The 72089-nt window shown below is 37.1% G+C and overlaps 1 protein-coding gene, 1 long non-coding RNA gene and 2 other non-coding genes across 6 annotated transcripts in view; 3 read left to right on the forward strand and 1 right to left on the reverse strand.

Annotated features, from left to right (window-relative positions):
* The first annotated feature begins 9488 nt into the window (after positions 1-9488).
* Positions 9489-9596, forward strand: LOC112763456 (small nucleolar RNA R71). The gene has a single exon (XR_003182880.1). It is a non-coding gene; the product is annotated as a small nucleolar RNA R71 (small nucleolar RNA).
* Positions 9597-23395: 13799 nt separating this feature from the next.
* On the forward strand, positions 23396-23503 carry LOC112768183 (small nucleolar RNA R71). The gene has a single exon (XR_003185626.1). It is a non-coding gene; the product is annotated as a small nucleolar RNA R71 (small nucleolar RNA).
* Positions 23504-28966: 5463 nt separating this feature from the next.
* On the forward strand, positions 28967-29975 carry LOC112747750 (uncharacterized). Its single transcript, XR_003174962.2, has 2 exons — positions 28967-29414; positions 29723-29975. It is a non-coding gene; the product is annotated as an uncharacterized lncRNA (long non-coding RNA).
* A 39401-nt stretch (positions 29976-69376) lies between these two features.
* Positions 69377-72089, reverse strand: part of LOC112747756 (molybdopterin synthase sulfur carrier subunit) — a 3382-nt gene continuing 669 nt past the window's right edge. For 2 of the 3 annotated variants that reach the window (XM_072218751.1, XM_072218770.1), the window contains one exon: positions 69377-69905. In XM_072218751.1, the coding sequence (XP_072074852.1) occupies positions 69598-69876 (279 nt within the window). In that variant the 5' untranslated portion in view covers positions 69877-69905 and the 3' untranslated portion in view covers positions 69377-69597. The remainder of the gene's footprint in view (positions 69906-72089) is intronic. The other variant, XM_072218759.1, reaches the window with a different exon arrangement.

The raw sequence follows: 72089 nt of genomic DNA on the forward strand, positions 1-72089 counted from the left end.
AAAAAATAAGTATCACTAAGCATTGTGTTATTGATGAATCTACCTTCCCTTTCCAAACTGTGTCTTCAAATCTATCCTCACCCTCATCTACTGACCATCACCAACCACCTCTTCTTCCTATACACCATCAATTTCACCCTCGTCATAACCCACCACCAATTAATTCTCCATCCCTTCACTCAAACACAACATTACATATTACTTCATCTTATTCTACCATGACGATGTCAACCCAACCTCCTTTAGACACTTACCGAATTTCTAAAACCACCACAACCAATGAAATCTCATCCCATGACCACACGATCTAAAGCCAGCATCTTCAAACCTAAGGCCTTCAACATATCTCTGGTCCTAAAGATAGTCAAACAAGCATTAGCCACACCTCATTGGAAACATGCCATGGACGAGGAATATGCTGCTCTCATGCACAATAATACTTGGACTTTAGTCAAATGTGCACCTGATAAGAATTTGATAGGCTATAAATAGGTGTTTCGAGCTAAGTTCAATGTTGATGGCTCACTCCAGACGTACAAGGAACGTTTGGTCACTCAAGGTCTCCATCAACAACCTGGTTGTAACTCTAAAGAGACATTTACCCCGATGGTCAAACTTGCTTCCATCCATATGGTGCTAAGCATTGTGGTGTCGAATGGCTGGCAGCTAAGACAGGTCAATGTTAACAATGCCTTCCTCAATAGTGAATTTGAGGAAGATGTGTACGTGGTGCAGCTAAAGGGCTACAAATCTGGGGACAGGTCCATGGTTTGCAAGCTTGCCAAGGCCCTGTATGGGCTAAAACCAGTCCCAAGAGCATGGTACACTAAGTTGCATAGTGTGTTTCGCTATCGTGGATTCCAACCAACAAAATCAGATGTTTCTTTATTTTCCAAATTTGATGGATCAAAAAAATTGTTTGCTTTGATCTATGTAGACGATATCACATACTTACAGGGAGCTCTCCTACTCTAATTTCTCGCATGGTTCATCAATTAAATCAGAATTTTGCTCTTAAGGATATGGGTGCTTTCTATTATTTTCTTGGTATTCAGGTTAATTCAAATGGTTCAGGTGGTATTGTATTGAGTCAAACCAAATACATCCAAGAGATACTCAAGAATGCAAACATGGGTGAGTACAAAGGGTGATTTACTCCCTTGGCATTCGATACCAAGCTATCCAGCCAACAAGGTTCTCCATTTTTTTATCTTAGTCTATATAGAACAATTGTGGTTAATCTTCAATATGTCACAGTAACACATCTAGAAATTGCCTATGCGGTGAATCGGGTGTGTTAATTCCTTCATCACCCATTGGACTCGCATTGGAAAGTAGTGAAGTGAATACTTTGCTATCTTTGTGCTAAATCATCTCATGGTCTTCACATCTTACCTACATCTGATTGTAAGCTTACTTGTTACACAGACAGTGATTGGAGCAATGATTCGATTGATCAGAAGTCCACTATTACTACTGTATTTTTTATGGTTCAAGTTTGGTGTCTTGGTTCTCATGAAAGCAACATGTAGTGTCACGCTCCAGCACAAAGGCAGAGTATCGTAGGATTGCAGCCAAGGTTCTGAAAATCGAACTGGTCATCAAACCCCCTAGTCACTGGTTCATTGTTGTAGTGGTCTAAACGGTTCAACTGTGGTCCAACCGAAAAAATTATTTTATATTAAAATAATAAATATATGATAAATAAACACTCTAAAACATAATTATAATCTAATATAAAATTTAAAATATCTTCTAAATTTAAAGCACTACATAAAATGTCATCATCCAAAGTTTTAAAATCTTTAGATAAAGTACAAACTTAAATATTTTAATGAACGGAAGCTTTTGCTTTTCAAAGTTTGCTATAAGAGAAACCAAAATCCTTTCTTTATTCTATAAATTTTTGCTGTGATAACATTGATCAATAAAACAATTACATCCAAAAAAGCATACCAAAAAATCAAACCATTTCCAACTCTTGGTTAAATTTGTCTAAGCAACAAAGAAAAAGAATGAAGGTTTCCTTACCAAAATAAAAGAATGAAGGTTCCTCGAAGTAGCAGTGGTATAATCTATATCATTTAACACAAACTGGAAGTTCAGAAACCTCATTCTTCCATAGCTACAGGCTCAAAGCTAACACTATCTAATTCTAACATGCCATCAAACATACCAAAAATTTCTAATCAAGAGAGGTGACTCCCCTCTCATAGTAAAATTGTATTCACTTGAGGATACTCAAAACAAATCAGGAAAAGCAAAAGGATTTCACAATAACCCAAAGCTAAACTTGACACTTTAATGCTCCTTTATCGTGTTACTCAATAAATCATCAAAGCAGTCACAATCCAAGCACATGTAAATCACAAAACAGTCAAACAAATACAACAAGTCAGCAACACATCACTAATCAATAATCACAAGACATTAAAAAACAATAATTAGTAAATTAAAATCACAACACAAAAATAGCAACACAGAGCTTCAAAATAATAAATTATCAATTAAAAAATAGCAGAACTAGAGCAAACCAACAATCAAATAATCGTTCAACAAAATTTAACAACACAACCAGTCAACCAGACCTTCGAAAGACAGAAACAGAGCATAAAAAACAAAAAAACAATGAACACGTGAAGAACAATTAAGCACTGAGCTACTGACCTTCGAAGACAATGCCGACAGACTGTTAATTCAAATCCACTTCAAGAAACTAATCAACTAATTATCCAACAGAATCAACAATAACTCAATTGTAATTTCGGTATCAATCTTGGGGCTAGACAGAAATGTGTTTATGAACCAAGGAGATTTCCAAGGATATTTCCACCCTGAAGGTGATTCAAGGCTTCTCCTAAAATGTGTTCCATTAAAAATAGAACCAAACAAGCAATCAGTCAGAAATAGTGCAATAATTGCCATCAAATAATCAACAAAATCATAATCTAGGTACAATTAAATCACAAAATAAAATAGTAAAACACAACCCACAAAATCAATAAAGAACCAGAGATAATCACTAGTGAGTAAAGGCAAAGACCAGTATGCCGACAACAAAAGTAAATGAGCAAATATAAGCTTTCATCTCAATTCGCTTCGTGTTCGGGAGACATGGGAAAAGCCTCATTTCTGGCAATGATCCTTATCACAATCAATTATTCAACAATTATTATTACAAAGAAAAAATAAATACATAGGGCTAAAAGTTGAAAGCCTGAAAAAAAGCAAAGCTAGCGGGGACAGTGGCTGGCAAGAGGTAAGACAGTGGCTGACGGGGTAAAAGTGTGCAACACAGCTGGCGCTATGGGATGTGGCTGCATGACGAAAAGTGGAGTTGGTGGTGGTTTCGATTTTTGAAGATCAAACAAAACTGGTGGTGGACGAAATTATGATCACTACAACTTCGCACAACTAACCAGCAAGTGTACTGGGTCGTCCAAGTAATAAACCTTACGCGAGTAAGGGTCGATCCCACAGAGATTGTTGGTATGAAGCAAGCTATGGTCACCTTGTAAATCTTAGTCAGGAAAACTCAATTGATTATAGGTGATATACGAATGAAACATAAAGATAAAGATAGAGATACTTATGCAATTCATTGGTGGGAATTTCAAATAAGCGTATGAAGGTGCTGTGTTCCTTCCGTCTCTCTGCTTTCCTACTGTCTTCATCCAATCCTTCTTACTCCTTTCCATGGCAAGCTGTATGCAAGGGTTTCACCGTTGTCAGTGGCTACCTCCCATCCTCTCAGTGGAAATGTTCAACGCACCCTGTCATGGCACGGCTATCCATCTGTCGGTTCTCAATCAGGTCGGAATAGAATCCAGTGATTCTTTTGCGTCTGTCACTAACGCCCAGCCCTCAGGAGTTTGAAGCTTGTCACAGTCATTCAATCATTGAATCCTACTCAGAATACCACAGACAAGGTTTAGACCTTCCGGATTCTCTTGAATGCCGCCATCAATTCTAGCTTATACCACGAAGATTCCGGTTAAAGAATCCAAGAGATATCCACCCAATCTAAGGTAGAACGGAGGTGGTTGTCAGGCACACGTTCATAGGTGAGAATGATGATGAGTGTCACGGATCATCACATTCATCAAGTTGAAGAACAAGTGATATCTTAGAACAAGAATAAGCAAAATTGAATAGAAGAACAATAGTAATTGCATTAATACTCGAGGTACAGCAGAGCTCCACACCTTAATCTATGGTGTGTAGAAACTCCACCGTTGAAAATACATAAGAACAAGGTCTAGGCATGGCCGAATGGCCAGCCTCCCAATGATCTAAGATAGCATAAGAACAAAGATAGCTACCAAGATGAGAATACAATAGCAAAAGGTCCTATATATAGAGAACTAGTAGCCTAGGGTTTACAAATGATGAGTAAATGACATAAAAATCCACTTCCGGGCCCACTTGGTGTGTGCTTGGGCTGAGCATTGAAGCATTTTCGTGTAGAGACTCTTCTTGGAGTTAAACGCCAGCTTTGGTGCCAGTTTGGGCGTTTAACTCCCATCCTTGTGCCAGTTCCGGCGTTTAACGCTGGAAATCCTAAGGGTGACTTTGAACGCCGATTTGGGCCATCAAATCTTAAGCAAAGTATGGACTATCATATATTGCTGGAAAGCCCAGGATGTCTAATTTCCAACGCCGTTGAGAGCGCGCCAATTGGGCTTCTGTAGCTGCAGAAAATCCACTTCGAGTGCAGGGAGGTCAGAATCCAACAGCATCTGCAGTCCTTTTTAGTCTCTGAATCAGATTTTTGCTCAGGTCCCTCAATTTCAGCTAAAAAATACCTGAAATCACAGAAAAACACACAAACTCATAGTAAAGTCCAGAAAAGTGAATTTTAACTAAAAACTAATAAAAATATACTAAAAACTAACTAGATCATACTAAAAACATACTAAAAACAATGCCAAAAAGCGTACAAATTATCCGCTCATCACAACACCAAACTTAAATTGTTGCTTGTCCTCAAGCAACTGAAAATCAAATAAGATAAAAAGAAGAGAATATGCAATGAATTCCAAAAACATCTATGAAGATCAGTATTAATTAGATGAGCGGGGCTTTTAGCTTTTTGCCTCTGAACAGTTTTGGCATCTCACTCTATCCTTTGAAATTCAGAATGATTGGCTTCTTTAGGAACTCAGAATCCAGATAGTGTTATTGATTCTCCTAGTTAAGTATGATGATTCTTGAACACAGCTACTTATTGAGTCTTGGCCGTGGCCCAAAGCACTCTGTCTTCCAGTATTACCACCGGATACATACATGCCACAGACACATAATTGGGTGAACCTTTTCAGATTGTGACTCAGCTTTGCTAGAGTCCCCAACTAGAGGTGTCCAGGGTTCTTAAGCACACTCTTTTTTTGCCTTGGATCACAACTTTATTTTGTTTCTTTTTCTTTCTTTTTCTTTCTTTTTCTCTTTCTTTCTTTTTTTTTTTTTGTATTCACTGCTTTTTCTTGCTTCAAGAATCATTTTTATGATTTTTCAGATCCTCAGTAACATTTCTCCTTTTTCATCATTCTTTCAAGAGCCAACATTCATGAATCACAAATTCAAAAGACATATGCACTGTTTAAGCATACATTCAGAAAACAAAAGTATTGCCACCACATCAAAATAATTAATCTGTTATAAAATTCAAAATTCATGCATTTCTTTTTCAATTAAGAACATTTTTCATTCAAGAGAGGTGATGGATTCATAGGACATTCATAACTTTAAGGCATAGACACTAAGACACTAATGATCACAAGACACAGACATAGGTAAACATAAGCATAATTTTCGAAAAACAGGAAAATAAGGAACAAGGAGATTAAAGAACGGGTCCACCTTAGTGATGGCGGCTTGTTCTTCCTCTTGAAGATTCTATGGAGTGTTTGAGCTCCTCAATGTCTCTTCCTTGCCTTTGTTGCTCCCCTCTCATAATTCTTTGATCTTCTCTTATTTCATGGAGGATGATGGAATGTTCTTGGTGCTCCACCCTTAGTTGTCCCATGTTGGAACTCAATTCTCCTATGGAGGTGTTTAGTTGCTCCAAATAGTTTTGTGGAGGAAAGTGCATCCCTTGAGGCATCTCAGGGATTTGATGATGAGAGGGGTCTCTTGTTTGCTCCATCCTCTTCTTAGTGATGGGCTTGTCCTCATCAATGGGGATGTCTCCCTCTATGTCAACTCCAACTGAATAGCAGAGGTGACAAATGAGATGAGGAAAGGCTAACCTTGCCAAGGTAGAGGACTTGTCGGCCACCTTATAAAGTTCTTGGGCTATAACCTCATGAACTTCTATTTCTTCTCCAATCATGATGCTATGAATCATGATAGCCCGGTCTATGGTAACTTCGGACCGGTTGCTAGTGGGAATGATTGAGCGTTGGATAAACTCCAACCATCCTCTAGCCACGGGCTTGAGGTCATGCCTTCTCAATTGAACCGGCTTTCCTCTTGAATCTCTCTTCCATTGGGCGCCCTCTTCACAGATGTCTATGAGGACTTGGTCCAACATTTGATCAAAGTTGACCCTTCTAGTGTAAGGATGTTCATCTCCTTGCATCATGGGCAAGTTGAATGCCAACCTTACATTTTCCGGACTAAAATCCAAGTATTTCCCCCGAACCATAGTAAGCCAATTCTTTGGGTCCGGGTTCACACTTTGATCATGGTTCTTGGTGATCCATGCATTGGCATAGAACTCTTGAACCATTAAGATTCCGACTTGTTGAATGGGGTTGGTAAGAACTTCCCAACCTCTTCTTCAGATCTCATGTCGGATCTCCGGATATTCACTCTTTTTGAGTTTAAAAGGGACCTCGGGGATCACCTTCTTCAAGGCCACAACTTCATAGAAGTGGTCTTGATGCACCCTTGAAATGAATCTCTCCATCTCCCATGACTCGGAGGTGGAAGCTTTTGCCTTCCTTTCCTCTTTCTAGAGGTTTCTCCGGCCTTGGATGCCATAAATGGTTATGGAAAAATAAAAAGCAATGCTTTAACCACACGAAACTTAAAAGGTTTGCTCGTCCTCGAGCAAAAGAAGAAAGAAGAGAGTAGAAGAAGAAGAAATAGAGGAGATGGAGATGGTCTTGTGGTTCGGCCAAAGGGGGAGAGTTATGGTTCGGTTATGTGAGGGTGAATTTGGGAGGGAAAGTGGTTTGAATTTGAATGGTGAGGTAGGTGGGGTTTTATGAAGGATGGATGTGAGTGGTGAAGAGAAAGATGGGATTTGATAGGTGAAGGGTTTTTGGGAAAGAGTTGTTGAGGTGATTGGTGAATGGGTGAAGAAGAGAGAGAGTGGTGGGGTAGGTGGGGATCCTGTGGGGTCTACAGATCCTGAGGTGTCAAGGAAAATTCATCCCTGCACCAAGTGGCGAGCAAAAATGCCCTTTGTGCCAATTCTGGCGTTAAACGCCGGGCTGGTGCCCATTTCTGGCGTTTAACGCCAAGTTCTTGCCCTTCTCTGGCGTTTAACGCCAGTCTGGTGCCCCTTTTCTGGCGTTAAACGCCCAGAATCGTGCCAGACTGGGCGTTAAACGCCCATCTGCTAGCCTTACTGGCGTTTAAACGCCAGCAGGTTCTTCCTCCAGGGTTTGCTGTTTTTCTTTCTATTTTTCATTCTGTTTTTGCTTTTTCAATTGATTTTGTGACTTCTCATGGTCATCAACCTACAGAAAACATAAAATAACAAAGGAAAAATAGATAAAATATAACATTGGGTTGCCTCCCAACAAGCGCTTCTTTAATGTCAGTAGCTTGACAGAGGGCTCTCATGGAGCCTCACAGATGCTCAGAGCAATGTTGGAACCTCCCAACACCAAACTTAGAGTTTGAATGTGGGGGTTCAACGCCAAACTTAGAAGTTGGTTGTGGCCTCCCAGCACCAAACTTAGAGTTTGACTGTGGGGGCTCTGTTTGACTCTGTTTTGAGAGGAGCTCTTCATGCTTCCTCTCCATGGTGACAGAGGGATATCCTTGAGCCTTGAACCAAAGGATTCTTCATTCACTTGAATGATCAATTCTCCTCTATCAACATCAATCACAGCCTTTGTTGTGGCTAGGAAGGGTCTGCCAAGGATGATGGATTCATCCATGCACTTCCCAGTCTCTAGGACTATGAAATCAGCAGGGATGTAATGGTCTTCAACCTTTACCAGAACATCCTTTACAAGTCCATAGGCTTGTTTTCTTGAATTGTCTGCCATCTCTAGTGAGATTTTTGCAGCTTGCACCTCAAAGATCCCTAGCTTCTCCATTACAGAGAGAGGCATGAGGTTTACACTTGACCCTAGGTCACACAAGGCCTTCTTGAAGGTCATGGTGCCTATGGCACAAGGTATTGAGAACTTCCCAGGATCTTGTCTCTTTTGAGGTAATTTCTGCCTAGACAAGTCATCCAGTTCTTTGGTGAGCAAAGGGGGTTCATCCTCCCAAGTCTCATTTCCAAATAACTTGTCATTTAACTTCATGATTGCTCCAAGGTATTTAGCAACTTGCTCTTCAGTGACATATTCATCCTCTTCAGAGGAAGAATACTCATCAGAGCTCATGAATGGCAGAAGTAAGTCCAATGGGATCTCTATGGTCTCATTTTGAGCCTCAGATTCCCATGGTTCCTCATTGGGGAACTCATTGGATGCCAGTGGACGTCCATGGAGGTCTTCCTCAGTGGCGTTCACTGCTTCTTCCTCCTCTCCAAATTCGGCCATGTTGATGGCCTTGCACTCTCCTTTTGGATTTTCTTCTGTATTGCTTGGAAGAGTACTAGGAGGGAGTTTAGTAATTTTCTTGCTCAGCTGACCCACTTGTGCCTCCAAATTTCTAATGGAGGACCTTGTTTCAGTCATGAAACTTTGAGTGGTTTTGATTAGATCAGAGACCATGGTTGCTAAGTCAGAGGTATTCTGCTTAGAACTCTCTGTCTGTTGCTGAGAAGATGATGGAAAAGGCTTGCCATTGCCAAACTTGTTTCTTCCACCATTATTGTGGTTGAAACCTTGTTGAGGTCTCTGTTGATCCTTCCATGAGAGATTTGGGTGATTTCTCCATGAGGGATTATAGGTGTTTCCATAGGGTTCTCCCATGTAATTCACCTCTTCCATTGAAGGGTTCTCAGGATCATAAGCTTCTTCTTCAGATGAAGCTTCCTTAGTACTGCTTGGTGCACTTTGCATTCCAGACAGACTTTGAGAAATCATATTGACTTGTTGAGTCAATATCTTGTTCTGAGCCAATATGGCATTCAGAGTGTCAATCTCAAGAACTCCTTTCTTCTGATTAGTCCCATTATTCACAGGATTCCTTTCAGAAGTGTACATGAATTGGTTATTTGCAACCATTTCAATTAGCTCTTGAGCTTCTGCAGGCGTCTTCTTCAGATGAAGAGATCCTCCAGCAGAGCTATCCAAAGACATCTTGGACAGTTCAGAGAGACCATCATAGAAAATACCTATGATGCTCCATTCAGAAAGCATATCAGAGGGACACTTTCTGATTAATTGTTTGTATCTTTCCCAAGCTTCATAGAGGGATTCTCCTTCCTTCTGTCTGAAGGTTTGGACTTCCACTCTAAGCTTACTCAATTTTTGAGGTGGAAAGAACTTTGCCAAGAAGGAATTGACTAGCTTTTCCCAAGAGTTCAGGCTTTCTTTAGGTTGTGAGTCCAACCATGTTCTAGCTCTGTCTCTTACAGCAAAAGGGAATAGCATAAGTCTGTAGACCTCAGGGTCAACCCCATTAGTCTTGACAGTGTCACAGATTTGCAAGAATTCAGCTAAGAACTGATGAGGATCTTCCAATGGAAGTCCATGGAACTTGCAATTCTGTTGCATTAGAGAAACTAATTGAGGCTTAAGCTCAAAGTTGTTTGCTCCAATGGCAGGGATAGAGATGCTTCTCCCATAGAAGTCGGGAGTAGGTGCAGTAAAGTCACCCAGCACCTTCCTTGCATTGTTGGCATTGTTGTTGTTTTCGGCTGCCATGGGTTCTTCTTCTTTGAAGATTTCTATTAGGTCCTCTACAGAGAGTTGTGCCTTAGCTTCTCTTAGCTTTCGCTTCAAGGTCCTTTCAGGTTCAGGGTCAGCCTCAACAAGAATGCTTTTGTCTTTGCTCCTGCTCATAAGAAAGAGAAGAGAACAAGAAAATGTGGAATCCTCTATGTCAAAGTATAGAGATTCCTTGAGATGTCAGAGGAAAAGAAAAATGGAAGGCAGAAGTAGAAGAATTCGAATTTATCAAGAGAGATAGGGTTCGAATTATTCATTGAGGAATAGTGTTAGTCCATAAATAGAAGGATGTGAGAAGAGGGGAAGTAATTTTCGAAAATTAAGTAAAAGATTTTGAAAACATTTTGAAAAACACTAATTGATTTTCGAAAATAAAAGTGGGAAAGAAATCAAGTGATTTTTGAAAAAGATTTTGAAATTAGAAATCAAAAAGATTTGATTTTGAAAATTAATGACTTGGCTATCAAGAAAAGATATGATTCCAACATTAAACCTTTCTCAACAGAAAAGGCAACATACTTGAAATGTTGAGTCAAATCATTAATTGATAGCAAGTATTTTTGAAAATGGAAAGAAATTGATTTTGAAAAAGATTTGATTGAAAAGATTTGATTTGAAAAAGATTTGATTTTGAAAAGATTTTGAAAACTAAAAAAAATTTGATTTGAAAACAAAATCTTCCCTCTTGTGCCATCCTGGCGTTAAACGCCCAGAATGGTGCACATTCTGGCGTTTAACGCCCAAACCACTACCCTTTTGGGCGTTAAACGCCCAGCCAGGCACCCTGGCTGGCGTTTAAACGCCAGTCTGTCTTCTTCACTGGGCATTTTGAACGCCCAGCTTTTTCTGTGTAGTTCCTCTGCTGTATGTTCTGAATCTTCAATTCTCTATATTATTGACTTGAAAAGACACAAATTAAAAATATTTTTGGATTTTTAATAATAAGGAATAATCAAAATGCAACTAAAATCAAATAACAATGCTTGCAAGACACCAAACTTAGCAGTTTGTATACTACTGACACTAATGAGAATGCATATGAGAGACACAAACACTCAAGTCAAGAGAATTTAAAGATCAGAGTAATGAAATCATCAAGAACAACTTGAAGATTAATGAAGACACATGCGTGAATGCAAAAAGAACAGAAACATGCAATTGACACCAAACTTAAAATGAGACTCTAGACTCAAACAAGAAATTTTTTGGATTTTATGATTTTGTAAATTTTTTTGGGATTTTTCGAAAATTAAGTGAAAAAGAAAATAACGGTATCAAAATTCTTAATGAGAATTCCAGGAATCATGCAATGTTAGTCTAAGACTCCGGTCCAAGAATTAGACATGGCTTCATAGCCAGCCAAGCTTTCAAAGAAAGCTCCGGTCCAAAACACTAGACATGGCCAATGGCCAGCCAAGCCTTAGCAGATCACTGCTCCAACAGCAAGATTGATAGAAATCAACAAGCTCTTGTGATGATAAGTTGAAACCTCGGTCCAATAAAATTAGACATGGCTTCTCAGCCAGCCAGACTTCAACAGATCATCATGAAACTCTAGAATACATTCTTAAGAACTCTGAAGAAAAAATACCTAATCTAAGCAACAAGATGAACCGTCAGTTGTCCAAACTCAACAATCCCCGGCAACGGCGCCAAAAACTTGGTGGACGAAATTGTGATCACTACAACTTCACACAACTAACCAGCAAGTGTACTGGGTCGTCCAAGTAATAAACCTTACGCGAGTAAGGGTCGATCCCACAGAGATTGTTGGTATGAAGCAAGCTATGGTCACATTGTAAATCTTAGTCAGGCAAACTCAATTGGTTATGGGTGATATACGAATGAAACATAAAGATAAAGATAGAGATACTTATGCAATTCATTGGTGGGAATTTCAGATAAGCGTATGAAGGTGCTGTGTTCCTTCCGTCTCTCTGCTTTCCTACTGTCTTCATCCAATCCTTCTTACTCCTTTCCATGGCAAGCTGTATGCAAGGGTTTCACCGTTGTTAGTGGCTACCTCCCATCCTCTCAGTGGAAATGTTCAACGCACCCTGTCATGGCACGGCTATCCATCTGTCGGTTCTCAATCAGGTCGGAATAGAATCCAGTGATTCTTTTGCGTCTGTCACTAACGCCCAGCCCTCAGGAGTTTGAATCTTGTCACAGTCATTCAATCATTGAATCCTACTCAAAATACCACAGACAAGGTTTAGACCTTCCGGATTCTCTTGAATGCCGCCATCAATTCTAGCTTATACCACGAAGATTCCGGTTAAAGAATCCAAGAGATATCCACCCAATCTAAGGTAGAACGGAGGTGGTTGTCAGGCACACGTTCATAGGTGAGAATGATGATGAGTGTCACGGATCATCACATTCATCAAGTTGAAGAACAAGTGATATCTTAGAACAAGAACAAGCGGAATTGAATAGAAGAACAATAGTAATTGCATTAATACTCGAGGTACAACAGAGCTCCACACCTTAATCTATGGTGTGTAGAAACTCCACCGTTGAAAATACATAAGAACAAGGTCTAGGCATGGCCGAATGGCCAGCCTCCCAATGATCTAAGATAGCATAAGAACAAAGATAGCTACCAAGATGAGAATACAATAGCAAAAGGTCCTATATATAGAGAACTAGTAGCCTAGGGTTTACAAATGATGAATAAATGACATAAAAATCCACTTCCGGGCCCACTTGGTGTGTGCTTGGGCTGAGCATTGAAGCATTTTCGTGTAGAGACTCTTCTTGGAGTTAAACGCCAGCTTTGGTGCCAGTTTGGGCGTTTAACTCCCATCCTTGTGCCAGTTCCGGCGTTTAACGCTGGAAATCCTGAGGGTGACTTTGAACGCCGGTTTGGGCCATCAAATCTTGGGCAAAGTATGGACTATCATAAATTGCTGGAAAGCCCAGGATGTCTAATTTCCAACGCCGTTGAGAGCGCGCCAATTGGGCTTCTGTAGCTGCAGAAAATCCACTTCGAGTGCAGGGAGGTCAGAATCCAACAGCATCTGCAGTCCTTTTTAGTCTCTGAATCAGATTTTTGCTCAGGTCCCTCAATTTCAGCTAGAAAATACCTGAAATCACATAAAAACACACAAACTCATAGTAAAGTCCAGAAAAGTGAATTTTAACTAAAAACTAATAAAAATATACTAAAAACTAACTAAATCATACTAAAAACAATGCCAAAAAGCGTACAAATTATCCGCTCATCAACTGGCTGCACGACGAAAAGTGGCTACGCAAACAGAGCTGGCTGACGTTGGTTGGACAAAAGTTCCAACGACGGCGGTGGTTAGATGGAGGTTGTGGCAGAAGCTCGAGGTCTAGCCATCTAGGTAAGTGCTGCTTCACGTTCTGCTTCCTGTTGTGGAGACTGTAGAGGAGAGGGGTAATGGTTAGGAACTTAGGGCGTTAGGGTTAAGCAACCAAAATGCAGCTGTTTTTGACACAATTCAAAAATTGGCCGGATCACATTTTGGTTCGACCGACTAATTTTCTACCAGTTTGGCAGTCCAACGACGGTTTTCTAATTTGGCAGTTTTGACTTCTGTCCAAACTGTATTTGGCAGCGGTTCACAGTTTGACCGGCCAGTCCGAACCAATTTTCAAAACCTTGATCGCAGCAGTTATTCCAAGAACTACATGGCTTAAGAACTTGTTGAATGATTTATGCATGCCTCTTCGCACTCCTCCTCTCATTTACTATGACAAACTTAGGGCACTTATGCTAGCAGTGAATCCTATCCTTCACTCAAAATTGAAGCATTTTGAGATGGACTTGAGTTTTGTTCGAGATAGTGTAGCAAAAGGCAAGGTTACGGTTCGTCATATTCGAGGCACGGTTCAAATAGTAGATATCTTACCAAATCAGTTTTGTCCAAATTGTTCCATGATTTCAGTCACAAATTCAAGATTGGAGAGTGTCAGGTCCTAAGTTTGAGGAGGTGATAACAGTAACAAGTAATTAGAGTTATAATGTTATACTAACTAGTCTGCTAAGTGTAATTAGAAGTGGTTAGAGTTTGTTATAACTGTGCCACCTAGGACAAGTTAGTTAGACTAATCCTTAGCTTGTCTATAAATACAGTCTAATAAGTCTCTCTCTACGATTGGTTCAATAATCACAAATTAAAATCTTTTACACTCTTCTCAAACTTTCTTTTGTCTCTTAAACTCTCTTCTCCCTCCTTAAACTCAGGCTTGACACCTTTCAGTGGCAAAAACATCATTGCTACTATTATTTTGGAGTTTAGTCACAATTTTTTTATGGCTAAACTTCTTATTTTCTTAGTAGGTATTGCTGTTTGTTGTAATATTTCATATATATATATATATATATATATATTGTATTCTGCATGTTTCAACTTTTAACAGATTAAATAACTTTGCTTTTGCCTTTTTAATTTTTGGACTATTTATTATTTAATTATTTGGGATAGTTAACCCTTAATACTTTGCTACTTCTTTTGGTTTTCTAAATTTCTTATTTAGAGTAATAAATTTTGCAAACTAGAAGCCATTGGTCAATATTGCCTCCCTGTTATGTTCTTATTAAAATAGATATTAATTGTACTACCTAAAATTTCTTTTTGAAATAAAACGGATTTTTATGTCGAATATTAATACATAATGTCCGTTGACAAATAAACTGTAAAATTATTTTTAATAATAATATAAAACAAAAACACCCCTAATCTCATGTATATTTGAAAAAATCAAGGTTGCAAGAACCGGACCGGTCATCGAATCGGTCAAGTGATTGGTTCAATAATTCAATGATTCAACCGGGGTTGAATCGTAGTTGAACCGGTTTAATTAAATATAGAGTAAAATTATAAAAAATTCAATACATAATTTTAAAAAGTTAAATTTAATAATTTTTAAACTAATAAGATTCAAAATTTAACAATTTCACAAAATGAACAATACATAATTTATCATTAAAAGGTCATAAACACCTTCAAATATCAAAGTTTATAACTAAAGAAATCAATACGCACATAAATGATAAACACAATGTTTTGCAACCAAAAGAAAGAATATTCAACAAACAATTCTTCAACTAAACAAAGACACTACTCATTAGAAGTCATAATCATCATTAAGTGTTCCGATGTCTCCATCATAAATAGGTAATCCAAAGCCAGCATCTTCAGAAATACCACCAAAAGAAGTATTTGAAGATTCAATTACAACATCAGGCATATCCACTTCAACTTCCATGTCTCCTCCATCTAATAAAATAGAAAAAAAACTCAATAAGAAATCAACATTAATGACATGTATCTTTATGGAAGGAAACAAAGTTTGCTATGTCACTCACCATTAGGATACAAAGGCATATCATTATTAGTGTATATTAAACTTTCAATGCCTTCAACATCTCTATTAGTAAATTCAGGATTATCCTCATCTGCCATTACCCAAAAATCTACCGTGTCAATGCATTGAATGTCAATTGGATCATAATTCTTCTTCTTTCAATGCAACCTAGATTGAAGGCGTAGGTTATAGGTGACATAAACAATGTCACTTAGCCTTTGATGCTCTAACCGGTTCCTCCTATTTGAATGGATTTGTTCAAAAAGGCTTCAGTTCCTCTCACATCTAGATGAAGAAGAGGTTTGATAAAGAAGACAGACTGCTATTTTTTGCAAATTAGGAGCACTCCCACTGTGTAGCCTCCATTATTCACCTACGTAGATATAAAAATCAAATACTTTTTAATGTTTATCACCCAACATATTAAACTTTGAAACTAAACTGAACTTGGATATGAAATAAGTCAAATAACTTACCAGGTTCGAGTGTTGATGCCGCTCTCTTAGCACTTTCCCTAAACTTTCTTTACAATCTCGATACAGCTGTATCTCTTGCATTGCGGCAACTGAGTCATCACAAAGTATTTCAACATCAAGCAAATCAAGTAAAGATCTCAAAACATTTGCCTTCTCAACAAAACCCTCACTATAGAAAATGCCTGGATTTAAAAAGTACGCTGCCCCATGGAGATCATGCTTCAAATGCTTATCCCACCTCATTTTCAAGATACTTGTGTATGGCGTATAAGCAGCTTTTCAATTTCTAAACATTGTCTTGATAGCATTTTTGGGTCTTTGCATGCCTTCATACACGATTCCCAAAGAGAATTTTTCATCAGCATCAACAAGCCTCAACAACTTAATAAGAGGACCAACAATTTTTACAATGGTAACACAATCTTGCCAAAACATACTATCCAAGACAATTGAACTAACAATCTTTCCATTAGCACTTTTGACTAACTTATGAGAAGTGAAATATTTGTCTACCATCAATTCCTGCAAATCTTCCTTGTGATCATATATACTTTTCAAAGTAATGAAAACAGTGGCAAAATGTGTGACTCTTGGTCAAACAATTTCTATCCAACTTTTTCTTTTTCTAAGCCAAGATAATAAGATCATATGATTGTAAACAAACATAGTCACTTTTGAAGCATGGGAAGAAAGGTCAGCTATGTGAGAAATACTTGCAATATCTTTCAAAATAAGATTGATACAATGGGCAGCACAAGGAGACCAAAATATATTTGGGTATTTTTCATGAATAAGTTTTCCAGCAGATACATAATTAGCAGCATTATCAGTGACCACATGCACAATGTTACTAGGCCCAAGCCACTCAATGACATCAGCAAACAAATTAAACAATGCGTTGGCAGTTTTTATCACATCAAAAGCATCAACAATCTTAACAAATGACCTACCAGCAGGACAATAAACTAGAAAGTTAATTAAAGTTCGTTGCCTTTGATTAGTCCACCCATCTGCCATCAGCGTACAAGTGGTGCTTTTTCATGAGATCCTATACTTTTCAACTAGCAACTGACACTCTCTTTTAAGATCAGCCAACAAATGAACTTTCATTTCATCATATGACGGTCCCTTGAAACCAGGTCCAATTGCAGCATCACCATCCAATGCAAGTTGAAAGTAAAGGCGATTGAATTGCATTAAAAGGAATACGTGTGGTGCACGAAATTGTGATCCATACTTTTCTCAACTCAAATAATCCCTAGTAATGGCCCCAAAAACTTGGTGCTCAATACCATGGCATAAACACAACTTCGCACAACTAACCAGCAAGTGTACTGGGTCGTCCAAGTAATAAACCTTACGCGAGTAAGGGTCGATCCCACAGAGATTGTTGGTATGAAGCAAGCTATGGTCACCTTGTAAATCTTAGTCAGGCAAACTCAAATGGGTATGGTGATAAACGCATAAAACATAAAGATAAAGATAGAGATACTTATGTAATTCATTGGTAGGAACTTCAGATAAACGTATGAAGATGCCTTCCCTTCCGTCTCTCTGCTTTCCTACTGTCTTCATCCAATCCTTCTTCCTCCTTTCCATGGCAAGCTTAAGCAAGGGTTTCACCGTTGTCAGTGGCTACCTCCCATCCTCTCAGTGAAAATGTTCAACGCACCCTGTCACGGCACGGCTATCCATCTGTCGGTTCTCAATCAGGCCGGAATAGAATCTAGTGATTCTTTTGCGTCTGTCACTAACGCCCCGCCCTCAGGAGTTTGAAGCACGTCATAGTCATTCAATCATTGAATCCTACTCAGAATACCACAGACAAGGTTAGACCTTCCGGATTCTCTTGAATGCCGCCATCAGTTCTAGCCTATACCACGAAGACTCTGATCTCACGGAATGGCTGGCTCGTTTGTCAGGCGAGCACTCGGTTGTCAGGCGATCAACCATGCATCGTGTATCAGGAATCCAAGAGATATTCACCCAATCGAAGGTAGAACGGAGGTGGTTGTTAGTCACACGTTCATAGGTGAGAATGATGATGAGTGTCACGGATCATCACATTCATCAAGTTGAAGAACAAGTGATATCTTAGAACAAGAACAAGCGGAATTGAATAGAAGAACAATAGTAATTGCATTAATACTCGAGGTACAGCAGAGCTCCACACCTTAATCTATGGTGTGTAGAAACTCCACCGTTGAAAATACATAAGAACAAGAGTGATCATTGGCTTCGGTCCCAGAGAGGGAACCAGAAGAACCAAGACCTGATCTAAGATCTAAAGTGATCAAAAGATTCTCCTACAATAGTAAAAGGTCCTACTTATAAAGAACTCGTAGCCTAGGGTGTACAGAGATGAATAAATGACATAAAAATCCACTTTCGGGCCCACTTGGTGTGTGCTTGGGCTGAGCAATGAAGCATTTTCGTGTAGAGACTTCTCTTGGAGTTAAACGCCAGCTTTGGTGCCAGTTTGGGCGTTTAACTCCCATTTTGGTGCCAGTTCCAGCGTTTAACGCTGGAATTCCTGAGGGTGAATTTGAACGCCGGTTTGGGCCATCAAATCTTGGGCAAAGTATGGACTATCATATATTGCTGGAAAGCCCAGGATGTCTAATTTCCAACGCCGTTGAGAGCGCGCCAATTGGGCTTCTGTAGCTCCAGAAAATTCACTTCGAGTGCAGGGAGGTCAGAATCCAACAGCATCTGCAGTCCTTTTTGGTCTCTGAATCAGATTTTTGCTCAGGTCCCTCAATTTCAGCCAGAAAATACCTGAAATCACAGAAAAACACACAAACTCATAGTAAAGTCCAGAAAAGTGAATTTTAACTAAAAACTAATAAAAATATACTAAAAACTAACTAGATCACACTAAAAACATACTAAAAACAATGCCAAAAAGCGTACAAATTATCCGCTCATCACAACACCAAACTTAAATTTTTGCTTGTCCTCAAGCAACTGAAAATCAAATAAGATAAAAAGAAGAGAATATGCAATGAATTCCAAAAACATCTATGAAGATCAGTATTAATTAGATGAGCGGGGCTTTTAGCTTTTTGCCTCTGAACAGTTTTGGCATCTCACTCTATCCTTTGAAATTCAGAATGGTTGGCTTCTTTAGGAACCCAGAATCCAGATAGTGTTATTGATTCTCCTAGTTAAGTATGATGATTCTTGAACATAGCTACTTATTGAGTCTTGGCCGTGGCCCAAAGCACTCTGTCTTCAGTATTACCACCGGATACATACATGCCACAGACACATAATTGGGTGAACCTTTTCAGATTGTGACTCAGCTTTGCTAGAGTCCCCAATTAGAGGTGTCCAGGGTTCTTAAGCACACTCTTTTTGCCTTGGATCACAACTTTATTTCTTTCTTTTTCTCTTTTTTTTTCGTTTTCTTTTCTTCCCTCTTTTTTTCGTTTTTTCTCTTTTTCTCTCTCTCTCTTTTTTTTTGTATTCACTGCTTTTTCTTGCTTCAAGAATCATTTTTATGATTTTTCAGATCCTCAGTAACATGTCTCCTTTTTCATCATTCTTTCAAGAGCCAACATTCATGAACCACAAATTCAAAAGACATATGCACTGTTTAAGCATACATTCAGAAGACAAAAGTAATGCCACCACATCAAAATAATTAAACTGTTATAAAATTCAAAATTCATGCAATTCTTATCTTTTTCAATTAAGCACGTTTTCTTATTTAAGAAAGGTGATAGATTCATAGGACATTCATAACTTTAAGGCATAGACACTAAGACACTAATGATCACAAGACACAAACATGGACAAACATAAGCATTAATTTTCGAAAAACAGGAAAATAAAGAACAAGGAAATTAAAGAACGGGTCCACCTTAGTGATGGCGGCTCTTTCTTCCTCTTGAAGATCCTATGGAGTGCTTGAGCTCCTCAATATCTCTTCCTTGTCTTTGTTGCTCCTCTCTCATGATTCTTTGATCTTCTCTAATTTCATGGAGGATGATGGAGTGTTCTTGATGCTCCACCCTTAGTTGTCCCATGTTGGAACTCAATTCTCCTAGGGAAGTGTTTAGTTGCTCCCAATAGTTTTGTGGAGGAAAGTGCATCCCTTGAGGTATCTCAGGGATCTCATGATGAGTGGGGTCTCCTGTGTGCTCCATCCTCTTCTTAGTGATGGGCTTGTCCTCATCAATAGGGGTGTCTCCCTCTATGTCAACTCCAACTGAATAACAGAGGTGACAAATGAGATGAGGGAAGGCTAACCTTGCCAAGGTAGAGGACTTGTCCGCCACCTTATAAAGCTCTTGGGCTATAACCTCATGAACTTCTATTCCTTCTCCAATCATGATGCTATGAATCATGATAGCCCGGTCTATGGTGACTTCGGACCGGTTGCTAGTGGGAATGATTGAGCGTTGGATAAACTCCAACCATCCTCTAGCCACGGGTTTGAGGTCATGCCTTCTCAATTGAACCGGCTTCCCTCTTGAATCTCTCTTCCATTGGGTGCCCTCTTCACATATGACTGTGAGGACTTAGTCCAACCTTTGATCAAAGTTGACCCTTCTAGTGTAAGGGTGTTCATCTCCTTGCATCATGGGCAAGTTGAATGCCAACCTTACACTTTCCGGACTAAAATCCAAGTATTTACCCCGAACCATAGTAAGATAATTCTTTGGATCCGGGTTCACACTTTGATCATGGTTCTTGGTGATCCATGCATTGGCATAGAACTCTTGAACCATCAAGATTCCGACTTGTTGAATGGGGTTGCTAAGAACTTCCCAACCTCTTCTTCAGATCTCATGTCGGATCTCCGGATATTCACTCTTTTTGAGTGAAAAAGGGACCTCGGGGATCACCTTCTTCAAGGCCACAACTTCATAGAAGTGGTCTTGATGCACCCTTGAGATGAATCTTTCCATCTCCCATGACTCGGAGGTGGAAGCTTTTGCCTTCCCTTTCCTCTTTCTAGAGGTTTCTCCGGCCTTGGATGCCATAAATGGTTATGGACAAACAAAAAGCAATGCTTTTAGCACACCAAACTTAAAAGGTTTGCTCGTCCTCGAGCAAAAGAAGAAAGAAGGGAGTAGAAGAAGAAGAAATGAGGAAGAAGGGAATGGTTTTTGTGTTCGACCAAGAAGGGGAAGAAGTGGTGTTAAGGTTGTGTGAAAATGAAGGAGTGAAGAAGGTCTTATATAGGAGAGGGGGAAGGGTAAGGTTCGGTCAAGTGAGGGTGGGTTTGGGTGGGAAAGTGGTCTGAATTTGAATGGTGAGGTAGGTGGGGTTTAATGAAGGATGGATGTGAGTGGTGAAGAGAAAGAAGGGATTTGATAGGTGAAGGGTTTTTGGGGAAGAGGTGTTGAGGTGATTGGTGAAGAAGAGAGAGAGTGTGGTGGGGTAGGTGGGGATCCTGTGGGGTCCACAGATCCTGAGGTGTCAAGGAAAAGTCATCCCTGCACCAAATGGCAAGCAAAATCTCGTTTTGTGCCAATTCTGGCGTTAAACGCTGGGCTGGTGCCCATTTCTGGCGTTTAACGCCAGCTTCTTGCCCTTTTCTGGCGTTTAACGCCAGTCTGGTGCCCCTTTCTGGCGTTAAACGCCCAGAATGGTGCCAGACTGGGCGTTAAACGCCCAACAGCTAGCCTCACTGGCGTTTAAACGCCAGTGGGTTCTTCCTCCAGGGTGTGCTGTTTTTCCTTCTGTTTTTCATTTTGTTTTTGCTTCTTTCATTGATTTTGTGACTTCTTATGATCATCAACCTACAAAAAATGTAAAATAACAAAAGAAAATAGTTAATTATAAAACATTGGGTTGCCTCCCAACAAGCGCTTCTTTAATGTCATTAGCTTGACAGAGGACTCTCATGGAGCCTCAGAAATGCTCAGAGCTATGTTGGAACCTCCCAACACCAAACTTAGAGTTTGAATGTGGGGGTTCAACACCAAACTTAGAAGTTGGTTGTGGCCTCCCAACACCAAACTTAGAGTTTGACTGTGGGGGCTCTGTTTGGCTTGGTTTTGAGAGAAGCTCTTCATGCTTCCTCTCCATGATGATAGAGGGATATCCTTGAGCCTTAAACACCAAGGATTCTTCATTTAATTGAATGATCATCTCTCCTCTATCAACATCAATCACAGCCCTTGCTGTGGCTAGGAAGGGTCTGCCAAGGATGATGGATTCATCCATGCAATTCCCAGTCTCTAGGACTATGAAATCAGTAGGGATGTAATGGTCTTCAACTTTAACCAGAACATCCTCTACAAGTCCATAGGCTTGTTTCTTGAATTGTCTGCCATCTCTAGTGAGATTTTTGCAGCTTGCACCTCAGAGATCCCTAACTTCTCCATTACAGAGAGGGGCATGAGGTTTACACTCGACCCTAAGTCACACAAGGCCCTCTTGAAGGTCATGGTGCCTATGGTACAAGGTATTGAAAACTTCCCAGGATCCTGTCTCTTTTGAGGCAGTTTCTGCCTAGACAAGTCATCCAGTTCTTTGGTGAGCAAAGGGGGTTCATCCTCCCAAGTCTCATTTCCAAATAACTTGTCATTCAATTTCATGATTGCTCCAAGGTATTTAGCAACTTGCTCTTCAGTGACATACTCATCCTCTTCAGAGGAAGAATACTCATCAGAGCTCATGAATGGCAGAAGTAAGTCCAATGGAATCTCTATGGTCTCATTTTGAGTCTCAGATTCCCATGGTTCCTCATTTGGGAACTCATTGGAGGCCAGTGGACGTCCATTGAGGTCTTCCTCAGTGGCGTTCACTACCTCTCCTTCCTCCCAAAATTCGGCCATGTTGATGGCTTTGCACTCTCCTTTTGGATTTTCTTCTGTGTTACTTGGAATTAGAACTAGAGGGGAGTTCAGTAATTTTCTTGCTCAGTTGACCCACTTGTGCTTCCAAATTTCTAATGGAGGACCTTGTTTCAGTCATGAAACTTTGAGTGGTTTTGATTAGATCAGAGACCATGGTTGCTAAGTCAGAGGTATTCTGCTTAGAAGTCTCTGTCTGTTGCTGAGAAGATGATGGAAAAGGCTTGCTATTGCTAAACCTGTTTCTTCCACCATTATTATTGTTGAAACCTTGTTGAGGTCTCTGTTGTTCCTTCCATGAGAAATTTGGATGATTTCTCCATGAAGGATTATAGGTGTTTCCATAGGGTTCTCCCATGTAATTCACCTCTTCCATTGAGGGGTTCTCAGGATCATGAGCTTCTTCCTCAGATGAAGCTTCCTTAGTACTGCTTGGTGCATTTTGCATTCCAGACAGACTTTGAGAAATCATATTGACTTGTTGAGTCAATATTTTGTTCTGAGCCAATATGGCATTCAGAGTTTCGATCTCAAGAACTCCTTTCTTCTGACTGGTCCCATTGTTCACAGGATTTCTTTCAGAAGTGTACATGAATTGGTTATTTGCAACCATTTCAATTAGCTCTTGAGCTTCTGTAGGCGTCTTCTTCAGATGAAGAGATCCTCCAGCAGAGCTATCCAAAGACATCTTGGATAGTTCAGAGAGACCATCATAGAAAATACCTATGATGCTCCATTCAGAAAGCATATCAGAAGGACACTTTCTGATTAATTGTTTGTATCTTTCCCAAGCTTCATAGAGGGATACTCCTTCCTTCTGTCTAAAGGTTTGGACTTCCACTCTAAGCTTACTTAATTTTTGAGGTGGAAAGAACTTTGCCAAGAAGGCATTGACTAGCTTTTCCCAAGAGTCCAGGCTTTCTTTGGGTTGAGAGTCCAACCATGTCCTAGCTCTGTCTCTTACAGCAAAAGGGAACAGCATAAGTCTGTAGACCTCAGGGTCAACCCCATTAGTCTTGACTGTGTCACAGATTTGCAAGAATTCAGCTAAAAACTGATGAGGATCTTCCAATGGAAGTCCATGGAACTTGCAATTCTGTTGCATTAGAGAAACTAATTGAGGCTTAAGCTCAAAGTTGTTTGCTCCAATGGCAGGGATAGAGATGCTTCTCCCATAGAAGTCGGGAGTAGGTGCAGTAAAGTCACCCAGCACCTTCCTTGCATTGTTGTTGTTTTCGGCTGCCATGAGTTCTTCTTCTTTGAAGAATTCGGTCAGGTCCTCTACAGAGAATTGTGCCTTAGCTTCTCTTAGCTTTCGCTTCAAGGTCCTTTCAGGTTCAGGATCAGCCTCAACAAGAATGCTTTTGTCTCTGCTCCTGCTCATATGAAAGAGAAGAGAACAAGAAAATATGGAATCCTCTATGTCACAGTATAGAGATTCCTTGAGGTGTGAGAGGAAAAGAAAATGGAAGGCAGAAGTAGAAAATTCGAACTTATCAAAGGAGATGGAGTTCGAATTTTGCATTAGGGAATAATGTTAGTCCATAAATAGAAAGATGTGAGAAGAAGGGAAGTAATTTTCGAAAATTAAGTAAAAGATTTTGAAAACATTTTTGAAAAACTTTAAGAATTTTCGAAAATGAAAGTGAAAAAGAAATCAGGTGATTTTTGAAAAAGATTTTGAAATTAGAAATCAAAAAGATTTGATTGAAGGCTATTTTGAAAAAGATGTGGTTAAGAAGATATGATTAGTTTTAAAAAAGATGTGATTGAGAAGATATGATTTGAAAAACATTTTAAAAAGATTTGATTTTGAAAATTAAAAACTTGGCTAACAAGAAAAGATATGATTCAAACATTAAACCTTTCTCAACAGAAAAGGCAACATACTTGAAATGTTGAATCAAATCATTAATTGATAGCAAGTATTTTTAAAAAATAGAAAGAAATTGATTTTGAAAAAGATTTGATTGAAAAGATATGATTTGAAAAAGATTTGATTTTGAAAAAGTTTGAAAACTTGAAAAAAAATTGCATTGAAAACAGAATCTTCCTTCTTGTGCCATCCTGGCGTTAAACGCCCAGAATGGTGCACATTCTGGCGTTTAACGCCCAAAACTGTACCCTTTTGGGCGTTAAACGCCCAACCAGGTACCCTGGCTGGCGTTTAAACGCCAGTCTGTCCTTCTTCACTGGGCGTTTTGAACGCCCAGCTTTTTCTGTGTAATTCCTCTGCTGTATGTTCTGAATCTTCAATTCTCTGTATTGTTGACTTGAGAAGACACAAATTAAAAATATTTTTGGATTTTTAGTAATCAAAATGCAACTAAAATCAAATAACAATGCATGCAAGACACCAAACTTAGCAGTTTGTATACTACTGACACTAATGAGAATGCATATGAGACACACAAAACACTCAAGTCAAGAGAATTTAAAGATTAGAGTAAGAAATCATCAAGAACATCTTGAAGATCACTAAGACACATGAATGAATGCATGCAATTGACACCAAACTTAACATGAAACACTAGACTCAAACAAGAAACATACAATATTTTTGGATTTTATGATTTTGTAATTTTTTTGTGTGATTTTCGAAAATTAAGTGGAAAAAGATATCAAAATTCTTAATGAGAGTTCCATGAATCATGTAATGTTTAGTCTAAGACTCCGGTCCAGGAATTAGACATGGCTTCACAGCCAGCCAAGCTTTCAAAGAAAGCTTTGGTCCAAAACACTAGACATGGCCAATGGCCAGCCAAGCCTTAGCAGATCACTGCTCCAAAAGCAAGATTGATTAGAAATCAACAAGCTCTTGTGATGATAAGTTGAAACCTCGGTCCAATGAAATTAGACATGGCCTCTCAGCCAGCCAGACTTCAACAAATCATCATGAAACTCTAGAATTCATCTTCAAGAATTCTGAAAAAAAAATACCTAATCTAGCAACAAGATGAACCGTCAGTTGTCCAAACTCAACAATCCCCGGCAACGGCGCCAAAAACTTGGTGCACGAAATTGTGATCCATACTTTTCTCAACTCAAATAATCCCTAGTAATGGCCCCAAAAACTTGGTGCTCAATACCATGGCATAAACACAACTTCGCACAACTAACCAGCAAGTGTACTGGGTCGTCCAAGTAATAAACCTTACGCGAGTAAGGGTCGATCCCACAGAGATTGTTGGTATGAAGCAAGCTATGGTCACCTTGTAAATCTTAGTCAGGGAAACTCAAATGGGTATGGTGATAAACGCATAAAACATAAAGATAAAGATAGAGATACTTATGTAATTCATTGGTAGGAACTTCAGATAAGCGTATGAAGATGCCTTCCCTTTCGTCTCTCTGCTTTCCTACTGTCTTCATCCAATCCTTCTTCCTCCTTTCCATGGCAAGCTTAAGCAAGGGTTTCACCATTGTCAGTGGCTACCTCCCATCCTCTCAGTGGAAATGTTCAACGCACCCTGTCACGGCACGGCAATCCATCTGTCGGTTCTCGATCATGTCGGAATAGAATCCAGTGATTCTTTTGCGTCTGTCACTAACGCCCCGCCCTCAGGAGTTTGAAGCACGTCACAGTCATTCAATCATTGAATCCTACTCAGAATACCACAGACAAGGTTAGACCTTCCGGATTCTCTTGAATGCCGCCATCAGTTCTAGCCTATACCACGAAGACTCTGATCTCACGGAATGGCTGGCTCGTTTGTCAGGCGAGCACTCGGTTGTCAGGCGATCAACCATGCATCGTGTATCAGGAATCCAAGAGATATTCACCCAATCGAAGGTAGAACGGAGGTGGTTGTTAGTCACACGTTCATAGGTGAGAATGATGATGAGTGTCACGGATCATCACATTCATCAAGTTGAAGAACAAGTGATATCTTAGAACAAGAACAAGCGGAATTGAATAGAAGAACAATAGTAATTGCATTAATACTCGAGGTACAGCAGAGCTCCACACCTTAATCTATGGTGTGTAGAAACTCCACCGTTGAAAATACATAAGAACAAGAGTGATCATTGGCTTCGGTCCCAGAGAGGGAACCAGAAGAACCAAGACCTGATCTAAGATCTAAAGTGATCAAAAAATTCTCCTACAATAGTAAAAGGTCCTACTTATAAAGAACTCGTAGCCTAGGGTGTACAGAGATGAATAAATGACATAAAAATCCACTTCCGGGCCCACTTGGTGTGTGCTTGGGCTGAGCAATGAAGCATTTTCGTGTAGAGACTCCTCTTGGAGTTAAACGCCAGCTTTGGTGCCAGTTTGGGCGTTTAACTCCCATTTTGGTGCCAGTTCCGGCGTTTAACGCTGGAATTCCTGAGGGTGACTTTGAACGCCGGTTTGGGCCATCAAATCTTGGGCAAAGTATGAACTATCATATATTGCTGGAAAGCCCAGGATGTCTACCTTCCAACGCCGTTAAGAGCGCGCCAATTGGGCTTCTGTAGCTCCAGAAAATCCACTTCGAGTGCAGGGAGGTCAGAATCCAACAGCATCTGCAGTCCTTTTTGGTCTCTGAATCAGATTTTTGCTCAGGTCCCTCAATTTCAGCCAGAAAATACCTGAAATCACAGAAAAACACACAAACTCATAGTAAAGTCCAGAAAAGTGAATTTTAACTAAAAACTAATAAAAATATACTAAAAACTAACTAGATCACACTAAAAACATACTAAAAACAATGCCAAAAAGCGTACAAATTATCCGCTCATCAACGTGCATCAATGATCCATTTGGCAAGTCCCAACTTAGCCTTGTACACAATTTCTTTACTAGCCAAAACACTTTCAAAGTTGGTTGAGATCCTAGAGTAGTCCTTTCTTTAAAGTAACTTCTAATTTGTGTAGCTACTATAGCTCTTCTCTTTCCTTTGTCTCCCGTTGTTGTAGGAACAACAGCTTGTACAGGGTTAGGTGATTCAGCCTCTTGTGCAGGTGCTTCCCCACCATAAGAATCCTCCTCAAATTTTCTTTTTTCCATCTTATTTTTTGTTTTCCATCAGAATCCTTTTGAATTGAAGTTCAACTTCTTTAGTGACTTTGTTACATACTTTAATTTGTCCAGGAATTTTCGTAAGGTGATATTTCATCCTATATATCCCCCTCCATTATAAGTATTCAAACAAAAGATACATGTATATTGTGCCTTATGATTTTTATCATACTTCACAGTGAAATATTCCCAAGCCGGGTCAGATTTTCCTCGAGAGGAACCTGTCTGAGATTCTTGTATAGCATTATGTTGTTGTTGATGATCATTTTGTGACTATTCCATCTAAATTCAGAATGCCAGCAATCCAAAATCCAGACCAATATATCAATTCATAGTTCATACAATTCATATGGCATTCAACAGAGCAGAATTGAAAAAATAAAAAATTGAACAGAGCAGAATTGAAAAGATAAAAAAATTGAACAGAGCAGAATTCTAAAATTCAACATACATCAAATTTATTCAACATTACAGAATGATTAATCATATAACAAACAAAATTAAAAAATTAAAAAATAGAAGCACAGAATAAAAAATGATAACAGAAAGAACAGAAGAAGAGCTAGAACCCCAGAACTAACTGCAAGAGAAGTAGAGAACAGAAGGCTAGAGCCAGACGACCTCTCTTCGGTGACAGTGACGACAACATGGCGATGACCCGCGACGGTGAGGCAATGACATGCGACAGTGAGGCGACGACCCGCGACAGTTGCGCTTGGCTCTGGCGGTGGCGGTTGTCCTTCGTAGGAGGCAGCTCGAGCCTCAAAGAGATTAGGGTTGGGAGTGGGAGGTGACCAGGTCCAGGAGTGTTCTTCGAAGATATTAGGGATTTAGGGTTGGAAAGAGGCTGCAATGTGTTCTTCAGACTTCAGCCTTCTTTCTTTTTTTTTTAAAGCCAAACGACGCCGTTTCGTTACCTGTGGGGGAGAACTGATGCCTGCTGAAACCTGGCCGATTCTTCCGGTTCGCCGGTTAACCACCAATTTGGCAAATTTTTTCTCCGATTTTTTACAGAACAATTTTATACCTGAACCGGACCGAATAAGTTCCTGGTTTCTGGTTAATTCGGTTGAATCAATCTGTCCGGTTTGGTTTTCAGAACATTGAAAAAAATTGAAAGTTCAATTTGATCTCAGTCCAGGGATGGCAATTTTTCCCGACGGGATAGTTTCCACGGGAATTTACCCATCGGAGGATGGGGATGGGGATATTTTTTCACCCGTGGAGGACGGGCACGGGGACTCGCAAAACAAATGGGGCGGGAGCAGGGAGTGAGGTCCCACCCCGTAGAGATCCGTTTAATACCCGCATATATATATATATATTACTTATGAAACCCTAATTTCTTATCCTCTTCTCTCTGTCGCCTTTCACTTTCCTTCCCTTAAAACTCTGATTCTCTCCTTCTCCGTCTCCTTCCCTCCTCCACTCTTGCCGTCGTCTGCCGCCCGCGTCTCCTCAGGTCACTGTCTCACTGCAGAAGGAAGAACTGTTATTGCTTCCTCGATGGGGTGCCCCTCATTCTCTTAGATTCTCTTTCTTTCCTTCTCTCCATGACACTCCTCCACTTAGACCTCTCACCGCCATCTGCTACCTTCATCTGCTCTCACTCGCGCGCCTGACACCCCGCTCTAGGAGAACTGATGTCGCTGGATGCAGAATCATCACGAGGAGCTTGAAGCGTCACCATCTTTGGCAAAGGCTGTCCGGTCTCCGTCGCTGCCTCCAGCAAGATCGTTGGCTGCATTTCTTTCCGGTAAGTTAACCTCATAATTTCTGTGATTTTTATTTACTTGAAGTATTTGTTGTTTATTTCATGTTTTGTAATTTCTGTGATTTTCTTTGAATTCCAAACAATTATCTTGTGATTTTGCTTCATATATGTGCTTTTGTTTTTTTTTTAATAATGCCTAGTGACTAAAAGAAGTTGAAATTAAATGTTTGAAGTTTTTTATTATTGTTTTGAGAATATGTGGAATATAATTGAATATTTAAAATATTAATTTTTGAATGTTTGAAGGATTTGATTATGTTTTAATCTGCTTCTGTGTTTTTTTTATGAAGGTTGAAGTGGGTTTGCAGAAGATCTGTAAGTTTTAGATGGTTGATGGCTAGTTTGTGCAAGGCAATGGTAACAGTTTTAGATTTTTTTTTCATCTCAATTAGGTAGGTCGGATATAAATTGGTGTTTGATGTAGTTGATTGTTTAGTTTGATATGTGGTTAAACTTGACTGGAGTGGATTTGGTATGTGGTTGAATTTGACTGGAGTGGATTTTAAATTGGATGAATGGATATGAAAGTGTTTATGGTTTCAATTTTTTTTAGTGTTTGATTGATTTTGTTTGGATATAAATTGTGAATTTATGACTAAGCTGGCATACCTCTCCTGCAACGATTAGTCACTTACTCTGTAAGAGTTCCAGGAAAAAGAGGATTCCATGGCAAAGTAATATTAACACCAACGAAAAAAGACATAGTTTTTACAACAATGCAAAATTAGTGTAGCAATAGCAGTTAATATTACATTGCTCTGGTTGCCTTACACAAATGAATATATTTAATACCTCATCTTCTATGCCTCAAATGACCAGTTACTATACTTCTCTATTTATGTCGCACAAAAACTTGAGTGTGCACCTCATTTTTTGAGCGATTTATATGTATAGAAGATATTTGTATAATTTCATATTTGTGAATAAACTTTCTCAAATTATGTCATGGTTTCTATAATTTCTTTCATAGTAGTCAATCTCGTGGGATTTCAGTGGAATCTTGGCATCCCATCCCATCCCAGCATGTATTTGAGCGGAGACCAGATGAGATCTTGGTTCTTTCATCCCCAACTGTCCCAGCCAGGATTCTGGCGACCAGCCTTTATCCGCAAATTCCACTAGGATCTTATGATTGATTTTGTTTGGATTTTTTTAGTGTTGGTGATGGAGATTATGATTATAATGATAATTGAGATTTTTTTATTTTTTTATTTTTTTTAGTTTTTCAAAATATTCGTGGATATCCACGAAGGTTCTGATCTCCGATGGATACGGAGTCCCCGTTACCCGTCATGAGGATGGGACGGAGACGGGACGGATTATGGGTGACGAGGGAAGGGGGCATGTCCCTGCCTCCATAGAGACCCATTGTCATCTCTATCTCAGTGCCAATTTCTTCAAATTGAATCCGAGATTAAACTAATCGGATAAAATTCAAATCAATATCAAACTGCAATAGAATTGGTTTACATGTATTTTTTTAATTTTAAAGATGAATATTATTAAATTTTAAAGATGAATAGTTTTTATTATTAAATTTCAAAAACACCGCTCTCTTTTCCATTTTTGCCTGTAATATTATTAAATCTTAAAGATGAATAATTTTTATTTTTCTAATTATATTCGTAGAAGATTTTATTAAAATCTTATTTTTAAAACTATTTTAAAAATATATATTTAATATTTAATTATTTTATCATATTTTTAATATGTTTAGGAGATATTTTGTTATTTTTATTTTTAAGTCTTTGTGACTGTTTAATTTTTTTTAGATATTTTGGTGGTTTGTCCAAAAATATAATTATCATGCTGTAATTTGTAGGCATTGATGTTTATTAATCTTATGTTTAGTTAACACTAGTAATTTTATCCGTAATAATATTATGGGAATATAAATCTTTTAAAATTATATCGATTTTGTTATGACATTATAAATTATAGATTTATAGAATCAAATTACGTTCCCGAAAAATTGTAAAAGATAAAAATCTCCGTCAACTAAAAAGACCAGTCTCTATAGATAAAAAAAATCAAATAATAAGATTTTTAATTATTATTTCATATGAAAGTTTAATTTTTTTATTAATAATTAATTTTAATATTTACTATCTAAAACTTAAAATAATTTAATATGTATACTTTTATATTTGATTAGGTGTTAAGTCTTTTGCAAAAATAGAAATAATTAATTTATATGCTTGCTATTTAAAATAATATTTTTTTCTCTCTATGTATATAAAAATATAATTAGATATTAGCATAAAAAAATTATATTGATAGTTATAAATTAACTCAAAATTAATTTTATTTGAACAATTGAATATTGATTCTAACTTTTAATCACAATATTAATATTCTCTCTAAATTATATGTAATAAATATTTGGAGGAAGAGAAGTGAAAATATAAATTAAAAAGATAAACAGTAAAAATTTAAAACTAAATAAAAAATATAAATATAATAATAATATTTTTAATTTAAATTATATTATTTTGTTAATTTTATTTTTGTTGAACATAAAGGTATAGAAAGAGAAAAAAGAGAGAACGATGAATAAGAAGAATTCAGAGAAGGAGAATGTTTATTTTGAAAAGAAAAAAATTAATTGTAATAAAAAAATTTAGTGACACATTTTGATTTGTCAAATTATTAATATAAAATATAAATTATAAATTATATATAGAGTGAAAAGGGTAGAGAGAAATAAAAAAAGGAGAGGTAGATAAAAGAATATAGGAAGAGAATTTATTGATTTTAGAATATAGTTGGTAATATATAATATATAATATAGTTATATTTTAATTTTAATTTTATTATTTTAATTTTAATTTTAGTTTTGTTTAAATATAATTAAAAAATATCATATTACATATTTTGATGGTCAAATTTATAATTAATTATTGATAATAATATACGAAAAAGATATAGTGAATGAAAGAAGAACAAAAATAGAGAAAGAGAAAGAGAGGAGAAAAAAAATTTTAAATTTTAAAAGAAAAATTAATTTTAATTATAATAAAAAAAATGATATATAATATATTTTAATTATAGAATTAATAATAAATAATAAATAAATCGTAACGCGAGGAATGGAGAAAGTAATCGACAGTGCTTAAGGAGATGGTAGTAACTAGCTAGTAAGTGAGTCAAGATGAGTTGTTCCTCTTTGGAAACTTAGGAAGTAGCTGTTATTCTCAATTAATTAAAGCCTTGTAATAAAATATTCAATTCCAAAGTGCACATTCTATACGTTCCATTTTTATATATCCATCTTTAATTTTTAAACTAATTTAAAGATTGGTTGAATAGTTAACTTTTTTATCTGTCTGTTTAAATAAGTGTAAAAAATTTAGGATTTAAGATTTATTTTATATATACAACAATTATCTGATAAAATTTAGCTCTATAATAGATTAATTATTATTTATTAGCGTATCAAAAATTATTGTAAAAAATAAAAAAAATCTTTAATTTCCACAAAAATCTTTAATTTTCTTGTGGAAAAATGTAACCAAGTACTGATTGTTACAATTAATCCGCCAAAGACTTGGACTGAGTGTACTAGTAGAGCTTGTGGTAAGAGACGGTAGTATGAGTAGTCGAATTGATTTTTCTTTTTTCTCTCTTAGAAATTTCGTTAATCAACCACCCTGCAAAAAAGCTGATATCATTATTGATACTTAATTATAGTCAATTTATCTTTTTTGAATTTCTATGTAAACCATGAATAGTCTTGAAAAAAAACGTTTGCATTATATTTTGTACACATCTTTTTTGTATATTTTCTGTATTTATCAAAGACAAATATTTTATATTTTATACTTTTCATGAATAATTCTTTAATTCTGGAAGTGAGGATGTTCAATAAAAATGTACACAAAATTAAAGTATAGTACTTTTTTATTTGTGTCTTATCTTGTAGTACTCTATGATGCACGGATACTGACACGGATACAGGACATGCAGACACACAAATTTTAAAATTTTATAAGACACGGGGACACGGTATATATATAAAATATAAAGTATTTTTTATATAAATTACAATAAATTTTTGATATTTTATTGGTATTAAAATATAAAATAATTTTTTAACTTTTTTAATGTCTTCTCTTAATTATATAAAAGTATTTAAAATATTTTTTGTTTTAATAAATAATAATATATATTATTTCTAAATTCATTTCAAGAATACATGATAAGAATAAGGCTGGACACGCGGATACGTGATGGTATTTAGGTGTGTCTAAGTATGTCCAAAAAAATTTTATTTTTTATTAAGACACGGTTGAACACAATAGACACGCGTGTCGAACGAGTGTTTATGAGTGTTGTGTCCGAAATGTGTTTGACACGCAGACACGATAACTCAACGAAATGTTCGTGCTTCATAAGTAGTACTGCTCAAAACCAAGTAGTACACCATTTGATTATAATAGGCTTTTCAAATTGGATTGGTTTGGAGTTTAAATTAGAATTTTGAATAAAGATAAAATTAAAAGAAAAAATTGACTAATTATTGATTCTCAATTTAGTAGTAGAATAAAAATTTATTTAAAATATTAAAAATAAAATTGAATCAAATTAAATATTAAAGATAATTTTAAAAAATTTTAAAATATTAGAAACAAAAGTTATATTTTACCCAACAAATGATATCATTGAGATTTACTTGTTAATTAGTAAAACAAGGCTGTTACACATCTATATAACCATATAACCAAGTTGGCACAAGGCCAAATAGAAATAGGCGCATTAAATGGCGAGTGAAAACACGCACCAGAGACGAAAGAAATCCCTCCTTTTTTATTCGCGCTTCATTATGAAAATATGTTACATCTTCTTCAATACGAAACCAATACACGAAACCACTTATTCTCTTCGAATCTCTCTCAACATCACTCAAACTTCAATCACATTATCTGTGAAAACCATTACTGGAAAGGAATCGGAAGAAGATTTCGCAAGCAACAACCAGAAACGAATGAAAACAGCAACAAAGACTACCAAAGGTATGAGAAAACTACTATTCATTTGAAATATTGAAATGTCGCGTTTCTCCTAGTTACATTTTAGTTTTACTAGATTGATTTGCTTCGTTTAGTAGATCAAACTATTGTGAATTATTTTTACAGTATAACTAGGCCTTGGAATGAAATTTGTTGTTATTTTCATTCAATTCAGTGGATAGTGTAACTAGGGCTTTAAGATATACGTGCTTGTTCTTATTGGTGTGAATAGTTTAACTAGAGCATTGAAATTGGTTGTTACTATCTTCAGTACTTCTTTTGTATGGAAGAATACTATTCTTGTTGATTGAAAGTTGATCACCATTTATTAACCACATGAACGTTTTTCAGTTCGGTGGCCTTTGTGATTTTGGTTCTGTGCATGAATGAGTTTCGGTCTGGTGGCTTGTGGCATTTTAATTGACTTGATTAAGATATACATGCTTGTGCTTGGTGATATATTGAATGAAGTATTGACCAAAATTTTTCATTACAGCAAAACAGAATAAGACAATATCTCCCTTTCTGCAAATTTTTTAAGCATGAGTTACACTTGTCAGCAATTTCAGCAGAAAAATTGACAATATCTCGAGACTTGATGTAAATGAGTTTTGTTTAAGACAATTGACATTAGAGACAACTCTTTCACTTTGATAAGCCATACTAATTGATGAGCGGATAATTTATACGCTTTTTGGCATTGTTTTTATATAGTTTTTAATATGATTTAGTTAGTTTTTAGTATATTTTTATTAGTTTTTAAGAAAAATTCACATTTCTGGACTTTACTATGAGTTTTTGTGTTTTTCTATGATTTCAGGTATTTTCTGGCTGAAATTGAGGGACCTGAGCAAAAATCTGATTCAGATGCTGAAAAAGGACTGCTGATGCTGTTGGATTCTGACCTCCCTGCACTGGAAATAGATTTTTTGGAGCTACAGGAGTCCAAATGGTGCGTTCTTAATTGCGTTGAAAAGTGGACATCCAAGACTTTTCAGCAATATATAATAGTCCATACTTTGCCCGAGTTTAGATGATGCAAACTGGCGTTTAACGCCAGCTTTCTGCCCTATTCTGGCGTTAAACGCCAGAAACAAGTTGCAAGGCAGAGTCAAACGCCAAAAATAAGTTACAAACTGGCGTTCAACTCCAAGGAAGACCTCTACACGTGAAATCTTCAATGCTCAGCCCAAGCACACACCAAGTGGGCCTGAAAGTGGATTTCTGTGTCATTTACTCATTTTTGTACCCCCAGTAACTAGTCTAGTATAAATAGGACTTTTTACTATTGTATTTTCATCTTGGTATCTATATTTGATCAGTTTATGCAATCTTAGACATTGGGGGCTAGCCTCACGGCCATGCCTGGACCTTCATCACTTATGTATTTTCAACGGTGGAGTTTCTACACACCATAGATTAAGGGTGTGGAGCTCTGCTATTCCTCAAGTATTAATGCAATTACCACTGTTTTCTATTCAATTCATGCTTATTCTTATTCCAAGATATTCATTCGTACTTCAACTTGATGAATGTGATGATCCGTGACACTCATCACCATTCTCACTTATGAACACGTGCCTAACAAACACTTTTGTTCTACCTGCGAAAGCTAGAGTGTGTATCTCTTGGATTCCTGGTCCACGACGCATGGTTGCCTCTCCTGACAACAGAGCCTTCCATTCCGTGAGATCAGAGTCTTCGTGGTATAAGCTAAAATCCATTGGCAGCATTCTTGAGATCCAAAAAGTTTAAACCTTGTCTGTGGTATTCCGAGTAGGATCTGGGATGAGATGACTGTGACGAGCTTCAAACTCGCGACTGTAGAGCATGGTGACAGACGCAAAAGGATAGTAAATCCTATTCCTACACGATCGAGAACCAACAACTGATTAGCCATGCGGGAAACCGTAGAGGCCTTTTTCACTGAGAGGATGGGAAGTAACCATTGACAACGGTGACGCCCTACAAACAGCTTGCCATGGAAAGGAGTCTGAAGGATTGGATGAAAGCAATAGGAAAGCAGAGATTCAAGAGGGATAAAGCATCTCCATACGCTTATCTGAAATTCCCACCAATGATTTACATAAGTATCTCTAGCTTTATTTTACGTTCTATTTATATTTTAATTATCAAAACTCCATAACCCATTTGAATCCAACTGACTGAGATTTACAAGGTGACCATAGCTTACTTCAAGCCGACAATCTCCGTGGGATCGACCCTTACTCACGTAAGGTTTATTACTTGGACGACCCAGTGCACTTGTTGGTTAGTTGTGCGAAGTTGTGAAAAAGAGTGATACTACAATTATGCGTACCAATTTGTTGGCGCCATTGATATCACAATTTTGTGCACCAAGTTTTTGGCGCCGTTACCGGGGATTGTTCGAGTTTGGACAACTGACGGTTCATCTTGTTGCTCAGATTAGGTAATTTTCATTTGAAAAAATTTTCAAAAATCTTTCAAAATTTTTCTTTGTTTTCGTTTTTCCAAAATTACTTTTCGAAAAATCCAAAAAAATTTTATAAAATCATAAAATCAAAATTATTTTTGTGTTTCTTTTTTGAGTCTAGAGTCAAGTTTTGAGTTTGGTGTCAATTGCATGTTTTAATTTTTCTCAAAATTTTCGAAAATTCATGCATTGCATTCTTCATGATCTTCAAGTTGTTCTTAATAAGTCTTCTTGTTTGATCTTCATATTTTCTTGTTTTGTGTCTTTTGTTGTTTTTCATATGCATTTTTGCATTCATAGTGTCTAAGCATGAAAAATCTCTAAGTTTGGTGTCTTGCATGTTTTTCTTCTCTTGAAACTTTTTCAAAAATAAGTCTTGATGTTCATCTTGATCTTCAAAGTGTTCTTGGTGTTCATCTTGACATTCATAGTGTTCTTACATGCATCATTTGTTTTAATCCAAATTTTTATGTTTTGAGTCATTTTATGTTTTTTTCTCTTTCCTTATTAAATTAAAAAAAATAAAAAAAATATATTTTCCTTATTTTACTCATAATTTTCGAAATCTTTGGGTTGACTTAGTCAAAATTTTTAAAATAAGTTGTTTCTTGTTAGTCAAGTCAAGATTTCATTTTAAAAAAATAAATCTTATCTTTTTCAAACTTTTTCAAAAATCAAATCTTTTTCATTTTTTTATTATTTTCAAAAATTTTAGAAATTGATTTTCAAAATCTTTTCCTCAATTTTATTTCAGAATTTTCGAAAACTTTACTAACAATTAATGTGATTGATTCAAAAATTTGAATTTTGTTACTTTCTTGTTAAGAAAGGTTCAATCTTTAAATTCTAGAATCATATCTTTTAGTTTCTTGTTAGTCAAGTAATCAATTTTAATTTTAAAAATTAAATATTTTTAATTTCCTTTTCAAATCTTTTTCAAAATATCTTTTCAATCATATCTTTTTAACCATATCTTTTTCAAATCATATCTTTTTCAAAATCTTTTCTAACTTCTTATCTTTTCAAAATTGATTTTCAAATCTCTTTCAACTAACTAATTAATTTTTTTAGTTTGTTTTACTATTTCTTATCTTTTTCAAAACCACCTAACTACTTTTTTCTCTCTAATTTTCGAAAATCACCTTCCTCTTTTTCAAAAATCTTTTTATTTAACTAATTGCTTCAATTTTTAATTTTAATTTTATTTCTTCTCTTAATTTTCGAAAATCACTAACCATTTTTTCAAAAACAATTTTCGAAATTCTCTCCCTCTCATCTTTTTGTATTTATTTATTCATTTACAAACACTTCTCTTCATCTTAAAATTCGAACCCTCTATTCTCCTCTGTGTTCGAATTTTTCTCTTCTTCTTCCTTATTCTTCTTCTCTTCTACTCACATAAAGGAATCTCTATACTGTGACATAGAGGATTCCATACTTTCTTTGTTTTCTTCTCTCTCATATGAGCAGGAACAAGGAAAAAAGCATTATTGTTGAAGCTGATCCTGAACCTGAAAGGACCTTGAAGAGGAAGCTAAGAGCAGCTAAAGCACAGTACTCTGAAAAGGACCTAACTGAAATTTTCAAACAAGAAAAGGATATGGCAGCCGAACCTAACAACAACAATGTAAGAAAGATGCTTGGTGACTTTACTACACCAAATTCCAACTTACATGGAAGAAGCATCTCAATCCCTGCCATTGGAGCAAACAATTTTGAGCTAAAGCCTCAATTAGTTTCTCTGATGCAACAGAATTGCAAGTTTCATAGACTTCCATCAGAAGATCCTTTTCAGTTCTTAACTGAATTCTTGCAGATCTATGATACTGTTAAGACCAATGGGGTTGGCCCCGAGGTCTACAGGCTTATGCTTTTCCCTTTTGCTGTAAGAAACAGAGCTAGAGTATGGTTGGACTCTCAACCTAAAGATAGCCTAAACTCTTGGGATAAGCTTGTCACGGCTTTCTTAGCCAAGTTCTTTCCTCCTCAAAAGCTGAGTAAGCTTAGAGTGGATGTTCAAACCTTCAGACAGAAAGAAGGTGAATCCCTCTATGAAGCTTAAGAGAGATACAAGCAACTGACAAAAAAGTGTCCTTCTGACATGCTTTCAGAATGGACCATCCTGGATATATTCTATGATGGTCTGTCTGAATTGTCTAAGATGTCATTGAACCATTCTGCAGGTGGATCTATTCACCTAAAGAAAATGCCTACAGAAGCTCAGGAACTCATTGACATAGTTGCAAATAACCAGTTCATGTACACTTCTGAAAGGAATCCTATGAATAATGGGACGCCACAGAGGAAGGGGAGTTCTTGAAATTGATGCTCTAAATGCCATATTGGCTCAGAACAAAATGTTAACTCAGCAAGTCAATTTAATTTCTCAGAGTCTGAATGGATTACAAAATGCATCCAACAGTACTAAAGAAGCATCTTCTGAAGAAGAAGCTTATGATCCTGAGAACCCTGCAATGGTAGTGATGAATTATATGGGTGAAGCCTATGGAAACACCTATAATCCCTCATGGAGAAATCATCCGAATTTCTCATGGAAGGATCAACAAAAGCCTCAACAAGGCTTTAATAATGGTGGAAGAAACAGGTTTAGCAATAGCAAGCCTTTTCCATCATCTTCTCAGCAATAAACAGAGAATTCTGAGCAGAGTCCCTCTAGCTTAGCAAACATAGTCTCTGATCTATCTAAGGCCACTCTAAGTTTCATGAATGAAACAAGGTCCTCCATTAGAAATTTGGAGGCGCAAGTGGGCTAGCTGAGTAAAAGAGTCACTGAAACTCCTTCTAGTACTCTCCCAAGCAATACAAAAGAGAACCCAAAAAGAGAGTGCAAGGCCATAACCTCACTTGGTGTGGCCGAATGCATAGAGGAGGAGGAGGATGTGAATCCCAGTGAGGAAGACCTCATGGGACGTCCTCTGGACAAAAAGGAGTTCCCAATTGAGGAACCTAAGGAATCTGAGGCTCATCTAAAGACCATAGAGATTCCATTGAGCCTCTTTTTACCATTCATGAGCTTTGATGACTATTCATCTTCTGAAGAAGATGAAGACATTGTTGAAGGGCAAGTTACCCAGTATTTAGGAGCAATCAATAAGCTAAATGCCAAGTTATTTGGTAATGAGACTTGGGTGGATGAACCCCCTTGCTCATTAATGAACTGAATGACTTGGTTAGGCAGACATTACCTCAAAAGAAATAGGATCCTGGTAAATTCCTAATTCCCTGTACCATAGGCACCATGACCTTTGAGAAGGCTCTGTGTGACCTGGGGTCAGGCATAAATTTAATGCCACTCTCTGTAATGGAGAAACTGGGAATCTTTGAGGTGCAGGCTGCCACATTCTCATTAGAGATGGTAGACAAATCCATGAAAAAGGCTTATGGACAGGTAGAGGACGTGCTAGTAAAGGTCAAAGGCCTTTACATCCCTGCTGATTTCATAATCCTAGACACTGAGAAGGATGAGGATGAATCCATCATCCTTTGAAGACCCTTTCTAGCCACAGCAAAAGCTGTGATTGATGTGGACAGAGGAGAGTCGGTCCTTCAACTGAATGAGGACTACCTTGTGTTTAAAACTCAATGATCTTCCTCTGTGACTATGGAGAGGAAGTAAGAAAAGCTTCTCTCACTGTAGAGTCAACCAAAGCCCCCACAGTCAAACTCTAAGTTTGGTGTTGGGAGGCCACAACCAAACTCTAAGTTTGGTGTTGAATCCCCACATTCAAACTCTAAGTTTGGTGTTAGGAGGTCCCAATAATGCTCTGAACATCTATAAGGCTCCATGAGAGCCCACTATCAAGCTATTGACATTAAAGAAGCGCTTATTGGGAGGCAACCCAATTTTTATTTATCTATGTTATTTCATGTTATTTTCTTTTTTTTTAGGTTGATGATCATGTGGAGTCACAAAAACAATTACAAAAATTAAAGATAAATCAAAAACAGCATTAAAAATAGCACACCCTGGAGGAGAGACTTACTGGCGTTTAAACGCCAGTAGGGTAGCAGAATGGGCGTTTAACGCCCAGTCTGGCACCAGACTGGCGTTAAACGCCAGAAACAGGCTACAATCTGGCGTTAAACGCCAAAAACAGGTTGCATCCTGGCGTTTAACGCCAGGAAAGGAATAAAAGCTGGCGTTTAAAGCTAGAAACAAGCAGCAGTCTGGCGTTAAATGCTAGGATTGCACAGCAAGGGCATTTTGTACGCCTAAAAGGAGCATGGATGTGAAATCCTTGACCCCTCAGGATCTGTGGACCTCACAGGATCCTCACATACCTCACCTCTCTCTCTATCTCCCTCCATCTCCTCCATTTTCTTCTTCGTCCCCTTCTTTCTTTCTTCTTTTGCTCGAGGACGAGCAAACCTTTTAAGTTTGGTGTGGTAAAAGCATTGCTTTTTGTTTTTCCATAACCAGTTATGGCACCTAAGGCCGGAGAAACCTCTAGAAAGAGGAAAGGGAAGGCAAAAGTTTCCACCTCCGAGTCATGGGAGATGGAAAGATTCATCTCAAAGGTCCATCAAGACCACTTCTATGAAGTTATGGCTAAGAAAAAGGTGATCGCTATGCAATTCAACTGGAATTGTCATAGAGGAAGACATCCTCATTGAAGAGGACAAGCCCATCACTAAGAAAAGGATGGAGCAAACAAGAGAGCCCACTCATGGACCTCAACAAGAGCATGAGGAATTCCCTCATCAAGAAATCTCTGAGATACCTCAAGGGATACATTTTTCTCCACACAACTATTGGGAGCAACTAAGGATAGGAGCACCAAAATCACTAGGGATGGAGCAACAAAGGCAAGGAAGAGACATAAAGGAGCTCAAGAGCACCATTGGTTCTTCAAAAGGAAGACGCCACCCTCACTAAGGTGGACTCATTCCTTAATCTCCTTGTTTATTTATTTTTCTATTTTTCGATTTTTATGCTTTATGTGCTATCTATGTTTGTGTCTTCATTACATGATCATTAGTGTCTAGTGTCTATGTCTTAAAGCTATGAATAATTCCATGAATCCTTCACATCTCTTAAATGAAAAGTGTGCTTAATTACAAAATAACAAGAAGTACTTGGATTTCAAATTTTATCTTGAAATTAGTTTAATTATTTTGATGTGGTGGCAATACTTTTTGTTTTCTGAATGAATGCTTGAACAGTGCATATTTTTTATAGTGAAGTTTATGAATGTTAAAATTGTTGTCTCTTGAAAGAATGATGAACAAAGAGACATGTTATTGATAATCTGAAAAATCATGAAATTGATTCTTGAAGTAAGAAAAAGCAATGAATAAGAAAGCTTGCGAAAAAAAAAAGTGGTGAAAATTAAAAAGAAAGAAAAAGAAAAAGCAAGTAGAAAAAGTCAATAGCCCTTTAAACCAAAAGGAAAGGGTAAAAAGGATCCAAGGCTTTGAGCATTAATGGATAGGAGGGCCCAAGAAAATAAAATCCTGGCCTAAGCGGCTAAATTAAGCTGTCACTAACCATGTGCTTGTGTCATGAAGGTCCAAGTGAAAAGCTTGAGACTGAGTGGTTAAAGTCGTGATCCAAAGCAAAAAGAGTGTGCTTACGAACTCTGGACACATCTAATTGGGAACTTTAGCAAAGCTGAGTCACAATCTGAAAAGGTTCACCCAGTTATGTGTCTGTGGCATTTATGTATCCGGTGGTAATACTGGAAAACAAAGTGCTTAGGGCCACGGCCAAGACTCATAAAGTAGCTGTGTTCAAGAATCAACATACTTGACTAGGAGAATCAATAACACTATCTAAAATTCCGAGTTCCTATAGATACCAATCATTCTGAATTTCAAAGGATAAAGTGAGATGCCAAAACTGTTCAGAAGCAAAAAGCTACTAGCCCCGCTCATCTAATTGGGACTAAGTTTCATTGATATTGTGAGATTCATTGTATATTCTCTTCTTTTTATCCTATTTTGTTTTCAGTTGCTTGGGAACAAGCAACAATTTAAGTTTGGTGTTGTGATGAGCGGATAATTTATACGCTTTTTGGCATTGTTTTTATATAGTTTTTAGTATGATTTAGTTAGTTTTTAGTATATTTTTATTAGTTTTTAAGCAAAATTCACATTTCTGGACTTTACTATGAGTTTGTGTGTTTTTATGTGATTTTAGGTATTTTTTGGCTGAAATTGAGGGACCTGAGCAAAAATCTGATTCAGAGGCTAAAAAAGAACTGCTAATGCTGTTGGATTCTGACCTCCCTGCACTCAAAATGGATTTTTTGGAGCTACAGAAGTCCAAATGGCGCGCTCTCAATTGCGTTGGAAATTAAACATCCAGAAATCCAGCAATATATAATAGTCCATACTTTGCCCGAGTTTAGACGATGCAAACTGGCATTTAACGCCAGCTTTCTACCCTATTCTGGCGTTAAATGCCAGAAACAAGTTGCAAGGCAGAGTCAAATGCCAGAAACAAGTTACAAATTGGTGTTCAACTCCAAGGAAGACCTTTACACGTGAAAGCTTCAATGCTCAGCCCAAGCACACACCAAGTGGTCCCGGAAGTAGATTTCTGCGTCATTTACTCATTTCTGTACCCCTAGTAACTAGTCTAGTATAAATAGGACTTTTTACTATTGTATTTTCATCTTGGTATCTATATTTGATCAGTTTATGCGATCTTAGACTTTGGGGGCTGGCCTCACGGCCATGCCTGGACCTTCATCACTTATGTATTTTCAACGGTGGAGTTTCTACACACCATAGATTAAGGGTGTGGAGCTCTACTGTTCCTCAAGTATTAATGCAATTACTACTATTTTCTATTCAATTCATGCTTATTTTTATTCTAAGATATTCATTCGCACTTCAACCTGATGTATATGATGATCCGTGACACTCATCACCATTCTCACTTATGAACACGTGCCTGGCAAACACTTCTGTTCTACATGCGAAAGCTAGAGTGTGTATCTCTTGGATTCCTGGTCCATGACGCATGGTTGCCTCTCCTGAAAACAAAGCCTTCCATTCCATGAGATCAGAGTCTTCGTGGTTTAAGCTAGAATCCATTGGCAGCGTTCTTGAGATCCGAAAAGTCTAAACCTTGTCTGTGGTATTCCGAGTAGGATCTGGGATAGGATGACTGTGATGAGCTTCAAACTCGCGACTGTAGGGCGTGGTGACAGACGCAAAAGAATAGTAAATCCTATTCCTACACGATCGAGAACCAACAGCTGATTAGCCATGCGAGAAACCGTAGAGGACCTTTTTCACTGAGAGGATGGAAAGTAACTATTGACAACGGTGACGCCCTACAAACAGCTTGCCATGAAAATAATGGAGTCTGAAGGATTGAATGAAAGCAGTAGGAAAGCAGAGATTCAAGAGGGATAAAGCATCTCCATACACTTATCTGAAATTTACACCAATGATTTATATAAGTATCTCTATCTTTATTTTACGTTCTATTTATATTTTAATTATCAAAACTTCATAACCCATTTAAATCCGCCTGACTGAGATTTACAAGGTGACTATAGCTTGCTTCAAGCCGACAATCTCCGTAGGATTCACCCTTACTCATGTAAGGTTTATTACTTGGACGACTCAGTGAACTGCTGGTTAGTTGTGCGAAGTTATGAAAAAGAGTGATACTACAATTGTGCATACCAAGTTGTTGGCGCCATTGAGATCACAATTTTGTGCACCACTAATGTAAAATTATCTCATTATATTGGATAGATTTAAGCACGAATGGTAGTTAACCTTGATTCTTAAAGAAAGATATCAAGTTTCAGTAAGAGTTTTTAAAGAAGCCAATTTGCAAATGTCATTTTGAAAGAACACCTAATTCATGAAATTTGAAAAACTTTTCTTTTGGAAGATGTTAATTTGATTAAGATATATGTGCTTGTTCTTATTTGTGTGGATAGTTTAACTAGAGCTTTGAAATTGATTGTTACTATCTTCAGTAATTCTTTTGCATGGAGGAATACTATTCTTGTTGATTGAAAGTTGATCATTATATATTAACCACATGAATGTTTTTCGGTTCGGTGGCCTTTGTGATTTTGGTTCTGTGCATGAATGAGTTTCGGTTCAGTGGCTTGTGGCATTTTAATTGACTTGATTAAGATATACATACTTGTGCTTGTTGATGTATTCAATGAAGTATTGACCAAAATTTTTCATTATAGCAAAACAAAACAAGACAATGGCAACAATGAAGGAGAAGCCGCACTATAACGTAAGCAGCTTAAATATATTTATCCGCTTTCATTTGAATAATATCTATTTTGTATTATAAATATATCCTCACATTCTGTTTTAAAACTTACAGAAAACTCATTATTGCAGATGCCAAACAAAGGCAATAGCAACAGTGTACAAAGATATGAGTCAAGAAAAGAAATATATAGTGGAAGAAATGGAATTTGTTGCCCTGGCAAATGTCTTAGAAATGAATGTCTCTAATACCCTGTTGAAAGAATTGCTTGATCGCTTTGATGAAGTGAAGAGAAAGGATGCCTGAAAACTCTCTAGGAAAAAATATACATAACTCCTCAAAAAGTAGTAGCTGCCCTGGGCATAACCAACAGAGGTAATACACTTTTCACTTACTGCTTATTTTTCAGTTCATTGATGTCTAGAAAATTAAACTGACCATTTTTAACTGATTTTGCTATTAAAATATTATAGGGAATTGTTTTCCTGATAAGGTTGATTACAACAACCTGAATCCAGCAGACAAGGAAATATTTGATAGCGTCAAAAATATTTCCTTGGCGACTTTGACAATGAATGTGCAGGATATGAGTGTAGGAGGGGAGAAAAAAATTCAAGAGGACTTTTGTTGTCTTCATACAAAAGTGCTTCTTGCTCCCCACAACGGTAAGTGTGGCCTCCCCAATCCATAAGCCACCGATCTTTCATGTGGACAACATACGGGAATAGAATTGGGCAAAACATGTGCTCAACTTCTTGATGAAAGGAGTTGAAAACAAGAGAAAGGGGACGAAACAGTCTATTGATGGCTGTATTTGCGCCTGATGCTCCCCTTGCACCGTGGGTGGCCTATTGGACAAGGCAAATGATGCTTGAACGGATTTCATCTGAAGCAACAAAATCATTGGTAAATACTCTACTAATATTCCCCAAAAAATTTGCTTTCAAATGCTTTTAAAATACTCTACTAACTAATAAACTTCTGTTTTAGGTTATAATTAATTTATTTGTCCTACTTGCAATTGTTAGTTTGTTCATTTGAATGTTTCTGCATTAAGAAACATTTTTCTTGATGATTAAATAGTTGTCATTTACTATTCACCATATGAATATTTTTCAGTTCGGTGGGATTGCTTCATTTGGTTTACCAGATTGTTAATGTGTTTTCTTGACGATTAAATAATTGAGTCCTTGTTTCTATTTTAGGTACTTCTGTACGGAAAGGAAAAAAAAGAAAGAAAAAACAAAAACAAGTAACTTGGATAAGAAAGAAAAAGGAAAGAAAATAAAAAAGAAAATTGTCGAGATGGATTCTTCTTCAGAAGAGGAAAAATTTCTCGAATCTAAATTCGAAAGCCAGTAAGTTTAATTTTCATGTTAATTTCATTTAACTTGTATTTGCTTAACTTTGTTCTTACGCGCTTGTTCTTATGTATTGCAGAGAAGAAGAAATAAAAAAATCGGAACAAAGAAAAGAAAACAACCACCGAAGGTGGTTAAAAAACAAACCAAAAAAATAAAGCCTGTGCCGATAGATTCAGAGAGCACAAGTGAATCTGAAAGCCAGTAAGTATTGCATAATTTCTGTGAGATTTTTTTGATTGCATATGTATCATGTTTTGTTCAGCAAATGAATTAATTTCGGTTCGGTGAGCTTCTAATTTTCGTTTTAGCACTTTAATTTAGTTCACTTCGGTGGTGTCTGTCAGTTTGGTTGACTTTCTTGTTAGTGTCTTGTCTCCGGTATAAATTCGATGTGTTTGTCTGTATTCCAGAGAAAATGAAATCGAGAAAACACTCGTAATAAAAAAACCTCAAAGGGTGGCAAAAACACAAGCCCAATCTAACGAGGAGTAAATTTCTCGAATCATATATTTTTTTATTGATACTTACATTCTAGGTTCCTTGATACTTGTATTATGAACTTTTAGAACTGAACAAGCAAAAGACAATACTGCGGAAAGAAGAAAAGGAGCATTGGAGACGATAAGAGAAAAGAAATCTAAGAAATGAAATGATGGAGCTCAGTCAGCAAACATTGCTCCGGATCAGTTTGACTCTCCAAAAGCATAAAATGAATTCTCTCAGACGTAAGATTCAATTTATTATTCCCGAGTTCTTTTTCTTTCTTTGCTTACTTTTGCTACAACCTTTTCTAATTCCTCTAGATTCAATTACTAATATTTATTTATCTTTCTTAGAGTGTCGACTATAAATCTAGATAGCGAGCAACTCTTACAGACTCAAGGAAGCTCTACACCTTCTGTAAATGCTGCGGGCAATACCAGGTAAATTGGTTCACTGTATATTGTACTTTTGGTTCAGTGGTTGCCCAAAAATGAATTTAATGTGTGTTCTAGACCTCTGCTTTTAATCTTGGTTTCTAATTTTAATTTGTTATCTTTTTTTAGAAAAATATCTCGAAATGCCCGGTAAAATATTTTAGAAAAAAGAAAATCTTCCCAAGAAAGACTTTTAAAACTCCACCAGTGTAAGTTAAAAATATTTATGTTACTCTTTTAGATTGAGCTAATTTTTGTTTAATTAATCACAAGGAAAAATGTGTTTAAATATCACTAGAGCTACACCTGATTCTGAGCTACAAATCGTTGAGTTTCGACAAGAAACTCGTTCTCAACCTTTGGAAGTGTGAATTTTTTAATGTGCAAATTCCTATTTTTCAAAACAAATTCTAATTATTCAACATTAACTTTATCCTTGTTTACATTCCTTAGACCTCCTCTGGCATTGTCTCTTCCAAGTTCTGTTCAGGAAGAGTTGATTAGAGATGACTTCATCTATATCCCTCCACAAAATGAAACACAACAAACTTCTAATAATGAATAAGTTAATAAATATTTATTCACCACATGAATCTTGTTCAATGTTTACTGCTTATACATGGTTTAGTTATGGTTCAGTTGAAACCAGAAATGAATTCAATGTGTTCTTGTCTTTGGACTCTCTTCTTTTTATTACAGCTTCCCTCCAGAACCCTAAAAGCAGGGTGTTACAGTGTCTCTTACAAGTTCTGTAATTGAAGACTTAATCAAAGATGACTATGTCTATGAAGTTTCTGATGAAGAGTAAGTTTCACATAAAAAATCTTTTTATTAATTTTAATGGTATAGGATAATAATTCTGGGTTGTTATTGAACTATTCTCTGTTTAATGCAGCAACCTTGCCAAAGAAGAACAGCAACAATCCCAAGAACCTCCGGTGGCACAGCCATCAGAACAAGAAGCACCTGTTAATGTGTAAGCATAAAATTCTGTAATATCACTTTTGTTTAATATAATTTCGGTTCACTATAAGTTTGGATTTAGGTTCACTATTAGTTTGAATTTTGGTTCACTATAATGATTAATATCATTTTTGTTAAATATCATTGTTAAATATGATAATAGTTTGGGATAATTATAGAAATGTTTACTGTTTAATGCAGCATACCTCTGGAACAACAATAACAGCCCTCAAAGAACCAACAGCGCAGCAACCTAAACAAGAAGCACCTGTTGATGTGTAAGTTTTACTGCTTATATAAATATCGATAATGTTTACTACTTATACATGGTTTAAGTATGGTTCATTTGAAACCAGAAATGAATTCAATGTGTTCTTGTCTTTGGACTCTCTTCTGTTTCTTATAGCTGCCTGGTGCACGAAATTGCAATCACACTTTTGCAATCCTCACAACTAACCAGCAAGTGCACTGGGTCGTCCAAGTAATACCTTACGTGAGTACGGGTCGAATCCCATGGAGATTGTTGGTTTGAAGCAAGCTATGTTTATTGTCTTATTCTTAGTCATGAGATCAATTATAATTATCAGTTTGAATTACTAAAAAATAAAAGAGCGTGAAATAATTACTTGTTGTGCAATAATGGAGAATATATTGGAGTTTTGGAGATGCTTTGTCTTCTGAATTCCTGTAACATAATATTCCTCTCATGCAAAAGTGCAAAGTTCCTTCCATGGCAAGCTCTATGTAGGGTGTCACCGTTGTCAATGGCTACTTCCCATCCTCTCAGTGAAAATGGTCCAAATGCTCTGTCACAGCACGGCTAATCAGCTATTGATTCTCGATCATGTCGGAATAGAATCCATTGATTCTTTTGCGTTTGTCATCACGCCCCCACAATCGCGAGTTTGAAGCTCGTCACAGTCATCCAATCCGAGAATCCTACTCGGAATACCACAGACAAGGTTTAGACTTTCCGGATTCTCATGAATGCCGCCATCAATTCTAGCTTATACCACGAAGATTCTGATTAAGGAATCTAAGAGATACTCATTCAATCTGATGTAGAACGGAGGTGGTTGTCAGACACACGTTCATGGATTGAGGAAGGTGATGAGTGTCACAGATCACCACCTTCTCCATAGTTAAGCGCGAATGAACATCTTAGATAGGAACACGCATGTTTGAATGGAAAAACAGAAATAATTGCATTAATTCATCGAGACGCTGCAGAGCTCCTCACCCCCAACAATGGAGTTTAGAGACTCGTGCCATCAAAGAGTATAAAATTCAGATCTAAAAATGTCCTGAGATATAAAATAAGTTTCTAGAAGTTGTTTACATACTAAACTAGTAACCTAGGTTTACAGAAAATGAGTAAACTAAGATAATTGGTGCAGAAATCCACTTTTGGGGCCCACTTGGTGTGTGCTGGGGCTGAGACTTAAGCTTCTCATGTGCCTGGGCTGTTTCTGGAGTTGAACGCCAGGTTGTAACCGGTTTCTGGCGTTGAACTCCAACTTGCAACCTGTTTCTGGTGCTGAACGCCAGACTGCAACATGGAACTGGCGTTGAATGCCAGTTTACGTCATCTATCTTCGTGCAAAGTTTGAACTATTATATATTTCTGGAAAGCTCTGGATGTCTACTTTCCAACTCAATTGAGAGTGAGCCAATTGGACTCCTGTAGCTCCAGAAAATTTATTTCGAGTGCAGGGAGGTCAGAATCCAACAGCATCAGCAATCCTTTTTTAGCCTAAATCAGATTTTTGCTCAGCTCCCTCAATTTCAGTCAGAAAATACCTGAAATTACAGAAAAACACACAAACTCATAGTAAAGTCCAGAAATATGACTTTTGCCTAAAAAATAATAAAATTATACTAAAAACTAACTAAAACATACTAAAATCTACATGAAATTACCCCCAAAAAGTGTATAAAATATCCGCTCATCACTGCCCTCCAGAACCCGAAAAGCAGGGTGTTACGGTGTCTCTTACGAGTTCTGTTATTGAAGAGTTTTTCAAATATGACTATGTCTATGAAGTTTCTGATGAAGAACAACAACAACAATCCCAAGAACCTCCGATGGCACAGCAATCAAAATAAGAAACTCTAATCTTGTCATCATTTGATAGGTATGTTACTTGCTTTTCTTTAATATCATTGTTGTTTAATATTATTTCGGTTCACTATAAGTTTGGTTTTAGGTTCACTATTAGTTTGGATTTCGGTTCACTATAATGATTAATATCATTTTTGTTTATGATATTAGGAATTTATCGTCGATCTAGATTTTCACAAAGTAGAATTCCATCGCTGAAAGTATAGTCTAGACTAACAATTAACTCCCAAATCAAATGTTTTAAATCCAAATTATAATAACCGAGATCGAGAGTACTTCAACCTTGGGTCATTCTCCCTAGGAGTTGCAATGAAATGTACATTTATTGGCATTGAGAAAGAGCATAGGAATTGGGAATGCAAGAGAGAGCAAGTAATGTAAATAGCAAGAAATCAAATAAACATGCAAGGAATGTAAATTTCAACTCTTTGCAAGAATTGAAAAATTTAGGATTCCTATCCTAGTTATGGACCACAAACATGGCAATTGTGTGGAATCAATCCAAATTAGTCAATTCTCCTTGAGAATTGGTCAAAAGGGCATAATTGATCTCAATCTATAAGTCCTAGTCAACTCAATAATCACTTAGTGAAAGACTAGCGTCAATGGAAACCAAACCAATTAGTCATTCCCACACTATACGGAATGGACACTCATAACTCAATTCCACCCAAACAACCAATTTCTCAACCAAGAGTGTGAAAGCTAAACATGCAAGAAACTAAAATAAAAGCAAATAAAGTCAAAGCAATTAAGTGCAAGGAAAGGAAACTTCAAGTGCAAGAAAACATCTTGGCATGTAATTGAGAGCTAAGGTTACCTATCCTAGCCATTGACCACAAACACATGATGATTATGAAGAGTTAATCCTACTTAGTCAACCTTACATTGAAGATAAGTCAAGTAGGCATAGTTGATTTCAATCCCTAAGTCCTATGTCAACACTAATGGGTCACATAGAGTCAAGGGAGACCAAATCAACTAACTACTCTAATGTATCAAACAAGAATGGACAACAATGACTCAAAGATCACCAAAACCAACAATTTCAAGCCAAGAGTGAAGAAAAATTAAGTAGAAACTAAGCCAAGCATTTTATCAAATACTTGGTGTGCATGGAAATAAAATAACATTAAATTGCATTAAAAATAAAATCTAAAATACCAAAAGCAAGAAAATCATAACAACAACTAAAGAAAGCAATAAATGAACATAAAACATAAATTGGCATTAATTGAAATTAAAATAACAAAAGTATCCATAAACATAAAAATGACAAGATAAAGGAAATAACAAAGGAAATGAAGAAGAACAAAGATGCAATAACAATAAATGACAAGGAAAAGTAAATGAAAACAAGAATTAAAAGTAGAAATTACAAGAAATTAAACTAAAGAACCCTAATTCTAGAGAGAGGGGAGAGCTTCTATCTCTAGAAAACTACACTAAAACATGATAAAAGCTAAACCTAATTGCCCCCTTCATTCCTCTTCACTTTGGTCTTAAATAGCTTCAAAAAATGAGTTGGATTGGGTTTTGGGGCCCAGAAATCACTGCCAGCGAGTTGCAATTAATGAGGTCACGTGCAGGGACCTATGCGGACGCACACTTGGCTGAAAGTTGACCTGTGCGTATGCACAAGTACCTGTGAGTACGCACAAGTACCTGTGCGTACGCACACTTAGTCTTATGTCTACTATAGCAAATTGCATATCATTTTGAAGCCCCGAACTTTAGCTTTCCAATGCCGCTGGAACCGTCTCATTTGAACTTCTGTAACTCAAGTTATGATCAATTTAGTACAGAGATGTCAGGGTTGGTAGCTTTTCAAATCTTTCATTTCTTGAATTATTCCCTTTTGCATGCTCTTTTCCTCACTTCTTCAACCTATACTTGCCTTGGAAACCTAAAATCACTTAACAAATACATCAAGGCACCAAATGGGATTAAAATGAATGAAATTGACTAAATTAAGCACAAAAGAGCATGTTTTAACTTTCAAGCGCAATTTAGGAAGAAATCTCAAAAGCATGCTATGTAGATGAATGAATGTGGGTTTATGTGATGAAATTCACTCAAATCAAATCAAAATATATCGTAAAATATGGATTCATCAGTTTAATATCTTTGTCAAATATCTATCATCTTGCAGTGTTGCTCAACCTAGGCAAAGGGAAGATGAAAGGCCTTCCTTTAACCTTGGGATAAGTCCACCAGCATCTCAACCAAGTCAGCCCTCTCAACTGAGTGTTTCACAACTTGAAATCTTGGAAGAGGCGATGGTAGAGGTTGGAGTTATAGCAGCATTAAAGTTTGCTGAAGCAACAACTTCAGAGCCAACCTTACCAGCTGCTAAAGTTTACAAAACCCCAGAGAAAAAGATAAAAATCACGAACGAGTTGATTGAAAAGTGTTATCATTGGATGACACATGTGAAACAGACAAGATATGGTAGCAATGAATATGATGCAATATTCGCCTTGAAACATGAGGCACTTTACGGGGGGTTAAGAGAATATTTTATGTCTCTAATGCCCAAAGAACACGTGCATGCCTCGGAAAATTCCTTGCCATTTACAATAACGTTAATGATATTTCTAAACACTCTTATATAGTATATCTCATAAATTTTCATCCTGTAGGTGGTTAGTATACATAGCATGATTCTCAACCAAATAAAAATTTGCCGGTATCAAGAACAAATATACATTGTGCCACAGGATGTTGTGGTAAGCTAAATTTTTTATTCACCGCTGATTGTTGTTCGGTTCACTGGGAATGTTAATAATGACTCACCAGATTGTTATGTGTTTTGTTGAGTTCTTTTGCATGAAGAAAACTTTTCTCTTGATGATTGAATGTTTTTCAAGTATTATTCAGCACATGAATTGTGTTCGACTCAATGCATAAATTGTGTTCGGTTCAGTGCAAATGTGATTTAACTGATATTCTCTTTGCAAAATTTTATGTTGGGAACACATGGCGAGTCCTACATTGATGAAAGGACAAACAAGGCCTACCGGTTCGATATTGAACAGTATGCCCACCACCACCAGTTTCTTGACAAAAGAAAACTTGCATCGCATCCATTTGTAAGTTGTAATTTCTAAAAATTCTTTGATAATTCTCTTGTTTGCTATTGTTTCGATTGAAATATTTTATTATTTTCCCAAACTTCAGCTATTTGTGCCAATTTGTAATGGAGCGCATTGGTGGTTGTGGATTGCCGATGTCAGCAAAAAGAAATTCTATGTGCTTGACCCTGTCAATAAGCTGCCAGAAGATATACCTGATTCGAGGAAGAAACTGAACAAATTTGTTGTAAGTTATTTTCTTGTAAGTTATTCAAATTATTCAGTACATGAAATGAGTTCGGTTGAGTGTTGTTAATTTATTTATTTTTTTGAATTTTTGCATACCTTTTAGGGATTAATAATTTCTCAGATGAGGGTTTATGCTGGGACGGAACCCTTAATGAAGGATGGACTGGGAGTAGAAGAAGAGTATATCCTACTAAATGATCAACGTACAGAGTAAGAATCTTTATCTTCTATAGTACTTTTTTAATATGTTTTATTTTGTATACTATTAATCGTATTATACTCAATTCTTGCTTAGCTATAATTGTGGAATATACGTCATGAAATGGCTCGAAACAATTGATCCACAAAAGATCAAAGGCGGGAAGAGATATAAATATAGAGCTTGGACACAAGTTAGTACTTTCTAAATTTATAAACTTCTTTCTTTTCTGATTTCAGTTGGGTTCATTACTTATGTAACTAATTCCTTTCAATTAAAATGTAGGGAGAGATTGATAGCTTCAGGTACCAATATGGTCCGCACATTCTGTTGCATGAAATGAACAAAATCAGAGACCAAGTGATTTGGGAATCTAAAGCAATAAGACTCCCGAAGCCATCTACTGCCCTCTCCAGCCCTTATTGTAAATTCACATCTGGGGATTTAGATAGTAAATAGCATATACTATGATTGGCTAGTTGTAATTAACAATATTTTGTTTAACTTGTTTAAAAATAAAAAAATGCTTACCTCAAATGTATATTGTAACACCCTACCACACTAAGCTTTACGCTTAAGTCGTAAAACAGAGGTGGTGTGGTATTACGACCTCTAAAATAAAATGTATATTTATAATAACAGAAGAATTATAATATGCTAGGAGTCTTGAAGAATAGAGGAAATAAAAATCGCAAATATAAAAGCGCAACGCTCGAGAAATGAGTTAACTTGCGTGCTAAGAAAGCTACAGCTGTCAAGTGTAAAGTAACCCAAAACAGGAACAGAGAGTCAAAGATACAAAATAACGAGCTCTTGACTCAGCCTGCGAAGTCAAGACTAGCTGGAAAATATACACACATATATATACATATATATACATATCCAAAACCCAAATGTACATAAACAAAATCCTGTCTCTCTATACACCTCTAGGAGGATAAAAAAGAATAAGTTATGTGGAGAGAAAGCTAAGTACATATATATACATCATAGCATAACAAAATAACCAGTAACCACTCCGCTTCAAGAGTCCAGACGCCTAACGAGATGCCTCTCGACCTGCATCTGAAAAACAACAACATAGTATGGAATGAGAACCGAAGGTTCTTAGTATGGTAAAGGTGCCACACATATAATATATAAGGTCCTGGGAATGCCAGAGGCAATCCTAGAATGCCGACACTCAGATTGTAGAGTTTAAAGTATTAAACAGAAGCCACAAAAGGAGGTTTTCTAAAAATATGTAGACTTGACTTAACTTAACCTTAAACCTAAATCTCATACTGCCATTCCTCCACACCTCTATCTCCATCAGTATTTTACAGACAAATAAACAGATAAAGGCAAGCACAGGAAGGTTACAAATACTGCAGGTAACAAATATATATTTAGCATGGCAAATACATTTAAGCACGCCCAATTAAAGCACAAGGAAGTAATTCAAGTAATATGCATATGATGCATGCCTGTCCTATGGCTGATGAGGCTCATTTGTCGGTTATCCAGCCAACCCGACAAGTCTGAATTGTCCTTAGACTGTCCTCCGATGTGCATCCCCAAGAGTCTATGCATAGCTTTATCTCAAATAATCAATATTGCTCAATGGGGGTAACATTCCCAGGAATTTATATAGTGCCCGGTCACACTTACCTCGTAGGGTCAACAGAGTATCGAGTTTTCAACCTGGTACACGTGGTGGCAAGCCGCGGCACTTAATCCAGGGAATCTCGTATCTCAGATTATTCAAATTTATAAGCCATATAAATAATTCAATTATAATTCATCAACATCCACATCATTCTCAATTGCATTTCATTCATCATCATACATCAAACATATTCAATCCTTGTCCTTCATTATCACACCTCCCATTCCGTCCATCAATAGTTCCAATTCAAAACATAATTTATTCTTTTCTAAATGAATCAAACTTAAAACATGCTCATTTTCTTAATAACTCAAAATCAGACCATATAACCTTTGAATCTAAACCATTTTAAATAATCATATAAACAAAACCTCTAATTTTTATAAAATTTCGGCAGCATCTCCTCTAAAACTCGGACTTTGCCACCCTTTTCGGGTCCAAACCTGCATTCTCTTCAATTCAACATACCATTTCTCATCATCATAACAATCACCACAATAAATCTACATCAGATCAACAATTATACTCATACAATATTCAAATCCAACAACCAAAATTCGACTAAGAATCATAGTTCACTAATCCTAGGCTTCTAACACAAAATACCTCAAATCAATAATTCACCAAATCATTAGTTAATCAACAAGCATCAAACCAACCATGTTCATCAACAATAACATTCAACCATGATTCTCTCCAAATTAACATAACAACATTCACCATGCAAAATTAATAACTAATTTATCCAATAAACTTCAACCAAATATATTCATCGACAAATTACTAAACATTAAACATACACATGCATTCCAACTTATCCTATGGTCGTCTAGCCTAAGTTTTCACAGAACATCATATATTAAATGCAAGAAAACTAAACCATACCTTGGCCGATTTTCAGGTAACGACCAAAGCAAATTATTTAAAACCAAGGTAGCCCTTTCAAAATTCAACTAATCAGCTTCCTCCAAGTTCCAATATTCACAAATTCAAGCTCCAATTATTTATTCACAACCTAATACACATTTATAACACATATATATCTAATTTAATACTCAAAGCTCAAATTTAATAAAATTAAAATAGAATTATCGTATCCTCACCTTACATAAGTTTTACATAAGCAAGAGTGAACGTTTCCCTCAAGCTAATTGGATCCTAAAACATCAGAAATCAAAGAAATTCAATCTTCCCACTCAAAATTCGAAAATTGGGAAAAAGAGGAGACTAAGATGAAATAATACGTTACCTATGAAATTATTCCGGTAGAAACATAGAGCTCGACGCGGTGAACGTGTGGCCATAAACGGTGCGGCGATCGGAACTCGGACGAAGAAGTTATGGGAGTTGGAAATTAACGTAAGGGTTACGGGATATTTCTTGTTTTTCTTCTCCCTGGAAGCTGAAGGCTTCGTTGCTGCTGTAATAAGGGAGAAGACAAATCTGGGTTCATTTAATAGGGCTGGTCCGGTTGGACCGACAGCCCGGTTCGGGTCCGGTTCAACCGGTTCGACCCGTTCAGTCCAATTTTGGACTGTTTTTTTCGAAATTAGTGTCAAAATTCTCGTTTCGATGAGCTCTACCTAATTTAATATAATATTCACATTTCTAATCCTCCTTATTAAAAACTAATTTATTGACTAATTATCTACTAATTTAATCGGGGTTTACATTCTACCCATCTAACAAAGAATTTTGTCCTCAAAATTCAAATTCAGTTACCTGAAAAGAGATGTGGGTAGTCCTTTTGCATATTTGATTAAAGTTCCCAAATATGTTCCTCGATGCCAGCTCGACTCCAAGCTACTTTTACCAATGATACTTCCTTTCCGCGTAATCGTTTAATATTAGTATAATCAATTCTCACTGGAATTACTGGAAGCGTTAGATCTTCTCTCACTTGGATTGGTTCTGGTACCAAAACATGACTCGTGTTAGGAGTATACTTCCGAAGCTGTGATACATGGAACACGTCGTGCAAATTCGAAAGATATGGCGGTAAGGCGATTCTATAAGCCACTGGCCCAATTCTCTTCAGGATCTCAAACGGTCCAATATAACGGGGATTCAGTTTCTTAGTCTTAATAGCTCTTTCCACTCCAGTGGTTGGTGTAACTTTCAGAAAGACATGCTCCCCTTCCTCAAATTTCAAAGGCTTTTGCCTCTGATCAGCATAACTTTTCTGGCGGCTCTGAGCTATAAGCATTCGACTACGAATCTTCTTTATCTGCTCAGTTGTTTCAGCTATCATCTCAGGCCCTAATAAACTCCTTTCCCCAGTTTTATACCAACATAATGGAGATTGACATTTCCTACCATAAAGAGCCTCATATGGAGCCATTCCGATGCTCACATGATAGCTATTATTATAAGCAAACTCTACTAATGGCATATACCGATCCCAGCTCGCTGGCTGGTCCAAAACACAAGCCCTTAGCATATCTTCTGAGGTCTGAATAGTTCTCTCTGACTGACCATCTGTCTGAGGGTGATACGCAGTACTCAAACTTAACTGTGTTTGAAATGCACGCTGAAAAGCTCCCTAGAACCTTGATGTAAAACGGGGATCTCTGTCAGATATAATAATAGAAGGCACACCATGTAACCTGACAATCTCTTTGATATACATTCAAGCCAATTCCTCCATTGTACAACTTATTCGAATAGGAAAAAAGTGAGCTGATTTTGTCAGTCGATCCATAACCACCCAAATAGCGTCACAACCAGATCGGGTTCTAGGCAAACCTATCACAAAATCCATTACGATGCTCTCCCATTTCCATTGTGGAATCTCCAAAGGCTGAAGGGTCCCTGATAGTCTTTGATGCTCAATCTTAACCTTCTGACATGTTAAACATTTAGATACATGTAATGCCACATCATTCTTCATCCCTGGTCACTAGAACATCGCTTTCAGATCTTGATACATTTTAGTACTCCCTGGATGAATTGAGAACCCACTCTTATGAGCTTCCTTCAAGATACTTTATCGCAGGTCTCCAACATTAGGCACAATAATCCGGTTCTTGAACCTCCATAAACCATCCTGACATTCTGACACTCTACACTATTTTCCCTGTTCAACTGCTGGTAATACCTTATGTAACGCTTCACTATCTCGATGAGCCTTCAGAAGTTCTGATTTAAAATCACTTGAAATCTGCAACTGAATCAAACACAAAATTCCAAATTCTTCTCTAATTTCCAAATTCAAACCTTGAAATTCCTTTAGTAATTCTTCCTCATGTAGCATCATCCAAGCTGCATATAAAGACTTTCGACTCAAAGCGTCCGCCACAACGTTCGCTTTTCCTGGATGATAATTCAATTCAAAATCATAATCTTTCAGAAGCTCCATCCACCTCCTCTGACGCATATTCAACTCTTTCTGCTCAAAAAGATATTTCAAACTCTTATGGTCTAAGAAAACATGAAACTTAACGCCATAGAGGTAGTACCTCTAGATCTTTAAAGCAAACACAATAGCAGCTAGCTCCAAATCATGTGTCAGATAGTTTATTTCATGCGGCCTTAACTGCCGTGAGGCGTATACTACAACATTTTGGTGCTGCATCAGAACGCACCCCAAACCTTTCAGAGATGCATTACAATACACTTCAAACGGTTCACTTGGTTCAGGTAATACCAATATAGGTGCAGTAGTTAACCTGTGCTTTAATTCTTGGAAACTCTCTTCACACTCCGGAGTCCAGATAAAAGGTGTATCCTTCCTAGTCAATTTAGTTAAAGGTAAGGCGAGCTGTGAAAATTCCTTAATGAATCTTCGATAATACCCCGCCAAACCTAGGAAACTCCTGATCTCTGTCACTGAAGTTGGTCGCTCCAAATTCATCACTGCTTCCACCTTAGCAGGATCCACAGCTATTCCCTGCTTACTCACCATGTAGCCGAGAAATTTTACTTCACTCTTCCAGAACTCACATTTAGATAACTTAGCATATAACTTCCTGTCTCTCAGAATTTGCAGCACAGTTCGCAAGTGTTCAGCATGTTTCTCTTTAGACTTAGAATAAACAAGAATGTCATCAATAAAGACAATAACAAACTTGTCCAAATACGGTCGAAAAATCCTGTTCATATAATCCATAAATATGGTCGGGGCATTAGTTAACCCGAAAGACATCACTGTATACTCATAATGACCATAACGGGTTCTGAAAGCAGTTTTCGGAATATCCTCGTCTCTAACCCTTATTTGATGATACCCGGATAACAGGTCAATCTTAGAAAACACACCAGCACCTTGTAACTGATCCATTAGATCATCAATACTAGGCAACGGATATTTATTCTTCACAGTGATCTTATTTAATTGCCGATAATCGACACATAACCGCATACTCACATCCTTCTTCTTTACCAGTAACACTGGCACTCCCCACGGAGAAACACTTGGTCGGATAAAATGCTTACCCAACAGATCTTCCAGCTGAACCTTCAGTTCATCCATTTCTAAAGGTGACATCCTATAAGGAGTAATCAAAATCGGACCGGCTCCAGGCACCAACTCAATTGCAAATTCCACTTCCCTGTTAGGTGGAAATTCATTTATATCATCCGGGAACACATCTGGAAATTTACATACAACCAGAATCTGTTCTAAACTCTGATCATCACCTGATACTCCCACAGTTAATAACATAATACCCTGACATTCAGTTCCAGAACAATTTATTATCATAGAATTCAAATAGTAATTATTCACCACAACCGGTACTTCTGACCCTTCCGGCATAAACTATACTGACTTCTCAGAACAATCAAGCAAAACATGATTCTTGGATAACCAATCCAATCCCAAAATGAGATCAAGACCAGTCATAGGCAAACAAATCAAATCATGCACAAATTCACACTGTTGTACTCGAAAGGGAACTTGTGGACATCCTATCCTAGTCACCATAACTTCATGAGTAGCATTATATACTTTCAAATCATAACCTAAAACCACCATTTTCAATCCTAACTCGTTGGCCTTTTCAAATGCAATAAATGAATGAGACGTTCCTGAATCAAATAAAGCATTTAAGATTTTACCAGCCATTTTACAATTACCTCTAATCAGTGTCTCAGATCCTTTAGCACCTATGGTAGAAGTGGTGTATACTCTCCCTGTCTACTGCACCCTACCAGTCTCATACTTCTTCTTCTCCGGGCAATTAGTGGCTATATGCCCGGGCTGTCCACAAGAATAGCATACTCCAAGTCCTGACCTGCACGAAATTCCAGGGTGATATTTTTCGCACCTCTGACAATTCAGATCCTGATGTGGCTGCTTCCCAAACCTTTTTCCCTGATTGACATTAGTATTCGGCCTTCTGTAATTACCCTGGCTCTAAGTATGTTGCGGAACAAAGCCTCAACGCTTGAAATTCTTACCTCTCAGAGCAAATTTCCTCCCTGAAGGCCTCTGAAAAGGCACCCTCAAACTTCCTTTTTCTGCTGCTGTCTTTCTCACACACTCTTCAGCCACCCCTACACTTATTCACCAATTCAGAAAACACTCTGATCTCCATTGGGGCAACGAAGTTAAGAATATCACTCCGAAGACCTCTCTCATATTTAATACACTTCCATTTAGCAAAATCTTCAAGCGCACCTTGACAGATACGAGAAAAGTGACATAACTCCTCAAACCTGCTAGTATACTCAGCAACAGTCATCTGTCCCTATTTTAACTGTATTAATTCAAGTTCCTTGGCATTTCTAGCTTAATTAGGAAAGTATTTCTTATAGAATTCTGTCCAAAAAACCTCCCAAGGAATCACAGCACCATCAGGCTGCAGAATATGTCGTGTCCCCTACCACCAATACTGAGCTTCACCTTAAAACAGATAAGTTCCAAACTCAACCCATTGCTCTTCAGGAACCTGTTGGGCCTGTAACGCCCTTTCCAAAGCCTGAATCCAATTATCTGCATCAGTGGGATTTGAGGGTCCCCTAAAAGTCGGAGGATGAACTTTCAGAAATGTAGCAAGTGTCATAAGACCGTCCTCATCATTATTGTTCCCATGATTACCCTGGTTTATCTGATTACCCAGTGCCTCGGCTGTTGCCTGCATAGCTGCAGCCCAAGGCGGCCATGAAATCTACTGGGTCAGTCCCTATAGGGGCAGGAGTAACGGTGCCTGTCTTACCTCTACCTCGCCTGCGACCGCGTACGTGAGTCGACATCTGGTCCCTATACACACCAAACAAGTGATATTAAGTTGATCAGTCTCAATATCGCAGGTCTAATGCTTTAAGTTCCAAATGCATGCTCACAAACGTTTATGCCATATATATCAGTCAGATATCCTAATAGCACATAAACACATATACAGAGAATGCACAGAAGTACAATCAGTCCGTCTTTCAGGCTCTATAGGAACGAACTGCTCTGATACCATAATGTAACACCCTACCACACTAAGCTTTACGCTTAAGTCATAAAACAGAGGTGGTGTGGTATTACGACCTCTAAAATAAAATGTATATTTATAATAGCAGAAGAATTATAATATGCTAGGAGTCTTGAAAAATAGAGGAAATAAAAATCACGAATATAAAAGCGCAACGCTCAAGAAATGAGTTAACTTGCGTGCTAAGAAAGCTACAGCTGTCAAGTGTAAAGTAACCCAAAATAGGAACAGAGAGTCAAAGATACAAAATAACGAGCTCCTGACTCAGCCTGCAAACTCAAGACTGGCCAGAGAATATACACACACATATACATATATATACATATCCAAAACCCAAATGTACATAAACAAAATCCTGTCTCTCCATACACCTCTAGGAGGATCAAAAAGATTAAGTTATGTTGAGAGAAAACTAAGTACATATATATACATCATAGCATAACAAAATAACCCAGTAACCACTTCGCTTCAAGAGTCTAGACGCCTAACGAGATGCCTCTCGACCTGCATCTGAAAAAAACAACATAGTATGGAATGAGAATCGAAGGTTCTCAGTATGGTAAAGGTGCCACACACATAATATATAAGGTCCTGGGAATGCCAGAGGCAATCCTAGAATGCCGACACTCAGATTGTAGAGTTTAAAGTATTAAACAGAAGCCATAAAAGGAGGTTTTCAAAAAATATGTAGACCTAATTTAACTTAACCTTAAACCTAAATCTCATACTGCCGTTCCTCCACACCTCCATCTCCATCAGTATTTCACAGACAAATAAACAGATAAAGGCAAGCACAGGAAGATTACAAATACTGCAGGTAACAAATATACATTTAGCATGAGAAATACATTTAAGCACACACAATTAAAGCACAAGCAAGTAATTCAAGTAATATGCATATGATGCATGCCTGTCCTATAGCTGATGAGGCTCATCTGTCGGTTATCCAGCTAACCCAACAAGTCTGAATTATCCTTAGACTGTCCTCCGACGTCCATCCCCAAGAATCTATGCATAGCTTTATCTCAAATAATCAATATTGCTCAATGGGGGTAACATTCCCGAGAATTTATATAGTGGCCGGTCACACTTACGTCGTAGGGTCAACAGAGTATCAAGTTTTCAACCTGGTACACGTAGTGGCAAGCCACAACACTTAATCCAGGGAATCTCGTATCTCAGATTATTCAAATTTATAAGCCATATAAATAATTCAATTATAATTCATCAACATCCACATCATTCTTAATTGCATTTCATTCATCATAATACATCAAACATATTCAATCTTTGTCCTTCATTATCACACCTCCCATTCTGTCCATCAATAGTTCCAATTCAAAACATAATTTATTCTTTTCTAAATGAATCAAACTTAAAACATGCTCGTTTTCTTAATAACTCAAAATCAGACCATATAACCTTTGAATCTAAACCTTTTTAAATAATCATATAAACAAAATCTCTAATTTTTATAAAATTTCGGCAGCATATCCTCTAAAACTCGGACTTTGCCACCTTTTCAGGTCCAAACCTGCATTCTCTTCAATTCAATATACCCTTTCTCATCATCATAACAATCACCACAATAAATCTACCTCAGATCAACAATTATACTCATACAATATTCAAATCCAACAACTAAAATTCAACTAAGAATCATAGTTCACTAATCCTAGGCTTCTAACACAAAATACCTCAAATCAATAATTCACCAAATCATTAGTTAATCAACAAGCACCAAACCAACCATGTTCATCAACAATAACATTCAACCATGATTCTCTCCAAATTAACATAACAACATTCACCATCCAAAATTAATAACTAATTCATCCAATAAACTTCAACCAAATATATTCATCGACAAATTACTAAACATTAAACATACACCTGCATTCCAACTTATCCTATGGTCGTCTAGCCTAAGTTTTCACAGAACATTATATATTAAATGCAAGAAACCTAAACCATACCTTGACCGATTTTCACATAACGACCAAAGTAAATTATTTAAAACCAAGGCAGCCCTTTCAAAATTCAACTAATCAGCTTCCTCCAAGTTCCAATATTCACAATTTCAAGCTCCAATTATTTATTCACAACCTAATACACATTTATAACACATATATATCCAATTTAATACTCAAAGCTCAAATTTAATAAAATTAAAATAGAATTATCGTATCCTCACCTTACCCAAGTTTCACATAAGCAAGAGTGATCGTTTTCCTCAAACTAATTGGATCCTAAAACATCAGAAATCAAAGAAATTCAACCTTCCACTCAAAATTCGAAAATTGGGGAAAAGAGGAGACTGAGATGAAATAACAAGTTACCTATGAAATTGTTCCGATAAAAACGTAGAGTTCGACGCGGTGAACACGTGGCCGCAAACGGTGCGGCGATCGGAGCTTGGACGGAGAAGTTACGGGAGTTGGAAATTAACGTAAGGGTTACGAGATATTTCTCGTTTCTCTTCTCCTTGGAAGCTGAAGGCTTCGTTGCTGCTGTAATGAGGGAGAAGACAAAGCTGGGTTCATTTAATAGGGCTGGTCCGGTTGGACCGACAGCCCGATTTGGATCCGATTCAACCGGTTCGGCCCGTTTGGTGTAATTTTGGACTGTTTTCTTCGAAATTAGTGTCAAAATTCTCGTTTTGATGATCTCTACCCTAATTTAATATAATATTCACATTTCTAATCCTCCTTATTAAAAACTAATTTATTGACTAATTATCTACTAATTTAACCGGGGTTTACATATATATGTCAATATTAATATAAATGTTAATGTTAATATTTATATTTGATTCAAGATGGATTACTCATTTGAGATGTTAATTTATATATCTGTTGGAACTGTCTGGCTGCTGTTTTATTCCAGGTTCTCAGTGATTGTAATTACTGTATTTACCAATACATTACGAACTCTAAAAAAACACAGTGAACCGAAAGTAATACACTGGGCAAACCGAAAGTTGGAAACACACTGAACCCCTAAACCCTGAACCTTCAACCCTAAACTCTAAGCCCTGAACCCTCAACCACTAAACCCTAAACCCTAAACCCTAAAACCAGAACCATGAACGCTGAACACTGAACCCATAAACCCTAAACCCCTAAAACCCTAATATCCTAAATCCTAAACCCTAAACCTTAAATCCTGAACCCTAACCCTAAACCCCTAAAAACCTAACCCCTAAAACCTTAAACCCTAAACCCTCAACCCTGAACCCCTGAACCCTGAGCACAGTGAACCGAAATTAATACACTGGGCGAACCAAAAGTTGAAAAAACACTGAACCCCTAAACCCTGAACCCTAAACCCTAAACTCTAAATCCTGAACCCTCAACCGCTAAACCCTAAACCTTAAACACTAAACCCAGAACCCTAAACACTGAACCCTGAACCCATAAACCCCTAAAACCATAAAACCCTAACCTTAAACCCTGAACCCTGAACCCCGAACCCTTAAATCCTGAACCATGAACCCCTAAACCCTTAAATCCTAAAACCCAAAATCCAAAACCCTAAACCCTGAAAATCCATCCAAGAAAGAGTTTTAAATCTCCACCAATATAAGTTAAAAATAATTATGTTACTCTTTTAGATTTTTTTAATAATTTTTATTTAATTAATCACACGGAAAATGTAACTAGCACTACACTTGATTCCCGTTTCTCAAAATAAATTCTAATTATTCAACTTAGAAATTAATACACTTGACGAATCGAAAAATTGCATATATCAATATAGAATTTCACAAAAAAGTGACTATTCATTAAAGACTAACAACATTCAGAAATTAACCCTGCTATAACCATGGTGAACCGAAATTTGCTCATGGGTGAACAAAAATTTACATTAATAAAAACTAAAACTTGTACAATCCTCTCTTGGATAATTCATATCTGGTGCATTGTAAAGAGTGGAGCTTGACTGAATCGATGATCCAGAGTCTAAAAGGTTCAATTACAAAAGACATAATTAATTGTATATTGGCAAAATAAACAATTGAATTTTTAACTAATTAAAAGCAAGTCAATTTTACCTCGCTTGGAGCTGTCTTTTTATTTTTCTTTATGGCATTTGAGATCTTTTTTCCTGGTTTGACCCAAGTCTGTTCTTGGGCCGACCTAACGTTTTGACACGTGGTGGGCTTTAAAGAACATTCACATTGCTTAATGTCGCTTCTTCATGGGTTAACAAACTTTTTCCTTTGCTTCTCTCTTGATATTCTTCCATCTCGTTCAAAGCTTAAGATGCTTAGGGAATGGCGACACAATATGCCCCTAGACTCAAACAGCAAGCAATGGCACTTTACATCTCGTGATACTGCGTCGTAGGTGATGACAAACTTGTTGAATGTGGAGTTGGAAACCCACTCTATGACTTCATATGTTGTGAAACTTAGGGTGGAATGCATTGATCTTGTGATACAATTCACTTTACCTCTGAATTGAGCTTGAACTTCCCTGAACTTTTCATGGGTATATACATGCTGAAACTATGCCTCTATTGCTGATTTTGTTGCGCACGGTATCACGATGTGAAAATCTGCAACATCGAATTCTCTCTCTGCTTGCTAGGCAATTGTCATATTGCTTCAGGAATTGTCTTAAGGAGCTATTTTGTGTGATGAACTTGTTGAAAAATGAATGCATGCTCTTGCTCCTTTGTATGCTTCTCATCCCGGCCCAAAAGTGGTGATCCAAGTAAACTAGAATCCATATATGCCAATCCTCGTACGGCTCTGCAAACCAAACCGAACCCATAAGGTGTGGTGAACCGAAAACAGTGCATGCTTTGGGAAAAAAAGATATGAGCATGAAAATAATTCGAATTGAAATCTCAATTACCTGAAAGCCACTTGTTGCCTCCGAGGCCGTACTTTCTAAGGAAATCGATCCAGTTTCTGTCAAATGCTTCTTTTGTGTATGAGTTCCAAATGTGCCAGATGCACAGCTCAATTGCCCTTTGAATCGATGCGCATTGATCAGTAAGAATATCTTTTGGTGCCTTCCCTCCCATGAAACATAGCCAACACTCAAATAGCCATTTGAATGATTGGATGTCCTCATTTTTCAACAGCGTGCATCCAAGAAGTGTCGACTGGCCGTGGTGATTCACGCCCACAAAAGAACCTAAAACCAAATTGTACCTGCATAAATAGCAAGCAGACAGTGGTGAATCGAAATATATACACGCACTAAACATCAAAAATATATTTGAATGAATCGAATACCTGATTGTATTATAGGTGGTTTCAAATGAAACCACGTCTCCGAAACAATCAAATGCAGCCCTGCTTCTTGCATCAGCCCAGAATGCATGTTTAATGTAGTAATCGCCTTCAAGGTTGAGCCCAAAGTAGAAATTTTGGTTCTTCTCTTTCATTTTCACAAGGTACTTCCCAAATTCTTTGGCATCGTCTTCTTCGGAAATATTCTGTACTTCCATTGTGATGTAATTCCTCACATCTTTTTCAATAAAACCTAGTTCACGGTGGCTGCCAGCTGCTGCCACAAATGATTGGTAAGTTTTGCTCAGATTCCGGCTTCCTCGTGGGTTTCAATGGTGTGATGCACAAACATGCTCAGCTCCCTGTGTTGTTTGAGCATCTTAGCCTAGTTTGGACAACACGGATGTGAGTGATTCAAAACGACTTTGAAAATTGTCCAAAGACCAACATCCTTCATTATGTGTACGTATATTTTGGCCGAACAATTTGACCCAGCTGAAGGGTTTGTCTTCAAAGTTGGAGATATCTTTGATTTCCACCTCCCCTCTCTGGTGCATACAATTAGTTGATTCTTAATCTTGTCTCCGTCCCAAGTTGTGTTCCTTATTTTCGTAGAAAAATCGGCAAGTTTGGAATAATGTTTGTAGAACTTTTCAGCTTCTTCTAGTATCTTGAAAATCATTCCCACCTTTGGGACAAATTTTCATCCACAACACAGCTGGTCTGCACGGTGAACCGAAATCTTAATTACGATGAACCGAAATCTTAATTACGGTGAAATAATTATATAGTGCTTAGGGAACAAAACAGAATATATTCGTCTAATTTTTTTTAGACTCCTTTCTGGATACCGAACCGAACACATGCACATGGTGAATTAACTCTTTAGTACTTACCAAACCAAAAAGTTATTCACAGTTACTCACACTCACAGTTACTCACAGTTAGATATTATCAATTCAATTCAATTCAATTCAGATATAAATCACCTCAGTCCATTCAATTCACTTCAAATAAAATTAGCAATTTCATTCCATTGAATTTGATTCAAAATTCAATAATCCAAACCTCATCAAATTGATGCGTTTCGGAAGAATTATCCAAATCTCACTCATTCAACTGATTTGAAGTTAATTCATTCATTGTTTCAATTCAGAAGTGCAAATCGAAGAAGAAAACGAAGAAGAAGATGAACGACGAAACTAATTATGTTGAAGTCAATCCAAATCCATAATGTAGAGAAGAAAAACGCGAATAGAGGAAAACAATGAATTTAAGTAGATTGAAGAAGAGGAAGAATAGGAAGAAGAACAAGAACAAGAACAAGAACAAAGAAAAAGAAAAAGAAGGTACTTGGATTACGTTATATGGAAAGGTTTATGTTGAGAAAGGTTGATCACACAAAAGAAGAATTACGTTATATACGTTAAATGAGACACGTGTAAAACAAACGAGTGTGTGAATGAAAAAAAAACGCATGGTGTGAAAAGTACTTGAATACCATCCATGTAACTTTTACATGGATGTAGAACTTTTCCGTTAGTAAAAAACTCGAAATTCCATCAATGTTTACTTATTAATTAGTACTTTTAAATAAAGCATCACCATATTATCACATACATCTTATCTATCTTTCATGATCCTCCATGTTTTTCGTTCAAGGTCCACACCCTGCAAATGACAGGTATTTATAGCAAGGAACATCCATCAAATCAGAAGTGCAATATATCACACTGCTGATACCCCTAAAACACAAGTGAGCTTGTCACATCTGAGTCTGTAACTCTGAAAGACTGCAACTGCTCTCAAGAACTTGCTCTTACTTATAGCCAGCGCAAACAACCTATAATTGTAGATTGAAGCCTGACCTTCAATGAGATATATAGCATTTGACCGAATGGTTGGTTTGTTTTTTTCTCCTTCTAATCTTACACTACACTCACTCTCCACTATCACCATCGGTTTCTAATTCCACTCTGGATGAGAGGCCAACATATCCTCTATGACCAAGCCTCAATTGCGTATGGATTGAATGTTTAAATTGACAAGATCTAGCCGATAAAAGTTTAAAATAAATCTCATTATACAATCATTTTCAATATACATGGTGGATTGATGGTAGGATAACTAATTTCATAGACTTTAATTTCTCAAGAGGCTGAAGACATTGCTTAAAATGCTTTGATAATATACAAGCTTATGCATTTATTAATATTGAAATTATGTTTTTAAGAGTAGAAAAAATACCCTGCTGCAACAAATAAAGATGTTTGTTTCACCTCAACCACCACTAATTGGAGGTATTATGGCCAACTCATCTTTGTCTTGAACAACTGTTGTGTCTGCTGCATACTCCTCGTTCAGCGCCAAAACCATGCACCCTTGAATCTCTTCCAAGCTCGGAAACACTACAAGAAGTTTCTTCAAACAGTCTTGAGTGGTGCTTCCAGATGAAACCTCAAGTAGCATCTCACTCAAGCCAGTAATGTCTCGTGCTCTTGCAAAAAACAATACTTTTATCTTCACCAAGGAAGATTCTTTCTTGGTGTCTCCATTCATCGTATCCGCTTCCTTCAAACAAGCAGCAACTGGAGACAAATCAGTACATGTAGGTGAATTCATACAAGTGATTTTGTGGTAATTCAAACAAGGAATAATTATATAGGATCCAAAATACCATATACATAGGTTTCATAATTTTAACTTTTGAGTCTAATTTTGCCCACAAAACACATCTAGAAATGGATTTGAGAATGGTAATATAAAATTGTAAGCAAAAGTGGAACTTATGCAAATCATAATTTTAGGTTTGTATTCAAGTCACTCGGAATGAGATGAATGGGAAAAACGAACAAGTTATGATCTCCTCCCATAGAGGCAAATGAAGTTGGTGAGCCATATGATGGGCAACTATCTCCTGCGGATTGAGAAGATAATAAATTTGTAGAGAAAAACATATTGCATAAAGATCAAAATCAACGTAAGATTCTAAATATACTATGGAAGTTCTATTTCTTCATTTTAAGCACACAAGAGAGGCTGAAAGGCAGTCCGTCCTATATAGGATCAGACCAAAGACTATAAAATTCTCTAACATATTGACCTACTCTCGTGTAATTTTATCCTCCTACAGGCCTCTCTATGTTTTCGTGCTCCTTGTCCATGTCTATATAGATAGTAAAGATAGTTAAATTATGTGGGATTAGAGGGTCAAACATAACAGTCCAACATTACTAATCACCAATCAGATGAGTAGGAAATAAAAATGTAACATGAACAATTAAGATATCTAATAAACTTCATGAGCATCAAGATCAATCTCAATGTCCTAAACTAATTTGCAAATTAAAAAGAATCAGTTTGTTTCATAGTTTTTTATTGCGGATGGTGGCTCATGGCAAAGAGCCAAAATCCACCATAGTATTATGGCAAATGGACTAAAAAACAAAATGTATATTAAAAAAACTAACATGCAGAGAAACTGCACATGTAATAGATTATAAAATCTAAGTAAAGCAACTTTTTCAGTAAATTCAGCAGCAAATAGACACAACATTAAGTCTTAACACGCCAAAGACAAAGACAGAGAATTTAAATGTCAACCATGACATAGCCAAATACTAAAAAACACAAAAGAAACACCAAAGACATTGTCTTGAAGGGGCTGTTAGTTGTCTTGAAGTATACATAGTGAGTAGTTACTTATGTAAAATTGTAAATCAAAATAAAGGATATAAAAAGTGAGGTTCAGAACTTCAGACTAAGAGAGGGAATGGAAGATCTTACCTTCTTAGGAATGGAACAGAGTCTCGAAAAGAGAGTGAAAGAAGAGCTGGAAAAGGAAACCACCTGGGGAGGAGGGCTAACCCGCAGCAGCGATGATGATGCGTTGGCGCCACCACCAGCAGAGAGAGAGAGAGAGAGAGAGAGAGAGAGAGATTTGGGGTTGGTGAGGGAGAAAAGGGGTAAAGCTTCCTGAAGCTTCCTAAGAAGGTAAGATCTTTCTCTAATTTAGATATTAGGTTTTCTAAATTACCAAAATAGCAGAAAAATTTCCAACAAACCCGCCGTTTTCTCCATTCAGGTTGTGGACTACCATGGTATTGCCACAATTGTAGCTGCTGTGATTCCCACAATGCAGCGACCCCCATATGGCGGGCGGGGCCAAAACCAGCCATGCCATTCACCATGGCTGCTGTTTTAAAACACTGGTTTGTTTATAATCCAACAAGCTCAGATAACTATAATCCAAACTCTATTTAAAAGGGAGAGGTGCAGTGGGACTTAATTAAGCTTAAGTGGCTTAAGCCTAAATAATAAAATCTCTACAATTCAAAGGCAATATGCCAAACTTGTTCCAGAGACTAAACAAGTAATGGCAATAGTATTAGATTGCGAAAGTCGCCAATAGTAATCACATATGTTTGGCAACGTTGTGCTACATTTATAGAAGGACGACAAAGCAAATCAACAGGATAAGCTCGGACATATGAAGAACGAACTAGATGAATATTACTGTAGTAAAATATCCCTCACTGGAAGCTTTACTAGCCGAAATTCATATAATTTAAACCACCTCAAACCTGTGAATGGCATAGCCAAAAGCACAAAACTTCAAATTCCCTAGTGCTAAGTGATTCCATTGCTATCTTTGTCAAGAATGAAACAATAATTTCCAAGCAAAAATTTTCTGGCCCTTCCACGCAGAACAAAATTTATGTAGAAAATCTTGTAACAATACCATGGCCAAATACTAATTTTACACCGTGTCC

The sequence above is a fragment of the Arachis hypogaea genome, chromosome 2 (assembly GCF_003086295.3).
Source record: "Arachis hypogaea cultivar Tifrunner chromosome 2, arahy.Tifrunner.gnm2.J5K5, whole genome shotgun sequence".
NCBI lineage: Eukaryota > Viridiplantae > Streptophyta > Magnoliopsida > Fabales > Fabaceae > Arachis > Arachis hypogaea.